This window comes from Gossypium arboreum, chromosome 8, assembly GCF_025698485.1.
Source record: "Gossypium arboreum isolate Shixiya-1 chromosome 8, ASM2569848v2, whole genome shotgun sequence".
NCBI lineage: Eukaryota > Viridiplantae > Streptophyta > Magnoliopsida > Malvales > Malvaceae > Gossypium > Gossypium arboreum.
Window position 1 is genome coordinate 110,614,986 of NC_069077.1, and position 72,089 is coordinate 110,687,074.

Below are 72,089 nucleotides of genomic sequence, written 5' to 3' on the forward strand. Positions count from 1 at the left end.
ACAAATGACCAAAATACCCTTACTACTAAACTTTAAAAAAAATTCCATCCATGTCCAATTTTTGTCCACAAACTTAAAAATGGCCTAATTACCATTTAAGGACCTTTTATTTAAAAACTCATAACAATTAAACACTTCTAACATGTAAAACTCAACTTTTGCACTTTTTACAATTTAGTCCTTTTGACGAAATTGAGTGCCCAAACATCGAAATTTTTGAACGAAATTTTCATGAAATCATTCCGTGAAATCATAGACCATAAAAATATAATAAAAATTAAAATTTCCTCATCGAATTTGTGGTCCCGAAACCACTGTTCCGACTAAGCCTAAAATCAGGATGTTATAGAATCGATCAAAATTTTAGCACATGAGACAAAAGAGTTAAGAAATAAAAAGGTAGCCTTAGTGAAAGTTCTCTGGTAACAACATGATATAGAAGAAGCTACTTGGGAACCGGGGGATACCATGAGAAAACAATATCCAAACCTCTTTACTGGTAAGATTTTTGAGGACGAAAATTCTTAAGGGGGAGAGTTGAAACAGCCCATTTTCAGTGAAATCGGAATAGTGGTTTCAGGACCACAAATCCAAGCCAAAAAGAAAATTTATTTTAATATTATTGCATGGTCCGTATTATGATAGGAATGTTGTATGAAAATTTTGATAAGAAAATTTTATCGATTATGTGCTTAATTATGGAAAAGACCAAATTGCATAAGTTGAATTCTAATATCTAGAAGGATAAAATAGACTTGAGGTCCTTATATGGTAATTAGACCATTAAAGAAAAGTTAGTAGATATTTTTGGTGATTCATCCATGGAAAAATTAGAAAAGGTTAAGGACTAAATTGGAAATCAAAATAATTAAATAGAAATATCATCTTATTTTATATCATTTTCTTCCCCAAAAATACATGGAAACCCTAGAAAAGAGAAAACAAGCTTTCTTGGCTTAATTGGGTAAGTATTCTTGTCTCGTTTTTAGTAATTTTTATATTTTTGAGATCAAAATAGTTTAAAAGTTATCAAAGTTTTTCCATGGATGAATATGCTGAAATTTTGAAATTTATGGTAGAAAATGAAAGGTTGTTGATAGATAAGCAACTTTTACAAAGATAATTTTTATGAAATTGTGATTTAGGGATTAAATTGTAAAGATGTAAAAGTTGTGGAAAATTCTGAATTTTATGAAATACATGTGCTATAAATGTTATATAAAAATTTAGGCTAGGCTTGGAATAAGGATTAAATTGCATGAATTTCATTTTCCGAGCCTAAGGACAAAATTGGAATTTATGAAAAGTTTAGGGGCAAAATGGTAATTTTACCTAGAGTGTAAATTGAATTCAATTGAATATGAATTGTATTAAATTGATGATTAAATTCATTTATATATATCTGGATAACTCAAATTTGAAGCTAGATAGAGGAAAAGAAAAGATGTCAGATTAGTAGGCTTTTAAATACGAACGATGAGGTAAGTTTGTCTAACTTAATTATGTATATTTATATGTTTGAGTTGAATGTTGTTTTTGTGAGAATTGTATAAATGATTAATGTATAAAAATAATCACATGCCTAAATTTGCTCGGTAAGTAATATGTTTCGTTTGAATAATGAAATTCGATGGATATATGTGATTTCCATATTGCATGTGGTCCTGCATATGTTGCAGACAGAATATAGCTCGGACAAGCAATCCTGTTAAAGCCCTCTCGAGCATCTTGTTAAATAGTTCTTTCGAGCATCCAGATCGGTAGTGATTCTACATGTGTTGCGCACTACCGTAGCTCTTTGTGAGCGTCCTGTTACATGATTCGATCAATTGTGATCCAGCATATAATGTGACACAAACGTAGCTCTACATGAGCGTCCTGATATAAGATCTGATGGGCTCCCTAACATGGCTCTCTTGAACTCCCTGTTACCTTATCTGGTGCTCCCAGATATTAACTCTTCAGAGTTATCTATTAAGCTCTAGGAGCTCTCTGAATAAAACTTTTATGAGTTTCCTATTTAGCCCGGATAAGTGTCCTGTTACATGGCTCATCTAAGCATCCTGATATGTGGCTCGAGAGTATGCTCCCTGATTAAGTGCCCTAATGGGTACCCCTAGTTATGAGTTGATGGTTTATAGTTTTGTACACCTTGTGTGTACTACCTAAGTATCCATCGAAATTTCAATGATTCAATGGATAAATTCTTGAAATGAGAATCTATGAGATTAAATAAATTATATCTCGAATTTTCCAAAAATTCCTAAAAATTTGTAACATGATGGGCTTATCCACGCTATTTAATGTACATGTGAATTATGTGACTAACATGTTCAAGTGTATGTGGTTAGGAAAACTTTCCAAATTTTCGGGAATCATGTTATTGTATGCTTATTTGAATGAATGTAATCGGTAAGTTTAATTCTTATTATACGAACTTACTAAGTATTAAATGCTCAAAATTGGGCACAATGGTAGAGACATAGGCGTGTGTCTCAGCCGTGTGTGACACATGGCCTAGAACATGGGCGTGTGTTTCGGCCATGTGAAACCTACACCTAATTTTTGAAAATTAAATTGACCACATGGCTTGGCACAAGTCAGAGAGTTACATGGGTAAGGATGCGGGGTGGGACCCGGTCATGTGTCTCACATCGAATGCCTACACAGCCTGAGACATGGGCATGTCACTTGGCCATGTGAGCACACAACCTACTCACACGGGTGTGTGACCCTTGTATTAAAGAAAAAATTTAAAATTTCACGAAAAATTCTCTGAGATCCCGATTTAGTCCCGACTTGATTCTAATATTTAAATTAGGCCTCAAGGGTCCATTTAAGGGACAATATGATTAATTTTATATATGAATAGTAAATGACATAATTTATATGAAATTATTCTGTAAAATCTGGAAATGCTCCGTAACCCTGCTCCGACGATGGATATAGGTTAGGGGTGTTACAGAGTGAAGCATGATAAGTTGTTTTTTAGAAATTATTATTTTAGATTGTCTCCCTGAATTGAAATATTATTTTGAAATTTTAAATTTTCAAGTTTGACATCAAAACCATAATTTTTTTGTGAGTTTTTGAGTTTGTAGAACATATAGTTTTTTTAGTGCTCATTCTATTTTTGGTTGTGAGTATGTCAACTTGATTTGTTATTCTAGAACTTTCTTCAGTTATACATGTCGAGACCATATTATTGATTTGATATACTGAGATGATAGGTGTAACACCCCGAGCCCGAGACCATCGCCGGTGTCGGACGCGAGGGGTTGACGAGCTAAATCCTCTTAAAGTACCGACCAATTTGGCATTTCCAGACAGGCTGGAAAACTGCGTCACTGTCGCCTTAAAAATCATATCTCGAGTTTCAAACCTCGGAAACTGATTCCGTAAATTTTCCCTGAATTTAGACTCATATATCCTTCCATGGATTTATTTCTAGAATTTTTGGTCGGGCCAATTGGTACAGTTTATTAGTTAAAGTCACCCATGTTACAGGGATTGACTGCTCTGACCTTCGCGCGTTACAACTTGAATATCTCTCTGTACAGGGCTTTAATACTGGTGCCGTTTGTTTCTAATGAAACTAGACTCAAAATGGAATCTGTAAATATAAGGCATGACTCCTAATTCTTTCTGGATAATTTATAATAAATTTTTAAAGTTGCGATAGGGGACCCAGAAACCGTTCTGGCCCTATCTCACAATAGCTTTAATATCTCTTAACATGTAACTCCTATGACTGTTTCGTTTATTCCACATGAAAGTAGACTCATTAAGGTTCATTTACATAATTTATTAACTATTTAATACCATTCCTACAAATTTTGGTGATTTTTCAAAACCACACCACTGCTGCTGCCAGCATCTGTTTTCAAAGTAACCATTACCTATTTCATGATTTCCACGATTCAAATGGCCCTTTTTGCACACATAGCACAAAGTGTGATTATGATTAACCATTCCAATGGCTAATCCTTTCAAACAATTTCATACCCCATAATGATTATCATACAAACTATTATAGAATCATACTAAAAACGTATATAAGCCATTTTCGCATGGCTATCCAAGCTTACACAAAACCGAAAGGTACATGACCTTCAACATTAGGGTAGTCCTATACATGCCATTTCAAAGTTCAACCAAAATTATACCAAAATGGAGGCTTTGATAGTGTAGATGACTTCGACTTTAATGATCCTGAATCCGATTGCTACCGAGCAAAATCTATAAAACAGAGAGCCAAAGCAACGGAGTAAGCATTTTTATGCTTAGTAAGTCTCAAGCAATAAAATCAGCTTTAGCCAAAGCATTACATTCACATAGCCAAATGAATCATTTCATTAATACACATTCACATAATCATACTTACTTCACCATCCCAACTCTTATGTTCATACACAAATAACGGCTTCGTTAAGGCCGATAACTCGTTCCATCATAGGAGCGAATATTCATACGCTCTTACTCCTAGCGCAAAGCACACACAACACATACCTTGTTATTGGGAAGTTTCACAAATGCATTAGCTGAAAATTTTCCAGCAAGCTTATAATTTTCAAATCACATACCTTCTTGAGTTTAACCGGATATAGCTACTGTTCAAACGCCTTGGGACATAGCCCGGTTTTGGTAACCCGCACAAAGGCCTTCGGACTTAACCCGGATTTCAATTTGCACAAATGCCTTCGGTCTTAGCCGGATGTAGTCACTAGCACAATTGCCTTCGGTCTTAACCGGATGTAATTACCAGCATAAATGTCTTGGGACTTAGCCGGATATCATTCAATTGCTCATGCACACATAAACATCAATAATCATTTCCCATTCATATTTCATTTTCGTTACTAAGGCTCAAACACAAACATATCACTAGCATAATCGCCTTCGGAACTTAGCCCGGGTATCATTCAAATACTCATACACACATAAATCAATAGTCATTACACATCAATTTTTCATTTCACATAATTCGAGTAGGGTCATTTCTTGAGGACTTACCTCGGATGTTGTCGAACGGCTTTGACGGCTATTCGATCACTTTTTCCTTCCCCTTATCCAATTGTGGCCCTCTAAGCTCTTGAGCTAATTCAAACAAATTCAATTTATTAAAGTCTCGCTTGCTAGCCTTGGCGAATACACATATCATTGATTCAACATCACATAACTAAGCACTTTAGTCAATTTTCTTTAATTACGCACACATTCGGCCTTAGCTCACAACAAGGTAGCCGATTACCTAAGTCAAGAATAGGCATCATTAAGCTTGCCTCTAACCGAATGCATGCACAATAATTCCCCTCATGTGGCCGATTATGCTTAGTCATTCTTGCATAAAATCAAAATAAATTGCAAGATTTTCACATCATATGTGTACTAGGCCGAATGTACATGCAAATTTCACAACATTCTTCAACAAACTTCTTCTTTAAACAAAGATATTCATCACTTTCTTCATAATCAAAATATCATGTGCAATCATATATACACATATAAGTGCAAGGTCAATTTTAAGGTGTCCATAGCCATCCAAAACACAAATTTTAACTAACATGCAAGAAGCATGAACCATGCTCATGAATGCATCATGGCCGAATACATCACAATCATGCCCCTTTCAACTTCAATCATGGTTAAACAAAAAAACTCAATGTCTTACTTAAAATTGGTACAAAGAAGTTTCAAGAGTAGTCAATCCATCATTGCATGCATCATTAGCAAGCTTCACATTTAGCATGCAATGGCTTTAACACAATAACAACTTTGGCCAAATGCCATTTCCATGGCATAACAAGGATTTGAACCATGGCTAACATGCACATCAAGTTAGCAACCAAAACATGCATGAAACTCCTAACACAACCTCATACATACCTTAATCTTGATGCAAATTTAGCCAAATCTCCTTCTAGATCTCTTCTAAACCAAGCATGAAGCAAAAATCCTATCTCCTCCCTTAGTATTTTCGGCCAAAAGGAAAGAACAAGGATGAACAATTTTTTCTTGTTTTTCTTTCACTTGCACGGCAATGGGGGAAAGGATGAGCTATTTTTTTGATTTTTTTTTTTGTTTCTCATCCAACATCATTAATTATTTTATCATTTAATTCATCATGCATTAACAAAACATGTTTCAACATGTTTTCTTTGCCCATAAACCATGTCATGGCCGGCCACTAGCTTGTTTTGGGGAAATTTGACATGCAAGTCCATAGTTTTGCATGCATGCTTTAATTAGTCATCACACATTTCCCTATCGTACTTTCAAAGTTCACTACTAAGTCCCTTCTAGTGAAGTTCACCTTTATAACACTAAATCAATCATCAAAAATGTCACACATGAGCACACGCATATTATAGGCATCAAAATAAATTTTAAATTATTTTTATGCCTCGGTTTTGTGGTCCCGAAACCACATCCCGACTAGGGTCAATTTTGGGCTGTCACAAGCTTAATGATGCCTATTCTTGACTTAGGTAATCGGCTACCTTGTTGTGAGCTAAGGCCGAATGTGTGCGTAATTAAAGAAAATTGACTAAAGTGCTTAGTTATGTGATGTTGAGTCAATGATATGTGTATTCGCCAAGGCTAGCAAGCGAGACTTTAATGAATTGAATTTGTTTGAATTAGCTCAAGAGCTTAGAGGGCCACAATTGGATAAGGGAAGGAAAAAGTGATCGATTAGCCGTCGGGTTGTTCGACAACATCCGAGGTAAGTCCTCAAGAAATGACCCTACTCAATTATGTGAAATGAAATATGGATGTGTAATGATTATTGATTTATGTGTATGAGTATTTGAATGATACCCGGCTAAGTCCCAAGGCGATTATGCAAGTGATATGTTTGTGTTTGAGCCTTAGTAACGAAAATGAAACATGGATGTGTAATGATTATTGATGTATGTGTGTGCATGAGCAATTGAATGATATCCGCTAAGTCCCAAGACATTTATGCTAGTAATTATATCCGGTTAAGACCAAGGCCATTGTGCTAGTGACCACATCTGGCTAAGACCAAGGCATTCGTGTAAGTTGTTAAATCCGCTAATACCAAGGCATTTGTGCAAGTCGTTCTATCCGGCTAAGACCAAGACATTCGTGCATGTGGTTATATCCGGTTGTATTCAAGAAGCTTGGGCTGAAGGTGAGCGTTGGTTGCTGTAATAAATTTAATTAGTACGCTCGAAAAGCCCAAAGGAAAAGGTATGTTTATATGTGCATTGGAAAAGTCGATATGTTTGAGTAACATTCGCTCAATCGACTAACTAATTTTCAGCTATTGAATTGGTTGATATCTTGTGAAAGTATACAATGATGAAGTGTGAAGTAAGTATGATTATGTGAATGTGTATTAATGAAATGACTCATTTGGCTATGTGAATGTAATGCCTTAGTTAAAGCTGATTTTATTGCTTGAGACTTACTAAGCATAAAAATGCTTACCCGCTGCTTTGGCTCTCTGTTTTATAGATTTTGCTCGTTAGCAATCGGATTCGGATCATTAAAGTCAAGTCATCTACACTATCAAATCCTCCATTTTGGGTATAATTTTGGTTGAACTTTGAAATGGCATGTATAGGACTACCCTATTGTAGAAGGTCATGTACCTTTCGGTTTTATGTAAGCTTGGATAGCCATGCGAAAATGGCTTAGATACATTGTTAGTATGATCCTATAATCGTTTGTATGATGATCATTATGGGGTATGGAATGGTTTTGAAAAGATTAGCCATTGGAATGGTTAATCATGATCACACTTGTGCTATGTATGCAAAAAGGGCCTATTGAATCGTGGAAATCATGAAATAGGTAAAGGTTACCTTGAAAATGATGTTGGCAAAGAAGAGTGGTGTGGTTTTGAAAAATCACCAAAATTTGTAGGAATGGTATTAAATAGTGAATAAGTTATGTAAATGAACCTTGATGAGTCTACTTTCATATGGAAGAAACGAAATGGTCATAGGAGTTACTTGTTAAGAGATATTAAAGTTATTGTGAGACAGGGCGAACGGTTTTCGGGTCCCCGTCATGACTTTTAAAATTTTCTATAAATTATCCGAAAGAATTAGAAGTCATTCCTTATATTTTCAGATTCCATTTTGAGTCTAGTTTCATTAGAAACAAACGGCACCAGATAAAGCCCCTGCATGAGAGATATTCAAGTTGGCCCGACAAAAATTCTATAAATAAATCCATGGATGGATATATGAGTCTAAATTGGTAAAATTTACGAAATCGGTTTCGAGTTTTGAAACTCGAGATATGATTTTAAGGTGATATGATGCACATTTCCACTGTCTGAAATGTCAAATTGGTGGGTGAAATATGTGGATTTGGCTTGATAACCCCTCGTGTCCGACACCGGCGATGGTCTCGGGTTTGGGGTGTTACAAAGCTTGCCTCTAACCGAATGCATGCACAATAATTCCCCCCATGTGGCCGATTATACTTAGTCATACTTGCACAAAATCAACAATAAATTGCAAGATTTTCACATCATATGTGTACTAGGCCGATTGTACATGCAAATTTCACAACATTCTTCAACAAATTTCTTCTTTAAACAACATATTTATCACTTTCTTCATAATCAAAATATCATGTGCAATCATATATACACATATAGGTGCAAGGTCAATTTCAAGGTGTCCATAGCCATCCAAAACACAAATTTTTACTAACATGCAAGAAGCATGAACCATGCTCATGAATGCATCATGGCCGAATACATCACAATCATGCCCTTTCAACTTCAATCATGGTTAAACAAAAGAAAACTCAATGTCTTATCAAGATGGCTACAAAGAAATTTCAAGAGTAGAAAATCCATCATTGCATGCATCATTAGCAAGCTTCACATTTAGCATGCAATGGCTTTAACACAATAACAACTTTGGCCAAATACCATTCCCATGGCATAACAAGGATTTGAACCATGGCTAACATGAACATCAAGTTAGCAACTAAAACATGCATGAAACTCATAACACAACCTCATACATACCTTACTCTTGATGCAAGTTTAGCCAAATTTCCTTCTAGATCTCTTCTAAACAAAGAAAATGAAGCAAAAATCTCTTCTTCCTCTTAGTATTTTCGGCCAAAAAGGAGAGAACAAGGATGAACAAAATTTTTTTGTTTTCTTTCTTAGTTGCACGGCAATGGGGGGGGCATCCATGCTCATCTTTTTTTTTTTGTTCATTTCTTTAATGCTAATTCTTATTTTATTTCTTCATACATAACTCACTAACCAAACATGTTGGAAACATGTTTCCCTTGCCCATCAACACCTACCTTGGCCGGCCACTATGCTTCTTTTGGGGAAATTTGACATGCAAATCCTTATTTTTGCATGCATGATCAACTAGTCATCCCACATCTTCCCATCATACTTTCAAAGTTTACTACTAGGCCCTTTCTAGTGAAATTCACATTTATAACACTAAATCAAATCATCAAAATGTCACACACAATTTAACACATATCATAGGCATCAAAATAAATTTTAAATTATTTTTTGCCTCGGTTTTGTGGTCCCGAAACCACATTCGACTAGGGTCAAATTTGGCTGTCACAACTCTCCCCACTTAAGAAATTTTCGTCCCGAAAATCTTACCGATAAATAGGGTTGGGTATCGCTCTTTCATAGAGTTCTCGGTTTCCCAAGTAGCTTCTTCTATCCCGTGTTTGAGCCATAACACTTTCACTAGCGGAACCCGCTTGTTTCGCAACTCTTTCACTTCACGTGATAGGATACGAATCGGTTCTTCCTCATAACTCATATTGGCTTGAATTTCAACCTCCGATGGACTAATCACGTGCGATGGATCAGATCTATAGCGTCAAGCATCGAAACATGAAAGACATCGTGAATCTTTTCGAGTTCGGGGCAAAATCGACGATATGCCACTAGACCGACTCGCTCGGATATCTCATATGGTCCAATGAACCTCGGGCTCAACTTGCCCTTACTACGAATCGAGTATCTTTTTCCAAGGCGAAACCTTGAGAAACACTTTATCTCCCACCGATACTCGATGTCCTTACGCTCAGATCCGCTGCACGACTTCGACGATCGGAGGCTATCTTCGACTTTCACGGATTACTTTCACTTTCTGCTCAAAGATCTCTAATCAAATCCACCCCAAAATTTTGCTTTCACCGAGCTCGGTCCAAAACAATGGTGTACGGCATTTACGACCGCACAAAGCCTCGTAAGGTGCCATCCTAATACTTGATTGAAAACTATTGTTATAAGCGAATTCAATCAAAGGCAAATACCGTTCCCATGAACCATCGAACTCGAGGATGCAACATCTCAACATATCCTCAAGTATCTGAATTATCCGCTTGGATTGACCATCGGTTTGGGGGTGAAAGGCGGTGCTGAAATGCAACTTGGTACCCAAAGCTTCTTGCAACTTCTTCCAAAATCGCGAGCTAAATCTCGGATCTCTATCCGACACGATAGAAATAGGCACCCGTGTAATCTCACAATCGAGAACGTACAATTCGCTAATTTGTCCATTGAAAAATCCGTGACGACGGGGACAAAGTGAGCCGACTTAGTCAATCTATCTACAACGACCCAAATCGCATCCTTCTTACTCACTGAAAATGGCAGTCCGGATACGAAGTCCATTGTGACTCGATCCCATTTCCACTCGGGTATCGTGATCGGCTGAAGTAATCCTAAAGGCACTTGATGTTCCGCTTTCACTTGTTGACATATTAAACACCTCAAACAAAGTCGGAGATGTCTCGTTTCATACCATGCCACCAAAATCGACGTTTCAAATCGTTGTACATCTTCGTACTCCCGGGTGGATTGCCATTTGGCTACAATGGGCTTCGTTCGAATTATCGAAATAAGTTCAATTCTTTGGAACACATGACGACTTTCAACCTCAAACAATCGTCATCATCGATCTGAAACTCCGATTCCTTGTTCGAACACACTCGCCCATTTTGCAACCAACTCATCGTCGACCTTCCGAGCCTCACAAATTTGATGTATCAATAATGGTTTGGCTTTCAATTCAGCTACTAACACGTTGTCGGATCGAACGGACAAGTGCACATTCATCGTCGTAAGCTTAATAATGATTTACGACTCAAGGCATCCGCAACCACATTCGCCTTTCTGGGTGATAGTCAATGACCAGCTCATAATCCTTTAACATTTCGAGCCAACGCCTTTGTCGCAGATTTAAGTCTCTTTGGGTCATCAAATATTTGAGACTTTTGTGGTCCGAGTACACATGGCACCTCTCACCAAATAAGTAATGTCGCCAAATCTTTAAGGCGAATACGATGGCGACCAATTCGAGATCATGGGTCGAATAATTTTTCTCATGTGGCTTTAATTGCCTCTCGCGATAGGCCACAACTCGACCTTCTTGCATCAATAAACAACCTAACCCAAGTAGGGAGGCGTCACTATAGATGACAAACTCTTTGCCGATTCGGTTGCACTAGAATTGGGGCTTCAGTTAAATAAGTTTTCATTGATCGAAACTCTTCGACATTTCTCCGTCCATTCGAACTTAACATCCTTTTGGAGTAAGCCGTCATTGGCGTGGCTATCGTTGAGAAACCTTTACAAATCGTCGGTAATAACCGCAAGCCCCAAAAAGCTCGAACCTCGGTAATATTTCTCGAGGCTTCCAGTTAAGTATGGCTGAAATTTTGTTCGGTCGACTCGAATGCCCGATGCAGATATCACATGCCCCAAGAAGCTAACCTCTCTTAACCGTAACTCACACTTGTGAACTTAGCATATAATTGCTTATCCCATAGAATTTGCAAGACTAACCTTAGGTGTTCCAGCATGTTCGGTCTCATTTCTTGAATAGACCAAGATGTCATCAATGAATACGACTACGAACCGATCTAAATATGGTCTGAAGATCCGATTCATCAAATCCATAAATACCGCAGGGGCATTAGTAAGTCCAAACGGCATCACTAGAAACTTGTAGTGACCATATCTCGTTCTGAAGGCAGTCTTGGGTACGTCCAAATCTCGAATTCGCAACTGATAATAGCCCGATCTCAAATCTATTTTTGAGAACACTGAGGCTCCCTTCAGTTGATCGAACAAGTCATCAATATGCGGTAACGGATATTTGTTCTTTATCGTCGCTTTATTAAGTCGACGATAGTCGATGCACAACCTCATGGTCCCATCCTTCTTTTCACAAACAACACCGGCGCACCCTAAGGCGAAAAACTCAGGCGGGCAAAACCTCTATCCACCAATTCTTGCAACCGAGCTTTCAACTCCTTTAATTCCGCGATTGCCATACGATACGGAGCTATCAAAATTGAGTGGTACCAGTACCAATTCGATGCCAAACTCTATTTCCGAACAGGTGGTAAACCCGCAATTCTTCGTGGAAAACATCCGGTATTCACAAACCATTGGCATCGATTCGGGTTTCTTTTCTGACTCCTTGTCATCGAGCACATACGCAAGGTACGCTTCGCACCCTTTTCTTACATATTTCCGGGCCAACATTGCTGATAGTACAGCTGGCAACCCCTTTAAGTCCGTAGACTCAACCCGAATTATCTCGTTATTTGCGCACCTCAGATCGATAGTCTTGCTTTTGCAATTTACAACCGCATCGTGCATGGTCAACCAATCCAAACCAAGAATAACGTCAAATTCATCGAACGGCAAAAGCATCAAGTCCGCCGGAAAACAAGAACCTCGGAATACTAAGGGACTTTTCTTGCACACTTTGTTGACAAGCACATAATGACCCAATGGGTTTGACACCCGAATTACAAACTCAGTAGACTCAATAGGAAAAGTCTTACTGGATGCTAAGGTTTCACATATATAAGAATGAGTAGAACCAGGGTCAATCAAAGCAATCACATTAGTATCAAAAAGAGTGAAAGTACCGGTAATAACATCTGGTAAGGCAGCATCCTCGTGTGCGCGTATGGCATAAGTCCTAGCAGGAGTACGAGCCTCGGGTCTCGTTGTAGCATCTCTCGACCCTCTCTGACCGCCACTAGCATTGCCCGCATTTCTAGATGGCCTACCTCGAGCAGTGGTAGCACCCGGGTTTCCACTTTGACTTACATTTTGTTCAAGCAACCTCGGGCAGTCCTTGATAAAGTGGTCAGCCGATCCACACTTATAGCAGGAGCGATCACGGAACCTACAGCTCCCCGAATGCCATTTGCCACAATGCAGACACTCCGCTCTCTCTCGGCGATCATTTCCACCACTGGCGATCGGAGTGACTCGTGTGGTCACAGGAGGTCGACCGCGATCTCGTCTAGAAAAGCCCGAAGCGCCTCTAGACCGGCTCACATCATCTCGAAATCTCTTCGATGCCTGTTGAAGAGACTTTCCCGAGGACCTTTTTCGGAATTCTCCAGTTCCCACATCAACTTTTTGTTTCTCCTTCCTAAGCTCTTCGGCTTTACAAGCTCGCTCAACAAGTACTACGAACTCTCGTATTTCGAGAATGCCAACGAACATCCTTATATCATCATTCAGCCCATCCTCAAGCGTTTACACATAATAGTCGTGGGACGAAATGCATTCTCGCGCATCGGCTAAGCCTCACAAATTTTCGTTCGTAGTCGATGAATCGACATAGAGCCTTGCTTAAGATCAAGAAATTCCTTTCGCTTCGGTCGATGAATCTCGATCGATATACTTTTTTGAACTCGGTTTGAAAGAACTCCCAAGTCACTTGCTCTCTAGGCACCACGAAGTCGAGTACTCCACCAATAGTAGGCGGAATCACGTAACAAGGAGATGGTACACTTTAAGCACTCATCGGGTGTACAAGATAGCTCATCGAGCACGGATAGTGTTGTCCAACCAAAATTCAGCTTGCTCGGCATCGTCATCATCCGTAGCTTTAAATTCAGTGGCCCCATGTTTTGAATCCTATCGATCGGGGCTTACTTGACCTTATTTGGTCGATTCACGGAGGTATTGTAGGTGCGGGGTTGCATTTGTCGGGAATGGAGGTTGTGGAACAGTAGTGTTAGTTCGAATGTATTGGTTAAACCAATCATTCATCACACTATAAAAGGCTTGCCTAGCCTCATCAATCGGATTGCTGGCCATAGGTTGAGAGTCATTGGCCTGTCCCTCTTGCGGAGCCGCGCCACACTCTCCACATCATCAGCTATTGCTCGGTTGGGATCGGGATCCATTGCTATAAACAAACACAAAGTCAAATAGTCAGAAATCACCACACTATCAATTCATCATTTAATGGCATGTATAGCTAGACCCCAAACATATCACGGTAGTCATAGAATTGACTAAACCGTAGCTCGATACCAATAAAATTGTAACACCGAGCCCGAGACCATCGCCGTGTCGGACGCGAGGGGTTGACGAAGCTAAATCCTCTTAAAGTACCGACCAATTTGGCATTTCCAGACAGGCTGGAAAACTGCGCCACTGTCGCCTTAAAAATCATATCTCGAGTTTCAAAACTCAGAAACTGATTCCGTAAATTTTTCCTGAATTTAGACTCATATATCCTTCCATGGATTTATTTCTAGAATTTTTGGTTGGTCCAATTGGTACAGTTTATTAGTTAAAGTCACCCATGTTACAGGGATCGACTGCTCTGAGCTTCGCGCGTTACAACTTGAATATCTCTCTATACAGGACTTTAATACTGGTGCCGTTTGTTTCTAATGAAACTAGACTCAAAATGGAATCTGCACATATAAGGCATGACTTCTAATTATTTTTGGATAATTTATATAAAATTTTTAAAGTCGCGACAGGGGACCCAGAAACCGTTCTGGCCCTGTCTCACAATAACTTTAATATCTCTTAACATGTAACTCCTATGACCGTTTCGTTTCTTCCATATGAAAGTAGACTCATCAAGGTTCATTTACATACTTATTCACTATTTAATACCATTCCTACCAATTTTGGTGATTTTTCAAAACCACACCACTGCTGCTGCCAGCATCTGTTTTCAAGGTAACCATTACCTATTTCATGATTTCCACGATTCAATTGGCCCTTTTTGCATACATAGCACAAAGTGTGATCATGATTAACCATTCCAATGGCTAATCTTTTCAAACAATTCCATACCCCATAATGATCATCATACAAACGATTATAGAATCATACTAAAAACGTATATAAGCCATTTTCGCATGGCTATCCAAGCTTACACAAAACCGAAAGGTACATGACCTTCAACAATAGGGTAGTCCTATACATGCCATTTCAAAGTTCAACCAAAATTATACCCAAAATGGAGGCTTTGATAGTGTAGATGACTTCGACTTTAATGATCCCGAATCCGATCGCTAACGAGCAAAATCTATAAAACAGAGAGCCAAAGCAACGGGGTAAGCATTTTTATGCTTAGTAAGTCTCAAGCAATAAAATCAGCTTTAACTAAGGCATTACATTCACATAGCCAAATGAGTCATTTCATTAATACACATTCACATAATCATACTTACTTCACACTTCATCATTGTATACTTTCACAAGATATCAACCAATTCAATAGCTGAAAATTCGTTAGTCGATTGAACGAATGTTACTCAAACATATCGACTTTTCCAATGCACATATAAACATACCTTTTCCTTTGGGCTTTTCGAGCGTACTAATTAAATTTATTACAGCAACCAACGCCACCTTCAGCCCAAGCTTCTTGAATACAACCGGATATAACCACATGCACGAATGCCTTGGTCTTAGCCCGGATAGAACGACTTGCACAAATGCCTTGGTATTAGCCCGGATTTAACAACTTGCACGAATGCCTTGGTCTTAGCCCGGATGTGGTCACTAGCACAATGGCCTTCGGTCTTAACCGGATATAATTACTAGCATAAATGTCTTGGGACTTAGCCGGATATCATTCAATTGCTCATGCACACACATACATCAATAATCATTACACATCCATGTTTCATTTTCGTTACTAAGGCTCAAACACAAACATATCACTTGCATAATCGCCTTGGGACTTAGCGGGTATCATTCAAATACTCATACACACATAAATCAATAATCATTACACATCCATATTTCATTTCACATAATTCGAGTAGGGTCATTTCTTGAGGACTTACCTCGGATGTTGTCGAACGGCTTCGACGGCTAATCGATCACTTTTTCCTTCCCCTTATCCAATTGTGGCCCTCTAAGCTCTTGAGCTAATTCAAACAAATTCAATTCATTAAAGTCTCGCTTGCTAGCCTTGGCGAATACACATATCATTGACTCAACATCACATAACTAAGCACTTTAGTCAATTTTCTTTAATTACGCACACATTCGCCTTAGCTCACAACAAGGTAGCCGATTACCTAAGTCAAGAATAGGCATCATTAAGCTTGCCTCTAACCGAATGCATGCACAATAATTCCCCCATGTGGCCGATTATACTTAGTCATACTTGCACAAAATCAACAATAAATTGCAAGATTTTCACATCATATGTGTACTAGGCCGATTGTACATGCAAATTTCACAACATTCTTCAACAAATTTCTTCTTTAAACAACATATTTATCACTTTCTTCATAATCAAAATATCATGTGCAATCATATATACACATATAGGTGCAAGGCCGAATTTCAAGGTGTCCTTAGCCTTCCAAAACACAAATTTTACTAACATGCAAGAAGCATGAACCATGCTCATGAATGCATCATGGCCGAATACATCACAATCATGCCCTTTCAACTTCAATCATGGTTAAACAAAAGAAAACTCAATGTCTTCTCAAGATGGCTACAAAGAAATTTCAAGAGTAGAAAATCCATTATTGCATGCATCATTAGCAAGCTTCACATTTAGCATGCAATGGCTTTAACACAATAACAACTTTGGCCAAATACCATTCCCATGGCATAACAAGGATTTGAACCATGGCTAACATGAACATCAAGTTAGCAACTAAAACATGCATGAAACTCATAACACAACCTCATACATACCTTACTCTTGATGCAAGTTTAGCCAAATTTCCTTCTAGATCTCTTCTAAACAAAGAAAATGAAGCAAAATCTCTTCTTCCTCTTAGTATTTTCGGCCAAAAGGAGAGAACAAGAATGAGCAAATTTTTTTGTTTTCTTTCTTAGTTGCACGGCAATGGGGGCATCCATGCTCATCTTTTTTTTTTGTTCATTTCTTTAATGCTAATTCTTATTTTATTTCTTCATACATAACTCACTAACCAAACATGTTGGAAACATGTTTCCTTGCCCATCAACACCTACCTTGGCCGCCACTATGCTTCTTTTGGGGAAATTTGACATGCAAATCCCTTATTTTTGCATGCATGATCAACTAGTCATCCCACATCTTCCCATCATACTTTCAAAGTTTACTACTAGGCCCTTTCTAGTGAAATTCACATTTATAACACTAAATCAAATCATCAAAAATGTCACACACAATTTAACACATATCATAGGCATCAAAATAAATTTTAAATTATTTTTATGCCTCGGTTTTGTGGTCCCGAAACCACATTCCGACTAGGGTCAATTTTGGGCTGTCACAATAGGGGCACTTAGGATTTAACCCATTTACCCTTTAACGCCGTTGATCCTAACACATTTTTTTATCACTTGTTAATGTTAACCCGTAACCCATATCTATGTTGTAAAATTATCCTCTTTATTGACTCCTTTTTTGTCTAAATTTCATGTGGTTAGTTGCCTAACCATGTTTCATCATTTGTATTGCTGAATTTCTTTTGCAAAAAAAAAAAAAGTGATAAGAAAAGAAAAAAATTGAAAAAAAATTCATTGAGCTTGAATCGTTGGTTTCATATTCAGTTGAAAAGCTCGTTTTCATTTTTATTTCTTATTGGTGTAAATTCATTTAATTTAACAACTGATTTTTTCTAGTTTGGCAACTTATCAACCCGATTCTCGATTTTAACCAACTTTTCTAACATTTTCCATACCCTTAACTGAAGCCCCATTACAAACTTGCAAAGACCTGTTGATTGGTGTGTCATATCATTCTATAGTGGTGGAGATTTGATTTTCAAGCAAGCCATGATAATGACATTTCTTGTTCGACTATTGAGTGCATATTACTTAAACCTTAAACACTTTGAGTGCTTTGAGTGAATCTTTAGTGAGGATGTTAATTCTTATTGAGTTTTAATTTTAGGTAATTATTGAGATAATGAAGTTCCTAATGTTTTTGAAGCATAAATTCTCTACATGGATTGCTTGCACTCTTTAGTGTCATTTTAGTGTAAATTTCCAACGCATGACTATCTGTGTAACACTCATTACCCATATTCAACGCCAGAATAGGGTACGAGGTATTACCGGACTTATACACAAGCAATCATGCAGAATTGAGACATAAATTTCCATCCAAATTCAAACTTTTCAAAAACATATGTATTGTCACTTAGACGAGCCTACGAGGCCTAAAACATACATTGGGGGCAGTTCAGGATTGAACCGAGAACTTTGGAAACTTCCCAAACACTTAGAATTTTTTTTTTATAAAAACAGGAATTTTTTTTTATAAAAACAGGGGTCACACGTCCGTGTGGTTTGGGATATGCCTGTGTGGTCACACACGCCCATATCCCTAACCTTTGGAACTCTCTCTTTATGACGTCATCAACAAATTAGGGTCACACAGCCAAGACACGTGCTCGTGTGCTAGGCCGTGTGGGCGATTTAATTTTATAATTTTTCATAAAATAGGTGCAGACTTCACACGTCTTGGACACACGCCCATGTCCCTGGGCCGTGTCCTTTACAGGCTAAGACACACGGTCGTGTCTCTGCCCGTGTGGCCAATTCGAAGCTAAAATTCAAAAATGCAGGAGACACACGGCCGGATCACACACCCAATGGGCAAGCCGTATGTCACACTTAGCCTAGACACATTCTCGTGTGTCTACCTGTATGGACAAAAATAAGGCTATTTACTAAGCCTTTTTGCCACCCTTACTTGCACCAACTTACACAACATCAAACAACACCAATCCAAGTATATACACACAACAAATTCAGCCACAACCAAGACATCCGCACATCAATTACATGCTATTTTCTATCACATACAACATTTCATAATTATCATCACAAACCATGCAATAACTTCATCCATGAAAGGCACCTCTTTATGTATAAATACTTAACCAATATTAGCCAATACCAAATGGCTATTTACAAAATGAATCAATTACCATTACAAGCCAACACATTTGGCCAAATCAATAATGACGCATATCACAAAAGACTATGTCCATGTACATGCCATAACTCAAAATAATGTAATACTAAGTACCCAAAATGATACTTTGATAGTGTGAGTGGATATCTAACCATTTTTGATCCCCAAGCTAGCCTGGTGACACTATAAGAAATGAAAAGGAAAGGGGGTAAGCTTTAAGCTTAATAATCAACTTTAAACGTACAATAACATACATATAACATAATTTAAATTAGCACAAAATCATCAAGTGATCATAGACATATCTTACTCATTTGCATCCTTACCAATAGTGCATCTTAAACCGAGATCATTTCTCATGAGTTTTGCGTACGTACATGTACCACTTTATAACATAATCATAACCTTTCACATCTTTGACATAATTATTTAAATTACACGTTGAACCACTTGGAATACTAAAGGATACTTGGGAATCACATATACATAGAATCATACCAATGCCATATCCTAGCTATGGCCTTACACAATTCTCATACTGATGTCATGTCCCAGACATAGTCTTAAACGAAATCTCTTAACGATGCCATATCCCAGATATGGTCTTACACTTAAGCTCATAACCGTAAGGTCATGACATTTGTATCCTAACTATTCCTAAGGTTCAACAGGGAATTTTGCCGTATCGAATCTTTGCTGAACGAATCTATAATGATAGTTGTACAAGTCATGAAATAACAAAATATTGAATACATAATATAAGTTGCATCATTTACACAGGAACTTACCTCGATACCAAATATGGCTAACTAATTCGATTTAGTCCACAACTTTGTTCTTTCCCTGGTTTAGGTCCAGACTCCATTTTTCTTGATCTATAATAGCAAATTTAGCTCATTTAATTATCACATTGTTCAAATCAGTCTGAAAACCATACTTTGGAAAAATTACAATTTTCCCCTTAAACTTTCACATATTTACAAATTAGTCCTTAGGCTCGTAAAATGAAATGTACTCATTTTCTTTGTTACCCAAGCCTAGCTGAGCCTATATCATGCTTATACCAGCCACAGTTTTCATCAAATCACATTTCTACAACCCATTTTTATAACTTTTACAAATAAGCCCTTTTTAGGTGTTTTCATCAAAAATCACTTAGTAAAAGATGTTTATCACACATCAAACTTTCACAATCTACCATGAAACATCAAAATACATGCATGTCACACATGGTTCAAACCCTAAGCATCAACCCTAGCTCAAATAAATGGTAGAAATGGCTAGATCGATTGATAACAACTTCAAAAATGTAAAGAACATTAAAAATGGGGCTAGAATGCACTTACAATCAAGCTTGAAAGTTGAAGAAACCCTAGCTATGGTGACCTTAGGAATTTCAGCTATGGCATGGAGAAGATGAACAAATTTTGACTTAATTTTCCCTTTTTATTCTTTTATTAACCAAATGACCAAAATACCCTTTTTATTAAACTTTCAAATTTTACTTATTCATGCCCATTTTTGTCCACAAAAATAAAATTGGTCAAATTTCTATTTAAGGACCTCTAATTAATAATCCATAGTTATTTCATGCTTAAAGCTTCTAGAATCACATATTTTGTAACTTTTGCAAGTTAGTCCTAAAAATCAAATTGGACACTCTATCAAAAAATTTCTTAACGAAACTTTCATACAATCATGCAAACATATCATAGACCTCAACATATTCATAAAATAATTATTTTTACTTCAGATTTGTGGTCTTGAAACCACTATTCCGACTATGCCCAAAATCGAGATGTTACAATCTATAAATTATCCTAAGACATTTTTGGTGGAAATAATAAATTAAGAGAACTTATCTTGATTGTGGGTTGAGGATTTTGCTCGAGGACAAGCAAACACTTAAGTGTGGGGATATTTGATAGGTGCTAAAAGTAACATGTTTTAATCTTATTCTTAATGCATTTTTGGGTGATTATTCGATGTTAATGGTGAATTTTATGCTTTTAATCCTTTAAATTCATGTTTTTATACTTAGGAGAGCATTTGTGTACTAGCCCGATTTTAGCTAAATCGAAACAGTGGTTTCGGGACCAAAAATATGAGATCAAAAAATTATTTTCATATTATTTTTGGTGTTTACAGCATGTAAATATGTATGTGTGGAAATTTCGTGAGCTAATTTTATCATTTAATAGCTCAATTTAAGAAAAAAAACTTAATCGCATAAAATGAAAAAGTTGCATGGTATAAGTTAAAAGTGCCAAATTTTCATGACTTATTAAATAGGAAGTCCTTATGTTGTAATTAGACCATTAATAGCTTGAGTGGACCATTATGGACATATATTAATTAGTTTTCATGTTTTATAATTAAGGGCAAATATGTCATTTTACAATAATGGTTAATAAAATGAAAAACAAAAGAAATTTTGTCCATATTTTTACTTGGATAGCTGAATATTAAGACAAAAAGAAAGCTTCCATGTTCATCAAGGGTTCGGCCAACTCTTTTCTTGATTAAGGAATGTTTTGAACTCGGTGTTTGATGATTTTTACATTTTTGTGATCATTGTTTTCAGTACTAGCTAGCCCATGCCTCAATTTTTGAAAGTGTTAATGATTTTGAAAGTTTCCATTGATGAATTCATGTGTTCTTGAATGTTTGATGATGGAAAATGAGTATTTGTTGATAGATTATCATGTTTTATAAAGTGATTTTTAGTAAAATTGCATAAAAGGGACTAATTTGTAAAAAGTGTAAAATGTGTGGTTAAATGTGTGAAATATTGATAAATATGGGTTATTATGGAGCTAAAAGATATTCTGCTAGCTTGGGTTAGTTGAATTCATTGAAAATTGTGTTTTTACGAAATTAGGAAAATCGAAGGTTATCGAGTAATCAATCCAATTCGTCAATTTCGAGTACGAGGTAAGTTTGTACGTTATAAACATTGTCACAGTTATGTTTTTAATGCTTTATAATGCATAAATTGTATATATATGAGTACGATTGCTTACGATGACAAATTGACTATGTTTGGAACTAAGTGTACGTTTCAAGATAGCTTCGACTATATATAGCACTTAGTGTGCGAATTGGAATAGCATCGGCTATATGTGGCACTAAGTGTGCGGTACTGAGATAGCTTCGGTTTAATGTGATGGCACTAAGTGTGCGATATCGTTATAGCTTCGGTAATCTTTTTTGCACTAAGTGTGTGAGTTCCTTGAGTATTGAAAGATTTCCGAATGGATTAACGTATTGAACAAAGACGTGAAAATGTAATAAATAAATACGGGGAGAATACAGGTACGTACTGTAACACCCCTTACCCCTATTCGAGACTGGGATAGGGTACGAGGCATTACCGGACATAAATAGAATCAAACATGCAAGATCGGGCCATAAAATTTCTGTAACACCCCGAACCCGAGACCATCGCCGGTGTCGGACACGAGGGGTTAACAAGCCAAATCCACATATTGCACCCACCAATTTGACATTTCCAGACAGGCTGGAAATCTGCGTCACTGTCACCTTAAAAATCATATCTCGAGTTTCAAAACTCAGAAACTGATTCCGTAAATTTTCCCTGAATTCAGACTCATATACCCATCCATGGATTTATTTTTAGAATTTTTGGTCGGGCCAATTGGTACAGTTTATTAGTAAAAGTCACCCATGTTACAGGGATCGACTGCTCTGACCTTCGCGTGTTACAACTTGAATATCTCCTTGTACAGGGCTTTAATACTGGTGCCGTTTATTTCTAATGAAACTAGACTCAAAATGGAATCGTCACATATAAGGCATGACTTCTAATTCTTTCTGGATAATTTATAGTAAATTTTTAAAGTCGCGACAGGGGACCCAGAAACCGTTCTGGCCCTGTCTCACAATAGCTTTAATATCTCTTAACATGTAACTCCTATGACCGTTTCGTTTCTTCCATATGAAAGTAGACTCATCAAGGTTCATTTACATACTTATTCACTATTTAATACCATTCCTACCAATTTTGGTTATTTTTCAAAACCACACCACTGCTGCTGCCAGCATCTGTTTTCAAGGTAACCATTACCTATTTCATGATTTCCACGATTCAATTGGCCCTTTTTGCATACATAGCACAAAGTGTGATCATGATTAACCATTCCAATGGCTAATCTTTTCAAACAATTCCATACCCCATAATGATCATCATACAAACGATTATAGAATCATACTAAAACGATATAAGCCATTTTCGCATGGCTATCCAAGCTTACACAAAACCGAAAGGTACATGACCTTCAACAATAGGGTAGTCCTATACATGCCATTTCAAAGTTCAACCAAAATTATACCCAAAATGGAGGCTTTGATAGTGTAGATGACTTCGACTTTAATGATCCCGAATCCGATCGCTAACGAGCAAAATCTATAAAACAGAGAGCCAAAGCAACGGGGTAAGCATTTTTATGCTTAGTAAGTCTCAAGCAATAAAATCAGCTTTAACTAAGGCATTACATTCACATAGCCAAATGAGTCATTTCATTAATACACATTCACATAATCATACTTACTTCACACTTCATCATTGTATACTTTCACAAGATATCAACCAATTCAATAGCTGAAAATTCGTTAGTCGATTGAACGAATGTTACTCAAACATATCGACTTTTCCAATGCACATATAAACATACCTTTTCCTTTGGGCTTTTCGAGCGTACTAATTAAATTTATTACAGCAACCAACGCTCACCTTCAGCCCAAGCTTCTTCGGAATACAACCGGATATAACCACATGCACGAATGCCTTCGGGTCTTAGCCCGGATAGAACGACTTGCACAAATGCCTTCGGGTATTAGCCCGGATTTAACAACTTGCACGAATGCCTTCGGGTCTTAGCCCAGATGTGGTCACTAGCAGAATGGCCTTGGTCTTAACCGGATATAATTACTAGCATAAATGTCTTGGGACTTAGCCGGATATCATTCAATTGCTCATGCACACACATACATCAATAATCATTACACATCCATGTTTCATTTTCGTTACTAAGGCTCAAACACAAACATATCACTTGCATAATCGCCTTCGGGACTTAGCCCGGGTATCATTCAAATACTCATACACACATAAATCAATAATCATTACACATCCATATTTCATTTCACATAATTCGAGTAGGGTCATTTCTTGAGGACTTACCTCGGATGTTGTCGAACGGCTTCGACGGCTAATCGATCACTTTTTCCTTCCCTTTATCGGATTTAGCTCCCCTTTGCTCTTGAGCTTAACGAATACAAGTAGAAGTATTCAATATTTTTATCAATAATGTTTACTTGTCAATCACATTCGGCATCTGAAATCATCTCGCTTTATTATAATTTATCATTCAACCTTTAAACCAAAACGCCATTATATGACCACATATACATACATCCATATATTTAAGCTCAAGAATTTTAATATAACATCAAGTGCTCAAATTACTCATGTCGCGATTATACATGGTCATAATACACAAAATCAAAAATAAATTCCAAGACTTTCACATCATATATGTACTAAGTCAATATCGTTGGCCAAGTTCACATACATTCTTCAACAATTCCTTCTTTAAACAAACACATCTAAGCCTTCCTTTCATATTATCAACTCCAACCATATACATTATTCAAGTATAACATTTTCATATTCGCAATAGTATTACACATAATAGCCGATTCTTCTTACTTTGTATTTATGCATCTACTTGATCATTCGTTTAGTTCAAGCACCCATACACCAAGATTCATCAAGTTTAGCATGAAACATAACCTTAATCCTCAATAACCATTATGGCCGAAAGTTCTAGTCACCCCAAAATCACAATTTCTAACATGGGTCACCTAAAAAAAATACTTGGTAACTAGCTCAATTTCATCTAAAATTTCAAGGATTCATATGAACTGCTCACCTTATTTATGGCTTAGAAACCAAATGGTTGCTCTCTTTTTCTCCCTTAGAATCGGCCAAGAAGAATCAAGAACAAAGACTTGTTTCTTTCACCCATTTCTAATTATTCCTTAAATCATAAAGGCAACAACCATTTCCTAAACATCTTCCATGGCGAACACTTGTATTACTACCACCTTCAAAATTTTTGACATGGGCAAGTAAAGGACTTAGTAACTAGCTTCATATATGCAAAGATTTCAAAGACTAACATGGATTCCATACCTTAGTTCAAGCTCAAGTGACCGAATGCTAACTCTTCCTTTTTCTTCTTGAAGGATCGGCTAAGCTAGGAGGAAGATGAACCAAACTTTTTTTCTTTGCTCAATACACGGCAATGGGGAGGGGCAACCACACATACCCATTTTTTTTCTTTTCTTCCTACTAACACCAATATAATAACCATTCTAACATCAACCATTAGCAAAACATGTTGGAAACATGTTCCCTTTGCCCATAATTTGTCATGGCCGGCCACTAACCTTAGGAAATGGGATAATTGACATGCAACTCCATTTATTTCACTTCATGCATTATTAGGCCACTTAAAAATTCACCTATCACATTTTCAAGTCCTAACACATGGGTCCTTTCTTATAAATTAGCACCTAATTAATAAAAATCAAGACACGAAATATTTACGCATACAAATTCCACATACAATAAGCACAGAATATAACACCTAATTATTCTTGTGACTCGGTTTTGTGGTCCCGAAACCACTCTCCGACTAGGGTCACATTAGGGGTGTCACAATTTCATCCAATCTAAAACCCTTCAAAACAACTTAAAATGTCCCTATTATGGACCTACGAGGCCCAAAACATACCTTATTGACGGTCCGAGACTAAACTGAGATCTTACGGAGATTCTAAGAAAATTTTTAGGTTAAAGCCTCACACGTCCATGTGGAGGCGTTGCACACACCCGTGTGCTTGGGGACACGCTCCCACACTCGTGTTGAATTTTTAGATTTATTATCTATTTCAAACCTACATGGTTTTCACATGGCCGAGCACACACCCGTGTCCTTGGCCCGTGTCCCTCACTCGGCCTGGCACACGCCCATGTGGAAGCCCATGTGATTTTAGTGAGCATTCTGTTTATGAAATCATCATACAAATTTGAGGCACACGGCCAAGCACACGTCCGTGGCCCGAGGTCGTGCCCTCCACACGGTTGAGACACACGGTCGTGTCTCTACCCGTGTGTTTACTACCATGCATGTTAACCTAAAATTCAAGGTGCAGGGGACATACGGCAAAATGACACGCCCATGGGGCCGACCGTGTGTCACACACGACCTAGACACATGCCCGTGTGTCTACCCATGTGGACCATTTGGAGGCTACTCTCTAAGCCATTTGTCACCCTTAAATAATCATACACTCCTATAAGTTCATTGACATATCCCATGATATATTTGGACACTTAAACATGCAACATTATAGCATCACTATGACTCATTTTTCATACTACTCCCTTAGTGTTCACACAAACTTATCTTTTAGTCATTCCACACCAATTTCATGGTTTACCATATCCCTTATTATCAATCCATTATGAGTGCTAAGTCATTCAACTACAAACTAGCAAATGAATAGGCATCCATCAAACCAACATACACATCTTAGTATGCATGTAAAGATAAACTTAAGGATACATTCCAACCATTAATATGGACCAAATCACATGGCCACATACAAAATAATCAAAGCCCAAATGAGCCATTATACTTGGCTACTTCAACATGACACATATACACAAAATAGACAAGTTTCCTATACATGCTATGACCAAAATAATTGAACCCTTTTTTTTATACCCAAAATCCTTAAAGATAATGTGATCCAAGCTCCGATGTCTGGATCAACTCATGCAAAATAGTCTGGATCAACTCAGTATCCCTTGGAACACAGATTCTTCCCCGAAATCTAAAACATCGATCGGAGTCAATTTGGAAATCGGGTTCACTGGATGATTCACACTGAACTTTCTTAGCTTGTAATTTTTCATCGAATTTCTGAGCTTCACAAATCTGATGGAGAAGAGTTGGCCTCGTCCTCAATTTGGCTAAAATGGATCCATCATTACATAAGGCCATCTGTGTATTCATTGCCCTCAAAGTGAATAAAGACTTCCTGCTCAAAGCGTCGGTGACCACGTTCGCCTTTCATGGATGATAATCAATTACAAGATTATAATCTTTCAAAGTTACAACCATCTTCCTTGCCTTAAATTCAAATCTTTTTGAGTCATTAAGTACTTGAGGCTCTTATGATCGGTATAAACATCGCATTTTTCTCTGAACAAATAATGATGCCAAATCTTCAAGGCAAACACTATGGCGGCCAATTCCAAATCATGAGTCAGATAATTCTTCTCATGGGGCTTAAGCTATCTCGAAGCATAGGCTACAACTCTTCCTTCTTGCATAAGCACACAACCTAGTCCATTCAAGGACGCATTGCTGTAAATTACAAATTCTTTCCCTGGTTCCTATTGTACTAGCACTGGCGCCTTAGTCAATAGCATTTTCAACGTTTCAAAGCTTTGTTGGCACTTTTCTATCCACTCAAACTTAACATCCTTTTGCAGAAGTCTTATCATAGGAGTGGCTATCATAGAAAATCCTTCTACAAACCTTCGATAATAACCGGCTAAGCCCAAAAAGCTCCTAATTTTAGTTACATTCCTTGGAGACTTCCATTCAACAATGGAAGAAATCTTACTAGGATCAACCCAAATACCATCACTGGAAACAATGTGGCCTAAAAATCCAACTTCCTGGAGTCAAAACTCACTTTCACTAAACTTGGCATATAATTGCTTATCCTTTAAAATCTGTAAAACGATCCTTAGATGTTTGGCATGTTCCGTGATACGTGATATTCATGAAAGGTTTTAAATATTTATAATGAATCGTTCTTGAAACTAACTATTATATGATGAAGGCAAGTGTACCTATCGAACAGTAGTATAGCTTTAGGAAGACCAAATTATCGAACCCAAAGGAACTAAAAGTACTAGTATTAACTTTCTTTTTATTATCTAGCCTAAAAAATAAAAGGGTTTTATTTAGCTAACTAATTAATTAAACTAAGAAATCACAGGAAAGAAATTTGGGGAAAATACTTTTCGGAAAACTCAATTGATTAAGACAATACCTAAGGAAAAATCCACCTAGACTTCACTTGTTATTTTACTCTAAATTGGATGATTTATTCATTCAACTTGTTTCGTAGAGATCCCTAAGTTATATTATTATCTCTCTCAAGATTAACAACGTCTAACACTAGTTTGAATAATTGAAATCTCTTTCTAATTAATGCCCTAGGGTTGCATTAACTCGATATATGGATACCCTTATTGGGTTTCACCCTAATCCGGCAAAATCTTGTCACCCTATCTCTAGGTGCACAACCAACTCCGCTTAATTATGACAAATTTACTTTTAGACAGGGTCTATTCCTCCTCTGAATAAGAGCTTAACTTGAATAAATATCCTAGAATATCAAAACAAGAATTAAGATCACATAATTAAGAACAAGTCAAATATTTATCAATAATTTAGATAATAATAACAAGATCCATTTTAGGTTTCATTCCCCTTAGGCATTTAGGGGTTTTAGTTCATACTAATGAAAGAACACATCTCAAAAGAATAAAAATAACAAAACATAAGAAAACCCAAAACTCCTGGGGGAATCTGAAGGGAGATCTTCAGTCTTGATGGTGAATCCAGCTTTTGAGATGGATCGATCGGCTTTCCTTTAGCAATTCCTTGCTTCCTCCTGTGCGTCCCCTGTCTAAGTGCCTCTTTAGGTGTTTAAATAGGCTTTGGAATGCCTAAGAGCCCTAGGCATTCCCTCAAAATTGGCCTTTTTCTAATTGGACTAAACTAGGGCCCGGCAAGGACACGCCCGTGTGACACGCCCATGTGTGATTGCTTAAGGCCGTGGTCAAGGCTGTTAAATGGGCACGGGTGTGTGATCTACCCGTGTAAATCATCCTTTGACCTTGCCAAAGGGACACAGCCGTGTGGTCTACCCGTGTGAGGAAGTCCAGGCCGTGTTGATTTCGTACGTTGGCCCATTTTCTCTGTTTTTGGCCCGTTTCTCATTCCTTTCACTCTCCTATGCTCACCAAAGTATAAAACATGAAATTAAGACATTAGGAGCATTCAATTCAATAATTTTAAGGAACAATCATCTATAAAATATGCTAAGCATGGGATAGAATTATTTATAAATTACGGTTTATCATTCTGACTCATCTCTAGAGTAAATCAAAAAAATGTCATCTATGAACACCACAACAAACTTATCCAAGTATGGACAAAATATTCTATTCATTAAGTCCATAAACACAGCCGGAGCATTCGTCAATCCGAAAGGCAGAACAAGGAATTCGTAGTGACCATACCTTGTTCTAAAAGCAGTCTTAGGTATGCCTATCACCTTAACTCGCAACTAATAATAACTAGACCTCAAATCTACCTTGGAAAACCATGTGGCTTCGTTGAGCTGATCAAACAAGTCATCAATTCTTGGCAATGGGTATTTGTTCTTAATCGTTACCTTATTAAGTTACCGGTAATCAATACATAATATCATGAAACCATCCTTCTTCTTTACAAATAGCACGGGAGCACCCCAAGGAGAAAAATTGGGTCTCGCAAAACCTTTGTCAACCAATTCTTGCAACTGTGACTTTAATTCCTTTAACTCCTCTAGAGCCATTCTATATGGAGTGTTAGAGATAGGTGCAATTCTTGGCATTAACTCAATACCAAATACAACTTTTCTAACTGGAGGTAAACCTGGCAATTCTTCCGGGAACACATCCGTAAACTCACATACGACAGGCATCGATTCGACTTTCAACTCAGATTCCTTTGAATTCAGTACATAAGCCAGATATGCTTCATATCCTTTCCTCATACATTTCTGAACGGTCATCAAAGAAATTACAATCGACAAGCCACTAAGTTCATCTGATTCGACTCGAAGGACTTCACCATTCTCATGTCTCAATTCCATAACCTTTCGTTTACAATCTACTACAGCACCATGAAGTGTCAATGCATCCATACCCAAAATAACATCGAATTCATCAAACGGCAACAACATCAACTTGGCTGGAAAATAAAGGCCCCTAATCATCAAAGGGCATTTCTTACATACTTTATCGATTAAGACATGCTTGCCTAATGGGTTTGACACTCTAATCACAAATTCTGTAGACTCCATAGTTAAATTCATGCTAGATGCCAATTTCATGCATACGTAAGAATATGTAGAACCTGGGTCTATCAAAGAAATAACAACAATGCCATAAAGAGAAAATGTACAAGTGATCACGTTAGGCGACGATGCTTCTTCATGTGCTCGTATGCCGGAGCCCTAGCCTCAGATCGCACTGCTGTCTCTGGTGTCATATGTTCGCTGTGAGCTCTAGTCCCGACACTTTTTGGGGGTCTCATGTAACACTCCTTACCCATACCCGAGGCTGGGATAAGGTACGAGGTGTTACCGGATAAACATACAAACATTAAACTAAAATGCGGGCCATAAAATTTCATTCATATTTCAAAATGTTCATTCACTTACACATAGTCCCTTATTTGAGTCTACGAAGCCCAAAACAAACTTTAGAAAGGGTTCGGGACTAAACTGAGAACTTACGAAAATCTTGGAAATTTCATGCTTTAAGGCTCCATACGCCCATGTCCCAAAGTCGTGTTCCATACACGGCTGAGACACATGGTCGTGTTTCTGCTTGTGTGGAATATACCTAGGCTATTTTCCAAGCTTTGGTCAACCTTAATCTCTTACACACTTATACAAAATCAAAAGCATAAAACACGGTATTCATTTAATGATTAAATATTCTCAATTAAACCACAAACACAGCATTTGTATGTCATCATACATGTGTCTCTTATACACATTTTACCTTGTTTATTATAGTACCACTTATACATTTATACCAAGATTATCATCTTACCAAATATCTTCAGCTTAATCATCAAGCATTTATATTTAAAACTAGATCATATCTTTATAAAATACCATAATTCAGATGCGCAAAATAACATGTTTGCCTGGAATATTTCAATTCAACTCCATACCCAACAAGCATTACATTGAGACTAGTCATATATATATACATGTCATGATACATATCATTCTCTTTCTGTTTTCTTATAAACACATATCATTTGTTTCATTATATCAATATTTCATATACCATAGTTTCCATGTATTCCACATATATTTATTTTCCTCCTCCTCCTCTCCATTCCACATCCTTAATGTATATAGCATTCTTGTAAGTACGATTTCACGATTTACTAATAAATGCTCGCATCAAACTGTCCACATGAGTCATAGTCACTTACTTATTTATAATTCAAGCTACAAAGATCCAAATTAAGATCTGTAAATTTCTTCTGAAACTAGACTCACATATCTTTCCACCATAAAATTTTCATAATTTTTGGTTTAGCCAATTAGTACAGTTTATTCATTAAAATTTCCCCTGTTTCACTTTCTAACAGATTCGACCTCTCTTCACTAAAATTAATTATCTCACAAGATGAACTCGGATAATGTTCTTCTTTATTTATCTTGAAAATAGACTCATTAGGTATTTTAAAAATATAAGTTTAATCCTCTAATTATTTTTATCCAAATTGTTTTGGTTTTCCAAATTCAGAACAGGGGATCACATAATCATTTTGAATCAGTCTCACAAATACATAAATATCTCAAAATATAGAACTCCTTTTCTTGCTCTGTTTCTTTTATATGAAAATAGACACATTAAGCTTTAATTTGATATCTTATTAAGTCTTTGATTCAATTTATAGTATTTTTGGTGATTTTTCAAAATCACATCACTGCTACTGTCCAAAACAGTTTTATTGCTAATTCACTATTTCACACTTTCTTTGTATTAGCCTCATTTTAACATACATATCACAAATTATTTTTACCACATTTCATACATCACATGTATAGGCCCATGATCACAAGGTCACCATGAAATCATCCTCGTGTATAACTTACTTGTTTATAACCTTACCACATCCTGGTCACTTAATGAACACATCATTCACATAACCAAGTTCCTGCAAATATTCATCACAAAACTCACAAAGCAATACATAGAGAGTATCCCGTTGAACACTTCGGATCAATCCTCGATACTTGGTGGTTTCAGCACATAGCTCCACCCATCATATAGTTCGACTCTCTTGTACACATGGTGAACACTCAGTACCACCCATGTGATCTAGCCAATTTATCTCGTAGCTCTCTTGTCTACATGGTGTCCTTCACCTGGAACCACGCATGCGACCTAGCTACATATATCCCGTAGCTCTCTTGTCTACATGGTGTACACATAGTATCACCCATGGGACCTAGCTACATCATAATGTCTTGTAGCTCTCCTGTACACATGATGTGCACTCAGCACCATATATGTGACCTAGCTACATACTATCTCTATCATCCAATCTTTCCGAAGGTTCAACCGGGATTTCTCTCTCTTTTCCAACAATTTCACTAATCAAGTAATTATCCACAAACATATTTCCAATATTATTATAAAATATCATAATAAAAGTAATATTGATGTATTACTTACATATAAACTTACATCTCATTTAATATCAAGGCAATAACATTAAATTACACATTGCCTTACTAAAATCATATGAACTTACAATTTCCCATAATATCCATAATCATAGAAATCACATGTATGTATGATAATTCAATGCACTTCATGTACCATAGACATATTTTAAATCAATTCATAAACTTGGCACCATAATCATTTAATTTAACATAATTCAATGAATTCACTAAATTTAACTTTCAAATATAAATTACAACATTATTGTCAGTATTATTATCATACCAACTTACATACCTTCAACACCTCGGAAATTATAATAAATATATCAATTTTACATTGAAACATACATAAATTAATAATTATTATACATATGAACTTACCTCGATACTAAAACGACCATTTTACCAACTTTCCCAATTTTCGATTTTTCTCTCATTCTAGGTTCAAATCTCGTTTTTCGGGATCTAAAACATCATATTTTACTTATTTAATTAATGTAATATTCAAAATAGTCCTTAACTCAAAATTTTGCAAAATTACAATTTTGCCCCTAAACTTTTGCATATTTACACTTTTGCCCCTAGGCCCAGGAATTAAACTTCATCCCTTATTCTTATGTTTTATGACATGCTGATCACTTTTCCCTTCTATGGCAACATCAAATTCTCACTCTAACATATACTTATGACTATTAGGTATTTTTACCGATTAAGCCCTTTTACTCGTTTTTACTCAAAACCGAGTAGCACAGGTTGTCTAACATAATTTAAAACCTCATATTCTATCATAAAACAGCAAAATAAACACATTTCACCTATGGATATTTTTCCAAATATGAACCCTAGCTTAAATTATTGCTAGAATAAGCTTAATCAAATTACCGGGATTCCAAAAACGTAAAGAACTTGAAAAACGGGGTTAGAACGGACTTACTATTGAGCTTGGAAAGCTTGAAAACCCTAGCCATGGCTTCCCCCATGCTAATTTCGGCCTCCATGAAAAAGATGAGTCAAATTTGGCTTTATTTTCCCTTTTTATTTATTTTAATTACCAAATTACCAAAATGCCATTCCTTACTAAACTTTCAAAAATTCCATCCATGTCCAATTTTTTTCCATCACTTAGAAATTGGTCAAATTGCTATTTAAGACCTCCTAATTAATATTTCAAAGCAATTTCATACTAGAAACTTCTAGAATGCAAGTTTTGCAACTTATTCAATTTAGTCCCTAACTTCAAATTGAGCACTTTATGCATAGAATTTCTTCACAAAATTTTCACACAATCATGCATTCATATCATAGACCACAAAATAATCATAAAATAATTATTTCTATCTTGGATTTTGTAGTCCCGAAACCTCTGTTCCAACTAGACCCAATTTTGGGCTATTACATCTCACCTTTGAAGCCGAACCACTCTGTCTTGCATTCTAAAATCTCTTACCCATCTCTGGACAATCCTTAATAAAGTGGTCTTGAGAACCACATCTATAACACGTCCCATCATTCCACCTGCATGAGCCCGGATGACGTCTTCTGCAGTATTCGCATTCAAGTCGACGATTTTTAGCATCTCCTATGCTAGCTACAGATGTAGCCTGAGTCTGAAAACCTGACACCTAATTTTTTTTGTAAAATTTATGGTGAATTTCCAAAGTTGGAACAGGGGATCCAGAAATCGCTCTGGCCCTATTTCACTAAAACTCAGATATCTTATAAAATACAAAACCTTTACCTGTTTTGCTTATTCCATATGAAAATAGACACAATGAGCTTTAATTCCATATATTATTCACCATCAACCCATGTCTCTACAATTTATTGTGATTTTTCAAAATCACGTTATTTCTGATACTTGAATCTGTTTTTAAGTTACTTTCACATTTTTCTTAGTTTTCATGTGATAGTTACTATTAATCATACGTACTATTAAATATGTATATCATCAGTCACTCTATTAGTTAATCACTAGCAAGTATTTACACATCATTCATTGATCATATCATATCAAAAGAAACCAAGTTCCTATACATGCCATACACAAAACGAAAAGTCTAAATATACCAATGTTATTTCTTCGATAGTGTGATCGGGTCTCCGACATTTCCTTCGATCGCCGAATGGGTTGATAAAAACTATAAGAAAAAAAATAAAGAGAGTAAGCACTAGGCTTAGTCAGCTTACAAGCAAATAAATTACAGCATTCCACACAATGAATAATTATACATAATGTCACCTAGCCTCATAAACTTTCTTTACTTCTCATTTTCTACCTTCTTCTTTACTCACTTACCTTCTTTCTTACCTGACCTTTCACTATTCATAAATATAATCTACCTTCCCTTTTGCTGATAATTCACTATAATTTAACGTGTACAATGTAACACCCCGAAACTGTGGCCGTCACCGGGGTCAAATCTGAGGTGTTATCGGGCTTAATTCATCATTTATACAGCTCAAACAATTTATTTTAAAACTCCCAGACAAGCTGTCAATCTGCATTATAGTCACTTAAAAATTCGTATCTTGAGTTCCGAAACTCGAAATAAAATTTCATAATTTTTTCCTGAAACTAGACTCATATATATATCTAATAAAATTTTTGTAGAATTTTTGGTTGGGCCAATTAGTAAAGTTTATTTGTTAAAGTCTCCCCTATTTCAGGGTTCAACTACTCTGACCTCTGAGCATTACGACTTAGATATCTCCCTACACAGGGGTTCAATGCCTATGCCGGTTGTCTCTAATGAAACTACACTCAATAATTAATCTGCACATATAAAGGATGACTTCTAATTATCTCTACAAAATTTATGGTGAATTTCCAAAATCAGAATAGGGGATCCAGAAATTGCTCTGGCCCTGTTTCACCAAAATTTAAACATCTCATAAAATATAGCTCATATGGTTGTTTTGTTTCTTCCATATGAAAATAGGCTCATCCAGCTTCGATTAAATAATTTATTCATTATTTAATTCTATTTATACTATGTTTAGTGATTTTTCAATTTCACATCACTACAGCTGTCTGCATCTATTATTAGAGTAAATTTTACCTATTAGAGTAATTTAACATACATATCACCAAGTATGATCATGACTAGCCATACCAAAGGCTAATCATTACCAAGCATTTCCTTACTACTCAATAACCATATCATGAGTGTAACACCGGAAATGATTAGCCATGACAAACGGCATAATAATCAAATAGACTTTAACTATTACTTATAACTAAGTATCATAAGACCAAATCCAACTTAACATTTATGCCATTTTCGCATGGCTAAAAGTATACATACCAAAGTTCAAACAAAACAAAATAGCCTATACATGCCGAAATGTTCTCTTAGACCAACTAAGAAGAAGATACCAAAAAGTTGCAAGCTCGTTTGATGACTTCGACGATGGTCCCGAGCACACAAAAATGGATCAAAGAAACCTAAATAAGTGACAAATAAACACACCAAATGGGTATATAACTCAGTAAGTCATAAGCATTACACTGCCGTCCATTTATAAAGTATCATAAAAGAAAACAAATAATGCAAGATTAGGTACTCCATCCATACCGACTATGCTATAATTTCACGCACATTTATCATTACATGCTCTCAACTAGCCAAGCCTCCATTGACATCTCATATGATATTCGATATGATATTTGATGCATTTCCACACATCATTTTATTTTCGTTTAGATTATACTAATAATAGCATTTCATCTATTCCACAGTAATCTTATGTTCCTAACTTCAAATATAATCACCACATAGGTTCAAGACTTACCAAGCTCAGTTCCAAATATAAACATAACGTCTATTCCTCATGAATTCAAAGTATCTACTCATTCCGCTGTCCATGATCTACTCGATAAAGTCACACACTTAACGTTAATAATTATTTGAAAATATATAGTAACTCCGCACACTTAGTGCTTAATAATCAAACTCGCACACTTAGTGCTATACAATTAAACTTGCACACTTAGTGCCAATCTCATTATCGTAAATGTTTATACCCGCACACTTAGTGCCGAAATCAACAACTCAATACATCTCACTACTTTTTACACTCGATAATTTTGTCACTACATGCATTTATATATCATTCCATTCGGCATAAGTACATAGGTATTATGATTATTTAAATCAATACAAAATATATGCTTAATAACTTACCTTGTGTTGGGTAAAACGGTTCCAACTCGGCTACTCGATGTTCTTTCCTTTGCCTTTGCTTGATTCTCCTCCTTTAACTTCTTGAGCTTAATCAATAAATTAGCTAGTTTAACCGTCTTGCTAAATAGTTATATCAAAATATTAATGATTTCATATCATAGGTGATACATGACTAATTCTTATCTTTCTACCATATGTTTTTGAGCTATTCGGCTAATAACCATATGCTATCACCCTACTATCAATAATCCAATCACACATGCATATATATATATAATTGGACATTCGGCAACCACCCTTGCTAATTACTCATTTTTAGTCGATTATATATATAATCCAAAAGTAATATCACGAATGGGCATACATTTATATATATATATATATATATAGCCGAATGTGCAAAACTTAGACTCAACATCACCTATGCTCTTAATTTGATGGCCGAATATGCATATATATATATATGATATCAACTATACTATCATCTTTAACTCATTTAAACACAGAATTTCATCTCATGAACACTTGACCGAATTTTTCCTAATCTAGCATGGCTTCACATCTATTTGTAACATCCTACAAATCCACATATACCACATTTCCACATAAATTTTCTTTCACTTTTCCACTACTTCCATTCACAACATCAAAAGCACCATACTCTTAGCATTTACCTCTTCCTAACCATATGCCATCTAAGTACCCCTTTAGGTAGAAAATTAACATATGGGTTGTAATAAGCCATTGGCTACTAACTAGATTTTCACAAGAATTTAGAAAAAGTAACATAAATCCTACCTTAATCAACCCCTTTTGAGTTGGCCGAATGTCTAGAGCATTTCTTCCTTCCTTCTCCTAACTCACGGCAATTGCAAAAAAAAAAGGAAAGAAGATGAATACTCCCTCTTCCTTCCTTATTTTATTCATCTTTTCTTTTTAATTCCTTTCTTTAATTTATTTTAATTGTTAACTAATAAAAGAATTGCATTGAAATTCAACCTAGTGGATGGGGCATCATGGCTTGGCCGGCCACTACTTGGGTTTTTGGGCAATTTGACATGCAAACCCATGTTTCCTCACTTTGTTATTATTTGATCCTTACATATTCCCCTATCATATTTTCTTAAGTCCTCAACTAAGTCAATCACATGAAATTCACATTCATAAGTCTAAATTAAAACATCAAATTTTCACACATGCACTAATACACATAGAGGATATGCAACCAAATTTTAAATAAATTTTGGGACTCGGTCTTGTGGCCCCGAAACCACATTCCGACTAGGGTCGAATTAGGACTGTCACAACTCTCCCTCACTCAAAAATTTTCGTCCCCGAAAATCTTACCAGCGAATAAATTTGGATAACATTCTTTCACCGAATCCTCAAGCTCCCAAGTAGCTTCTTCGACCCCATGTTTATGCCACAGTACCTTCACTAATGGGATTTTTTTATTTCACAATTCTTTTACTTCACGTGTTAGAATGCGAACCGGTTCTTCCTCGTAACTCAAATCAGATTGAATCTCGATCTCAGATGGAGTAATTATGTGTGATGGATCGGACCTATATCGTCGAAGCATCGAGATATGAAAAACATTATGAATCTTTTCAAGTTCAGGGGGTAAAATCAATCTATATGCAACTGGACCAACTCGTTCGGATATTTCATACGGCCCAATGAACCTCAGACTCAATTTGCCCTTACGGCCAAATCTGAGTATCTTCTTCCAAGGCGAAACTTTTAGAAACACTTTATCTCCCACTTGATACTCAATGTCTTTTAGTTTCAAATCCGCGACGATTTTCGACGATCTGAAGTCGCCTTGGACTTTCACGAATTATTTTTACTTTCTGCTCAGCATCTTTAATGAAATCAACTCCGAAAATTTTACTCTCACCGAGATCAGTCCAAAACAACAGTGTACGGCATTTACGACCGTACAAAGCCTCATAAGGTGCCATCTTAATGCTTGATTGAAAACTATTGTTGTAAGCGAATTCAATCAAAGGTAAATACCGTTCCCATGAGCCACTAAACTCAAGGATGCAACATCTCAACATATCCTCGAGTATCTGAATTACCCGTTCGGATTGACCATCGGTTTGGGGATGAAATGCGGTGCTAAAATGCATCGTGGTACCCAATGCTCCTTGTAATTTCTTCCAAAATCGCGATGTAAATCTTGGGTCTCTATCCGACACGATAGAAATAGGTACCCCATGCAATCGGACAACTTGGGAGACATATAACTCTGCCAATTTATCGAGCGAAAAATCTATACGGATTGGGATAAAATGAGCAGTCTTTGTCAATCTATCAACGATAACCCAGACCGAGTCTTTCTTATTCTGTGTCAATGGTAAACCAGATACAAAATCCATTGTTACCTGATCCCATTTCCATTCGGGTATCATGATTGGCTGAAGTAATCCCGAAGGCACTTGATGTTCTACTTTCACTTGTTGACATATCAAACACTTCGACACAAAGTTAGAAATGTCTCGTTTCATACCAGGCCACCAAAACTGACATTTCAAATCATTGTACATTTTCGTGCTACCCGGGTGGATAGACATTCGGCTATTATGAGCCTCATTCAAAATCATCGAAATAAGTTCCGAATTTCTTGGAACACATAATCGACTCTTGAATGTCAAGCAATCATTGTCGTCAATCTGAAACTCTGATTCCTAATTCAAAGCACACTCAGCTCGTTTAGCAACCAATTCATCGTCGACTTTCTGGGATTCAAATATTTGACGAATCCATAATGGTTTGGCCTTTAATTCAGCTACTAGCACATTATCGGGTGAGACGGACAGGTGAACATTCATCACTCTCAAAGCAAATAGCGCTTTACGACTTAAAGCATCGGCAACCACGTTAGCCTTGCCCGGGTGATAATCAATGATAAGTTCATAATCTTTCAACAATTCAAGCCGCGTCTTTGTCGCAGATTCGATCTCTTTGAGTCATCAAATATTTAAGACTTTTGTGGTCCGAGTAAATATGACACCTTTCTCCAAACAAGTAATGTCGCCATATTTTCAAGGCGAACACTATGGTCGCTAATTCAAGATCATGGGTCGATAGTTTCTCTCATGCGGCTTTAATTGTCTCGACGCGTAAGCCACAACTCGACCTTCTTGCATCAACACACACCCTAGCCCAAGCAAGGATGCATCACTATAAATGACAAACTCTTTACCGTATCTCTACTGTACTAGCAATGGAGCTTCATTAAACAGTGTTTTTAGTCGATCGAAACTTTCCGACGATTTTTCGACCATTCAAACTCAACATCTTTTGAAGTAGTTTTGTCAACAAAAAGCTATCATCGAAAAACCTTCTACAAACCGTCGGTAGTATCCGGCAAGTCCCAAAAAGCTCCTAACTTCAGTAACATTCCTCGGAGGTTTCCAATCGAGTATGGACGAAATTTTGTTCTGATCAACTCTAATTCCCGATGCAGATATGACGTGCCCTAAAGACCTAACCTCTCTCAACCAAAATTCGCATTTATTGAATTTCGCGTATAACTGCTTGTCTCATAAAATCTATAATACTAATCTTAAATGCTCGACATGTTTAGCTTCATCTTGGGAATAAATTAAAATATCATCAATAAACACAACCACAAACCGATCCAAGTATTGTCTGAAAATTCGATTCATTAAATCCATGAATATCGCAGGGGCATTAGTAAGCCCAAACGGCATCACTAAGAATTCGTAGTGACCATATCTTGTTCTAAAAGCAGTTTTGGGTATGTCTGAGTCTCTAACTCTCAACCGATAATAACCCGACCTCAAATCTATCTTTGAAAACACCGAGGCTCCTTCAATTGATCAAAAAATCATCAATACGCTGTAACGGATATTTATTCTTTATTGTTACTTTATTCAACCGACGATAGTCGATGCACAACCTCATGGTTCCATCCTTCTTTTTCACAAACAATACTAGTGCACCCCATGGTGAAAAACTCGTCGAGCAAAACCTCTATCCGTCAATTCTTGCAACTGAATTTTCAATTCCTTTAATTCGTTAATGCCATAAGATACGGGTTATCGAGATTGGCGTGGTACCTGTACAAGTTCGATGCCAAATTCTACCTCTCGAACAGGTGGCAACCCGGTAACTCCTCAGGAAAAACATCTGAATACTCACAAACCACTGGTACCGATTCGAGTTTCCTTTCCGTCTCTTTGCTATCAAATACATACGCAAGATATGTTTCACACCCCTTCCTCACATATCTCTGAGCGATCATCGAGGAAATTATTGCTGGCACTCCCCTTAAATCAGTAGACTCAACTCAGACTATCTCATTATTTGCACCCCTTAAATCAATGGTTTTTCTTTTGCAACTCACCACTGCGTCATATACGGTCAACCAATCCATACCAAGAATAACATCAAATTCATCAAATGGTAAAAGTATCAAATCGGCCAGAAAACAGGATTCGCGGATTATTAGAGGGCATCTCTTACACACTTTGTCAACAAGCTCATATTGACCCAAAGGATTTGACACTCGAATTACGAACTCAGTAGACTCAATAGGCAGATTCTTACTGGATGCTAAAGTCTCACACACATAAGAATGAGTAGAGCCAGGGTCGATTAATGCAATTACGTTAGTATCAAAAAGAGTGAAAGTACCAGTGATAACATCAGGGGAGGATGCTTCCCCTCGTGCACGGATGGCATATGCTCTAGCAGGAGTACGAGTCTCAAATCGAACAGCCATATCAAAAGTCCCTCCCTGACTACCACCCCTACCTCCTGAAATCCTCGGTGGTCTACCCCTAGCCGTTGTTCCACTAGGTCTTGCACCTTGCATCTTATTTTTCTCATCAAATTCCGTGCAATCTCTAATGAAGTGATCCTTCGAACCGCATCTGTAACAGGCCCTATTAGTGGACTTACCCCAACATTCACCTAAGTGTCGTCTTCCACATTACGGACATTCAGGTTTTTCTTGGCGATGGTTACCCACACTAGCAACCGAAGTAGCTCGGGAGTCCGTTAATGGTTGTGTCCTAATAGAAATTCCCGCAGTCGTCTTCGGTTTGTGAGTGTCCTCCCTGAACTTCTTTTTAGCCGAGAACGGAGTTTTACTCGTTGATCTTTTACGAAAGTCTTTAGCTTCAGATTCTGCCTTCTTTTTCTCCTTTCCAAGTTCTTCCGCCTTGCAAGCTTATTCAACTAGTGTTACAAATTCTTTTATCTGTAAAATACCCACAAGTAGCTTTAAATCTTCATTCAATCCTTCCTCAAATCTTTTGCACATAGCGATTTCATCGGCTACACACTCCCGAGCATATCGACTGAGTCTTACGAACTCACGTTCGTATTCAGATACTGTCATGCGGCCTTGCTTAAGTTCCAAGAATTCCTTACACTTTTGATCGATGAACCGTTCACTAATATTGTGACAGCCTTAAAACGACCCTAGTCGGAATGTGGTTTCGGGACCACAAAACTGAGGCATAAAAATAATTTAATATTTATTTTATTGCCTATAATGTGTGTTAACTCATGTGTGACATTTTTGATGCTTTGATTTAGAGTTATAAATGTGAATTTCACTAGAAAGGACCTAGTAGTAAACTTTGAAAGTATGATGGGGAAATGTGTGATGACTAATTAAAGCATGCATGCAAAACAATGGACTTGCATGTCAAATTTCCCCCCCAATAGCTAGTGGCCGGCCATGACAAGGAATTATGGGCAAAAATCATGTCATGAAACATGTTTGGTAAGTGGGTTATGTTGGAATAAATAAAATAAGGAGTATGGAATAAAAAAAAATGTGTGTGTGAAGGCTTCTCTTCCCCCCATTGCCGTGTAGGTAGGAAAGAAAACAAAAAATTTTGTTCATCCATTTTCACTCTCTTTGGCCGAAAATACTAAGGATAATGAAGGAGTTTTGCTTCATGCTTGGTTTGGAAGAGGATTAGGAAGGGGTTTGGCTATACTTGCATCAAGATTAAGGTATGTTTGATGTTGTGCCATGAGATTCATGCATGTTTTTGGTTGCTAACTTGATGTTCTTGTTAGCCCATAGTTCAAACCTTTGTTATATCATGGGGATGGTATTTGGCCAAGGTGGATTTTGTGTTAATGCCATTGCATGTTAAATATGAAGCTTACTAATGATATATGTGATGGTGGATTGATGGCTCTTGGACTTTCTTTTTAGTATTTTTGGGTAAGACATCAAGTTCTTTGTTTAATCATGACCAAAATTATGGTGTTGTGATGTATTCGGCCATGCTACATCCAAAAGTGTGATTTATGCTCATTGCATGGAAAGTAAGATTTGTGTTTTGAAATTTTGTTCGTGTTTAGTTACAATCAACTTGAGATTCGGCTCTAGCATATATATATGTATATATGTTGTACATGATGTATTGGTATGACATATATACTATTTCAAGGTGTATATTTGCTTGTGATGATGTTTCGATCATGAAGGAAATGATAGATGTGTATTGAGTTACATTATGGAATGCATTAGTTAGTAAAATGTATGCTGTTTTTTTTGGTGTGGTATAAAGTGTATAATTGGCCTCAACATGGACATGCATATTCGGCCACATGAGGGGAAATTGGTGTGCATGCACTCGGTTAGAGGCAAGCATATTGATGCCTATTCTTGGCTTAGAAAATTCGGCTAAGAGGAATATTAACTAATGTGTTGAGTTCGATTCATGATTTCGTACATATGCGACTTTCATGCCAAATGAGTATATATATTGGCTAAGTACCTTGAATTCCTCTTTCGATGCTCAAACGATTAAATCAATTTATTTGTCAAATTAAGCTCAAGAGCAAAGGGGAGCTAAATCCGATAAAGGGAAGGAAAAAGTAGTCGAGTAGCCGTCGAAATCGCTCGACAACATCCAAGGTAAGTTCTTGAGTAATAGAGCTTAAATTTGAAATGATTAGATCATGTTTAAAGCAAATTAAAATCATGCTCTTTGTGTGTGGCTATTGAGCCGAAATTGCAAGTGTAAAAAGTGCCTTGTGTTTGAGTTTTGCTATTGAAAATGAAATACTGAATGTGTCATAATTTATTGATAATTGTGCTCGGTTATTCGAATGATGTCCGGCTAAGTCCCAAGGCTTTCGCTAAGTGACTATATCTCGACTAGGATCCGAAGGCATTCGTATGAAGTTAATAACTCGGGCTAAGCCGAAGGCATTGTGCAAGTTACTAAACCGGGTTAAGTCCCGAAGGCATTCGTGCAAGTCGCTATAACCGGGCTTCGTCCCGAAGGCATTTGAGCGAGTCGTTATATCCGGTTAATTTCCGAAGGTATGTGATTCTAGAATAAGCGATCTTGCTGTAAAATTTCAGTTAATGCGCTTGAAAAAAATTCCAGCAATGATGTATGTTCATATGAGCTTGAATTAGTTGATTCCTTGAATAATATTCGCTCGATCGAGTAATGAGTTTCCGGTATTTGACTAAGGTGATCCCTTATGTATGAACATAGGGGTTGGAATGTGAAATGAGTATGATATTGAGAATTTGTGCATATGAAATTATCCGTTAGCTTTATGAATGCTATGCTTTTGTTGTGCTGGAATTTCTTGCTCAAACTTACTAAGCATAAATTGCTTACTCCGTTTTCTCTGTTTCTCTGTTTTATAGATTTTGCTCGTTAGCTATCGGATTCGGGATCATTGAAGTTGAAGTCATCCACACTATCAAAGCCCCCATTTTGGTACTCTTTTAGTTGAACTTTGGATATGGCATGTATAGGACTTGCCTCGGTTGTTTTCAAGTGCTTTTGTGATGTATATATGTACGGCCATGCGAAAATGGTTCGTAAAAGTGGAGTACGGAATTAGACCATTTGTGGTTTGTAATTTTATATGGTTTCATGATGTTATTATGGATTGGAATGGGAGTGTTGGTCACATGATCAGCCATTGGAATGGCTAAACATGATCATAGGAGGACCTATGTATGACTAGACTATAGTTGGTCCATGGAAACTACAAAATAGGTAAGGCCTACCTTAAAAACAGATGCTGCCAGTTGCAGTGACGTGGATGTGAAAAAGCACCAAAATTTTTAGGAAGGGTATTAAATTGTGAATAAGTTATGTAAATGAACCTTGACGAGTCTATTTTCATATGAAAGTAACGAAACGATCATATGAACAGTATACCGAGAGATATTAAAGTTCTCGTGAGACAGGGCCAGAACGGTTTCTGGGTCCCCTGTCGCGACTTTGAAAATTTACTATAAATTATACAGAAATAATTAGATGTCATGCCTTATATTTTCAGATTTCATTTTGAGTCTAGTTTCATTAGAAATAAACGGCACCAGTATTAAAGCCCTGTACAAAGAGATATTCAAGTTGTAACGCACGAAGGTCAGTGTAGTCGACCCCTGTAACATGGGTGACTTTAACTAATAAACTGTACCAATTGGCCAGACCAAAAATTCTAGAAATAAATCCATGGATGGATATATGAGTCTAAATTCAGGGAAAATTTCCGGAATCAGTTTCCAAGTCTTGAAACTCAAGATATGATTTTTAAGGCGACGGTGACGCAGTTTTCCTACCTGTCTGGAAACGCCGAATTGGTCGGTACTTTAAGAGGATTTGTCTCGTTAACCCCTCGTGTCCGACACCGGCGATGGTCTCGGGTTTGGGGTGTTACAAATATATTTTTTTAAAACTCCGTTTGAAAGAAATCCCAAGTAACTTGTTCCTTCGGGACTATGGTAATCAAGGTCCTCCACCAATAGTAGGCTGAGTCTTGCAACAAAGATATAGCACACTTTAAACACTAATCAGGTGTGCAGGACAGTTCATCAAAAACTCGGATGGTGTTATCAAGCCAGAACTCGGCCCTTTCAGCATCATCAGTAACTATGGCTCTGAATTCCTCGGCCCTGTGCTTCCTAATCAAGTCTACAGGTGGTTTACTCGGCCTTAAAGGATTAGTAGTTGATGGCATTATAGGCTCCTGGGGTGGATTATTTAAATTCGGGAATGGTTGGGCAGCTGGATTAGTGCAGGCATATTGTGCGACCCACTCGTTCATCATAGTAAAGAAGGCTTGTTTTGCCCCTCATCTTGATTATTCGCAGATGACCGAGGTTCAACAGTGGTGTCCCTTGCGCAGAGCAGCCGCTACACTTTCAACGTCATCTGCTAAGGTTCTCTCTAAACCGGATCCATTTACTAATCAAAACAAAAATTTTAGCCGTCAAGTCATCACACTATTAAACACTAACATTAAGGCATGTATAGCTAGACTCATACGCGCTATGGTAGTCCTAGAACCGACTAAACCATAGCTCTGATACCAATAAAAATGTAACACCTGAAACCGTGGCCGCCACCGAGTCGAATACGAGGTGTTATCGGGCTTAATTCATCATTTATACAGCTCAAACAATTTATTTTAAAACTCCTGCACAAGCTGTCAATCTGCGTTATAGTCACTTAAAAATTCGTATCTTGAGTTCCGAAACTCGAAATAAAATTTCGTAAATTTTTCCTGAAACTAGACTCATATATATATGTAATAAATTTTTTGTAGAATTTTTGGTTGGGCCAATTAGTACAGTTTATTTGTTAATGTCTCCCCTGTTTCAGGGTTCGACTACTCTGACCTCTGAGCATTACGACTTAGATATCTCCCTACACAAGGATTCAATGCCTATACCGCTTGTCTCTAATGAAACTACACTCAATAATTAATCTGCAAATATAAAGTATGACTTCTAATAATCTCTACAAAATGTATGGTGAATTTCCAAAGTCAGAACAGGGGATCCATAAATTGCTCTGGCCCTGTTTCACAAAAATTTAAAATCTCATAAAATATAGCTCATATGGTTGTTTCGTTTCTTCCATATGAAAATAGGCTCATCCAGCTTCGATTAAATAATTTATCCATTATTTAATTCCATTTCTATTATTTTTAGTGATTTTTCAATTTCACATCACTACTGCTGTCTGCATCTATTATTAGAGTAAAATTTACCTATTAGAGTAATTTAACATACATATCACCAAGTATGATCATGACTAGCCATACCAAAGGCTAATCATTACCAAGCATTTCCTTACTACTCAATAACCATATCATGAGTGTAACACCGGAAATGATTAGCCATGACAAACGGCATAATAATCAAATAGACTTTAACTATTACTTATAACTAAGTATCATAAGACCAAATCCAACTTAACATTTATGCCATTTTCGCATGGCTAAAAGTATACATACCAAAGTTCAAACAAAACAAAATAGCCTATACATGCCGAAATGTTCTTAGACCAACTAAGAAGAAGATACTAAAAAGTTGCAAGCTGGTGTGATGACTTCGACGATGGTCCCGAGCACACAAAAATGGATCAAAGGAACCTAACTAAGTGACAAATAAACACACCAAATGAGTATATAACTCAGTAAGTCATAAGCATTACAATGCCGTCCATTTATAAAGTATCATAAAAGAAAACAAATAATGTAAGATTAGGTACTCCATCCATACCGACTATGCTATAATTTCACGCACATTTATCATTACATGCTCTAAACTAGCCAAGCCTCCATTGACATCTCATATGATATTCGATATGATATTTGATGCATTTCCACACATCCTTTTATTTTCGTTTAGATTATACTAATAATAGCATTTCATCTATTCCACAATAATCTTATGTTCCTAACTTCAAATATAATCACCACATAGGTTCAAGACTTACCAAGCTCAGTTCCAAATATAAACATAACGTCTATTCCACATGAACTCAAAGTATCTACTCATTCCGCTGTCCATGATCTACTCGATAAAGTCGCACACTTAACGTTAATAATTATTTGAAAATATATAGTAACTCCGCACACTTAGTGCTTAATAATCAAACTCGCACACTTAGTGCTATACAATTAAACTCGCACACTTAGTGCCAATCTCATTATCGTAAATGTTTATACCCGCACACTTAGTGCCGAAATCAACAACTCAATACATCTCACTACTTTTTACACTCGATAATTTTGTCACTACATGCATTTATATATCATTCCATTCGCATAAGTACATAGGTATTATGATTATTTAAATCAATAAAAATATATGCTTAATAACTTACCTTGTGTTGGGTAAAACGGTTCCAACTCGGCTACTCGATGTTCTTTCCTTTGCCTTTGCTTGATTCTCCTCCTTTAACTTCTTGAGCTTAATCAATAAATTAACTAGTTTAACTGTCTTGCTAAATATTTATATCAAAATATTAATGATTTCAAATCATAGGAGATACATGACTAATTCTTATCTTCCTACCATATGTTTTTGATCTATTTGGCTAATAACCATATGCTATCACCCTACTATCAATAATCCAATCACACATGCATATATATATAATTGGACATTCGGCAACCACCCTTGCTAATTACTCATTTTTAGTCAATTATATATATAATCCAAAAGTAATATCACGAATGGGCATACATTTATATATATATATATATATATATATATATAGCCGAATGTGCAAAACTTAGACTCAACATCACCTATGCTCTTAATTTGATGGCCGAATATGCATATATATATAGGATATCAACTATACTATCATCTTTAATTCATCTAAACACAAAATTTCATCTCATGAACACTTGACCGAATTTTTCCTAATCTAGCATGGCTTCACATCTATTTGTAACATCCTATAAATCCACATATACCACATTTCCACATAAATTTTCTTTCACTTTTCCACTACTTCCATTCACAACATCAAAAGCACCATACTCTTAGCATTTACCTCTTCCTAACCATATGCCATCTAAGTACCCCTTTAGGTAGAAAATTAACATATGGGTTGTAATAAGCCATTGGCTACTAACTAGATTTTCACAAGAATTTAGAAAAAGTAACATAAATCCTACCTTAATCAACCTCTTTTGAGTTGGCCGAATGTCTAGATCATTTCTTCCTTCCTTCTCCTAACTCACGGCAATTGTAAAAAAAAAAAGAAAGAAAATGAATACTCCCTCTTCCTTCCTTATTTTATTCATCTTTTCTTTTTAATTCCTTTCTTTAATTTATTTTAATTGTTAACTAATAAAAGAATTGCATTGAAATTCAACCTAGTGGATGGGGCATCATGGCTTGGCCGGCCACTACTTGGGTTTTTGGGCAATTTGACATGCAAACCCAAGTTTCCTCACTTTGTTATTATTTGATCCTTACATATTTCCTTATCATATTTTCTTAAGTTCTCAACTAAGTCAATCACATGAAATTCACATTCATAAGTCTAAATTAAAACATCAAATTTTCACACATGCACTAATACACATAGAGGATATGCAACCAAATTTTAAATAAATTTTGGGACTCGGTCTTGTGGCCCCGAAACCACATTCTGACTAGGGTCGAATTAGGACTGTCACATACAATGACCCGTTGAGCCACAGGGAATACTAAGGATACTAGGGTCGTTCCTGTCTATCAATATCCTGCCAATGCCATGTCTTCGACATGGACTTACATGAATTATTCCTGTCTCCAATGCCATATATATATCTAATATGGGCTTACATGGCTCATTCCTGTCTCCAGAGCCATATATCTGATATGGACTTACATGGCTCATTTCGTCGTCTGTCCGTCCTGTCAACCCCAATATCCTAACATTCCTAAGGTTCAAACGGGCTTCCTAATGCTTTTTCTCTCTCACTTCGCCTTTAATTCGACTTTAAATATTCTCAAAAATAAGTATATAAATGCTGAAATTGACAATAATAATGCAAAATAAAAGAATATTACATTTATTTATCAGAACTTACCTCGATACAAAATGTGACTAAACTTTACAATTTCGTCCTTTACTTTTTCTTTTCCCCGATCTACTCCCAATTTCGCTCTTCTTGATCTATAATAGCAAATTTAACTTATTTAATATTCACATTTATCAAAACAGTCCTTGACCCAAACTTTGGCAAAATTATATTTTTGCCCCTAAACTTTCACATATTTGGACTTTTTCCCCAAGGCTCGTAATTTAAACTTCATCCTATTTTCTTATGTTTTATGACATGATGATCATTTTTCCCTTCTATGACAACATCAAATTCACACTCTAACATGTACTTATGACTATTAGGTATTTTTACCGATTAAGCCCTTTTCCTTGTTTTCACTTAAAACCGAGTAGCACAAGTTGTCTAACATAATTTAAAACCTCGTATTCTATCATAAAACATCAAAAAAACACTTTTCACCTATGGGTATTTTTCCAAATATGAACTTTAACTTAAATTATTGCTAGCATAAGCTTTATCGAGCTACCAGGACTCCGAAAACGTAAAGAACATTAAAAACAGGGCTTGGAATCACTTACTATGGAGCTTGAAAGCTTGAAACAAACCCTAGCTATGGAGAACCCTTGAAATTTCGTGCTAATGAAGAAGATGATGAATTTTGTGTTATTTTTCCCTTTTTATTTCATTTAATATCCAAATGACCAAAATACCCTTTCTTATTAAACTTTCAAAAATCATCCATGTCCTATTGTGTCCATGAACTTAGAAATTGGTCAAATTGTGATTTAAACCCTCCTAATTAATATTCCAAAGCAATTTCATACTAAAAAATTCTAGAATGCAAGTTTTACAAATTATTCGATTTAGTCCCTAATCTCAACTTAAGCACTTTATACATAGAATTTCATCACGAAATTTTCACACAATCATGCAAACATATCATGAACCTCAAAATAATAATAAAATAAATTTTTCTACCTCAAATTTGTGGTTTCACAACCACTATTCCGTTTAGGCCCTATTTCGGGATGTTACATTTCTCCCCCCTTTAGGGATTTTCGTCCCCGAAAATCTTACCTGTGAAGAGATTTGGGTATTGTTTTCGCATAGCCTCTTCGAGTTCCCATGTAGCCTCGTCTACCCCATGTTTATTCCATAGTACTTTCACAAGTGCAACACTTTTGTTCCTTAATTGCTTTACCTCTCGAGCTAGAATCTTTACCGGTTCTTCGCCGTATGTCGAGTTGAATCTCAACCTCTGTATGAGAAATCACATGTGACGGATCTGAATGATAACGACGTAGCATAGACACATGAAATACATTATTAATCTTCTCTAACTCAATCGGCAAAGCTAACCGATATGCTAATGGTCCGACTCTCTCAATCACTTCAAACGGTCCAATAAAACATGGACTTAGTTTGCCTTTCTTGCCAAATCTGAGAACTTTCTTCCACGGTGATACTTCCAAAAAAAATTTGTCACCAACTTGATACTCAATCTCTTTTCTCTTCAAATCGCATACGACTTTTGTCCGTCAAGTCGCTTTCAAGCAATCTCGTGATTTTACTTTCTTCTGCTTCCTTAACTAGATCAACCCCAGAATCGATTTTCCTTAAGCTCATCCAATACAAAGGTGTGCGACATTTACGTCCATACAAAGCTTCATAGGTGCCATCTTCAAACTCGATCGATAACTATTATTGTAGGCAAACTCTACTAATGGTAAATATTTTTCCCAACCGCCTTGAAATTCCAAAGACACAACATCTAAGCATATCTTCAAGTACCGAATAACTCTCTCGATCGACCGTCGGTTTGTGGATGGAAAGTCGTACTAAAACTCAACTTAGTGCCCAAAGCCTTCGTAATTTCTTCCAAAATCGTGAAGTAAATCTTGGATCTCATTCGAAATGATCGATAATGGTACCCGTGTAGTCCGACTATCTCAAATATACAACTCGGCCAACTTGTCAAGTGAATAATCCATACAAATTGGGATAAAATGAGCCGACTTCGTTAACTTATCAATCACAACCCATATCGCATCTTTCTTTCTCGGTGTAAACGACAATCTGTCACAAAATCCATAGTAACTCGATCCCATTTCCACTCGGGGACTAGCACAGTCGCAATAAACCCGAAGGTACCGATGTTCACCTTTACCTGGCCGACAGATCAAGCATCTAGAAACAAACTCTGAAATGTCCCTTTTCATTCCTACCCACCAGTACATTTTCTTCAAATCATTATACATCTTTGAACTACCTGGATGAATAGACAAAGAACTACTATGTGCTTCCTGTAAGATCTTTCAAATAAGCTCATCATTCTTTGGTACGTATACTCTATCTTTGAACATCAAACAACCGTCAGAACTGATCTGAAAATCTGACTCTATATCTGACTCACATTGATCTCTTTTGGCTAACAACTCACAATCATTTTTCTGAGCTTCTCAAATTTCTTCAAGAAACATCAGTTTAGCTCTCAACTCAGCTAAGATAAAACCATCATCTGATAAGGCTAGACTAGTATTCAAAGCTCTTAATGCAAATAAAGATTTCCAACTCAAAGCATCAGCAACAATGTTTGCCTTACCTGGGTGATAATCGATCACTAGCTCATAATCTTTAATCAACTCTAACCATCTTCTTTGCCTCAAATTCAAATCTTTTTGAGCCATCAAATATTTCAAACTTTTGTGATCAGTGAATATGTGGCACTTCTCACCGTACAAATGATGTCTCCAAATCTTCAACGCAAAAATAATGGCAGCTAGCTCTAAACCATGTGTCAGATAGTTCTTCTCATGTGGCTTTAACTGTCTAGAGGCATAAGCAATTACCTTCCCTTCCTGCATAAGTACACAACCAAGTCCATTCATGGATGCATCACTGTAAATCACAAACTCCTTACCTGGTTCTAGTTGTACTAAAATAGGAGCTTTAGTCAACAATGCTTTTAACTTGTTAAAACTCTATTGACACTTCTCAGTCCATTCAAACTTGACATCCTTTCGCACCAATCTTGTCAGCGGGTAGCTATCATGGAAAATCCCTCTACAAATCATCTATAATATCCGGCAAGACCAAGAAAACTTCTAACTTCTGATACATTTCTAGGAGGTTTCCAAACAACAATGGCTGAAATCTTGCTCAGATCAACCTTAATACCTTCACCTGAGACAATATGTCCAAGAAAACCAACTTCTCGTACTAGAACTCACTTCTGCTGAACTTGGCAAACAACTGATTATCTCTCAGAATCTGTAAAACTGTTCTCAAATGCTCTGCATGCTCAGTCTCATCATGAGAATAAATCAAGATATCATCAATGAGCACAACTACAAACTTATCCATACCAAGAATCACATCAAACTCATCAAATGGCAATAGCATGAGATTAGCCGAAAAATAGTAGCCTCTAATCATCAAAGGACAATTTCTACATACTTTATCTACTAATACATGCTTGCCTAATGAATTCGATACTTTAATCAAAAATTGTGTAGATTCTATAGGCATACTTATACTAGGCATCAATTTCTTGCAAACATATGAATGAGTTGAACCCAGATCAATCAAAGAATGACATTAATATCATGTAGAAAAAATGTACCCCTAATCACATCGGGGAAGGAAGCCTCTTCGCGTGCACGAATAGCATAAGTCCTTGCAGGGGCTCTAACATCTGGTCTCACAGCCGAATCTCTTAAGGTACCTCTGTTACTTGCTCCTACTCCTGTTTGCATCGGTGATCTGCCTCTAGTAGAAGCATTTCCGAATCTAGCACTCTGTGTTATCTCTCGATTAGCCACCTTTGGACATTCTCGTACAAAATGATCTGGAGCACCACATTTATAACAAACATTTTCGCCTGCCCGACAAGGACCATAATGAAGTCTACCACACCGTGGACACCCTGATCTACCCTGTCCAACATTACCTACACTCGTAGTCGAGGTGGTCTGAGCCTTCGGATCCTTAAATCTACTGCCTCTATTCTGACTAGAATACCCGGCTGAGAAACTAGATCTGGTAGAAAACTCCTTTGGCCTTTTGGATGTAGCCAAGAATGACCTGCTCATCTGTCTCTTCCTTGTATCTTGTGTCTCTGTCTCAACTTTGCCTTTTCGTTTTAACAGCTCCTCTGCCTTACAGGCTCTCTCAACTAAAATAATGAACTCTTTTATTTCTAAGACACCCACTGATAGTATTTTCTAACCAAAATTCTGCTCTTTCTGCACCATCATCTTTTGTTGCTCGGAACTCTTCTGCCCTTTGTTTCCTGATTCTATCAACTGGTGGCTTTTCTCTTATCACTGTACCTGTGATTGGGGGAGCTTGAGCTATATGGGTAGCGTGAGAATCATGAGGGGGTGGAGGTCTAACTGCCGGATTCGTACGAACTAACTCGGCAAACCAATCATTTAAAGCTTGGAAGAGAGCTTCTCGAGTCACTCCTCCCTGATCAACTGTTACTGGCCTATTTTCAAATGGCGCTGCCCCTTCCGCCAGAGCAGGCGCATTACTTTCTACATCATCATCACCATCTCGCTCGGGATCCATTACTATAAAACAAAATATCTCAAAATCGTCAAGAGTCGTCACACTATGAAAATACAGGTATGGCATGTATAGCTAGACTTTTACTCACACTAACTGTTCTGAGAATAGACTAAACCTGCTCTGATACCAATAAATGTAACGCCCCCTTGCCCGAAACCGTCATTGGAGTCAAGCTTGAGGTGTTACTAAACTTATCTTACCTTTTAAACAACTCTAAACTACTTATTTTAATTTTCGGAATAAACTGTTTTTCTGCGTAATGGTTTCTTAAAAATTCATTTCTCGAGTTTCAAAACTCGAAATTAAGATCCTAAATTTTTCTTGAAACTAGACTCATATATATATCTACAAATGTTTTTCTAGAATTTTTGACTTAGCCAATTAGTACAGTTTATTAGTTAAAGTTACCCTATTTGTAATTCGATCAAGACTGGCCTCTACTTACTACTGAACCACTTTTCTCTCTGTACAAAATTCATATGACTATACCGTTTCTTTCTATTAAAACTAGATTCAATAAGTATTCTAAAAATATAAAGTAAACCACCTAATTATTTTTTTAGAATTTATGGTGAATTTCTAAAGTTGGAACCGGGGATCCAGAAATAGCTCTGGCTCTATTTCACTAAAACTTAGATATCTTATAAAATACAAAACCTTTACCTGTTTTGATTATTCCATATGAAAATAGACACAATTAGATTTAATTTCATATATTATTCACCATCAATCCATGTCTCTATAATTTCTTGTGATTTTTTTCTGATACTTGAATCTGTTTTTAAGTTACTTTCACATTTTTCTTAGTTTTCCTGTGATAGTTACTAATTAATCATACGTACTATTAAATATGTATATCATCAGTCACTCTATTAGTTAATCACTAGCAAGTATTTACACATCATTCATTGATCATATCATATCAAAAGAAACCAAGTTCCTATACATGCCATACATAAAATGAAAAGTCTAAATATACCAATGTGATTTCTTCGATAGTGTGATCGGGTCTCCGACGTTTCCTTCGATCGCCGAATGGGTTGATAAAAACTATAAGAAAAAAAAATAAAGAGAGTAAGCACTAGGCTTAGTCAGCTTACAAGAAAATAAATTACAGCATTCCACATAATGAATAATTATACATAATGTCACCTAGCCTCATAAACTTTCTTTACTTCTCATTTTCTACCTTCTTTTTTACTCACTTACCTTCTTTCTTACCTGACCTTTCACTATTCATAAATATAATCTACCTTCCCTTTTACTGATAATTCACTGTAATTTAACGTGTACAATGACCCGTTGAGCCACTCGGAATACTAAGGATACTAGGGTCGTTCTCGCTCATCAATATCTCGCTAATGCCATGTCTTCGACATGGACTTACATGAATTATTCCTGTCTCTAATGCCATATATATATATCTAATATGGGCTTACATGGCTCATTCCTGTCTCCGAGCCATATATCGATATGGACTTACATGGCTCATTTCGTCTGTCTCCGTCTGTCAACCCCAATATCCTAACATTCCTAAGGTTCAAACGGGCTTCCTAATGCTTTTCTCTCACTACGCCTTTAATTCAATTTAAATATTCTCAAAAATAAGTATATAAATGCTGAAAATTGACAATAATAATGTAAAATAAAAGAATATTGCATTTATTTACCTGTAAACTTACCTCGATACAAAATGTGACTAAACTTTACAATTTAGTCCTTTACTTTTTCTTTTCCCCGATCTACTCCCGAATTTTGCTTTTCTTGATCTATAATAGAAAATTTAACTTATTTAATATTCACATTTATCAAAACAGTCCTTGACCCAAACTTTGGCAAAATTACATTTTTGCCCCTAAACTTTCACATATTTGCACTTTTTCCCCAAGGCTCGTAATTTAAACTTCATCCTATTTTCTTATGTTTTATGACATGATGATCATTTTTCCCTTCTATGACAACATCAAATTCACACTCTAACATGTACTTCTGACTATTAGGTATTTTTACCGATTAAGCCCTTTTACTTGTTTTCACTTAAAACCGAGTAGCCCAAGTTGTCTAACATAATTTAAAACCTCATATTCTATCATAAAACATCAAAATAAACACTTTTCACCTATGGGTATTTTTCCAAATATGAACCCTAACTTAAATTATTGCTAGCATAAGCTTTATCGAGCTACCGAGACTCCGAAAACGTAAAGAACATTAAAAACGGGGCTTGGAATCACTTACTATGGAGCTTGAGAGCTTGAAACAAACCCCAGCTATGGAGAACCCTTGAAATTTCGTGCTAATGAAGAAGATGATGAATTTTGTGTTATTTTTCCCTTTTTATTTCATTTAATATCCAAATGACCAAAATGCCCTTCTTTATTAAACTTTCAAAAATTCCATCCATGTCCTATTTTGTCCATGAACTTAGAAATTGGTCAAATTGTGATTTAAAACCTCCTAATTAATATTCCAAAGTAATTTCATACTAAAAACTTTTAGAATGCAAGTATTGCAAATTATTCGATTTAGTCCCTAATCTCAACTTAAGCACTTTATGTATAGAATTTCATCACGAAATTTTCACACAATCATGAAATCATATCATGAACCTCAAAATAATAAAATAAATTTTTCTACCACGGATTTGTGGTTTCGCAACCATTGTTCCGTTTAGGCCCTATTTCGAGATGTTACAATTGGTTAATTTTGGCACCAATTTTCGTCACATCAGATTGGGAATTACCATTTGAGTTAATGTGTGACTCAAGTGACTTTACGATAGGATCTGTGATAGGCCAGTGAAGTAACAAAGTTTTTCATCCCATATACTACACAAGTTGGACTTTGACAGGAGCTCAACGAAATTATACGGTAACCAAAAAAGAATTACTATAAATTGTTTTAGATTTTGACAAGTTTTGATCTTATCTTGTAGGTACTAAAGTGATTGTTTATATGGATCATTCAGCAATTAAAAATTTGCTCGCTAAGGAAGATGCCAAGAAGAGATTGATTCGATGGATACTTCTACTTCAAGAGTTTGATCTAGAAATTTAGGATTGGAAAGGGGTAAAGAACCAGGTAGCAAATCACTTATCTATATTGGAGCCGCAAGAGGGAACTTCTACTTTTGTACCCATACAAGAAAAATTCTTAGACAGACGCATACTTCAGGTAAGTCATGTCCAAAAGACCCATTAGTTTGCTGATTTCATTAGTTATTTATTTAGCCTGTAGTTTAATGCCTTTTCATAAGACATATCAGCAAAAAAAAAAAGTTTCTTCATGATGTAAAGTACTATTTCTAAGAAGAGCCATACTTGTTCAAGAAGTTTGCAGATCAGATGATCAGGAGATGCTTGGCAGAAGATGAGGTAGATGAAATATTATATCACTGTCACACAGCTCCGAGTAAGAGACACTTTGGAGGTTCACGTACTGTAGCCAAAGTATTACAAGCCAGATTCTTTTGTCCAACCTTATTTAAAGATGCGTACGCAAATGTAACAAGTTGTGATCAATGCCAGAGGGTTGGAAATGTTACTAACAAAAACACGGTGCCCCGAACAAACATCATTGAAGTGGAATTGTTCATGTTTTGGGTATTGATTTCCTTGGTCCATTCCCTCCTCCTTTTGGCAAAAAGTACATATTGGTAGTAGTAGACTATGTATCTAAGTGGGTTGAGGCCAAGGTGTATCAGAAAAATGTTGCAAGGTAGTGACAAAGTTCTTACAAAAACATTTCACAAGGTTTGGAACTCCTAGGGCTATCATTAGTGATAGAGGTCCCATTTTGTGAACAAATGGTTGAAATGGTTACTCGATAGACATACAGTGAAGTATAACATTGCCATAGCTTACCATTTGCAGACAAATGGGCAAGCTGAACTGGAAAACAAAGAGATAAAGGGTATACTCGAAAAGGTAGTTCGTCCTAACCAACGAGATTGGTCCAAAAGACTGGATGACACTTTATGGGCCTACAGGACAGCATACAAAACACCTGTAGGGATGTCTCTTTATAGGTTGGTATTTGGGAAAGCTTGTCATTTACCTTTGCAATTAGAACATAGAGCTTATTGGTGCTTCAGTGACTCAACTTAGTTCTTAAGCTTGCTAAAGAGAAATGAATGCTTCAAGTTAATGAGTTAGAAGAATTTCGAACATTCTCATATGAAAATGCCAAGTTATGCAAAGAGAGATTAAAAAGATGGCATGACAAGCACATTTGAGTCTGAGAATTTGAAGCAGCTCAGCAAGTCTTGCTATCTAATTCTAGGTTAAAATTCTTTCTAGGTAAGTTGGAATCATGTTGGTGCGGTTCGTTCACCAAGTTTTTTCATATAGAGTTGTTGAACTCCACAGTGAGAGAGGTAATTTCGAGTCAATGCTCAGCGTATGAAACAATATTGGAGGGATAAAATTGAGTGGGACAAATCATTGCTCATTTTATTAGATACTTATTTTTTCTCGTTTCCTTTTAAATAAATGATTTATGGTTTATTTTCAGGATTAGTTTGTTAAAATAAATTTTGTCTAGGAGATTGGATCTTATCCAATCTTTCCTGAGAATTGATTTTAACATAACCTTTTCAGAAATTATTCCATAAATGGCAAAATAAAGTTTCAAATAAACGGGACAATTTTATCCAATTTTTAATTTCAGCTCAATTTTCAAATTTTCTTTAAGTTTAGGTATATTTGAAACTTTTGGTTGTTCTTTTGTAAATATTGAAATTAGCTATCTCTTTTTGTAAATATTATTAAAACAACTAAAATAAATGTTTAATTTTTATTTTAAATAAATAAAGGTGATAATAACTAATATGTAATTATTTAAATAAATAAAGGTGATAATAACTAATATGTAATTATTATCAACTTTGTATAAAATTACAATTAGTTTAAATTTTATCATATTTAAAAAATTATTTTAGTAAATAAAGTAATATCAAATAATATTTTAATATAAATTATATTATTTATTACTTGTTACTAACTATATATTACATAAGGACTTAGAATATTTTATTGATAATTTATTCTAAAAAATTTAATTGAACTCTTTCCCTTTATCACTTAAAATACCACCACATTTAGCCATCATTCATATCACCCACCATCCATCAAACCAACCTCTCATACAACTTTCCCACCGTCAGCCATAGCAGCTTCTTTCTCCAACAGCCACCATCGCACACACGGGCTCCGCGCCCAGCAGGTCAGGTACCAACCTCTGCGCACCCCAGTTGAGCCCTACTGCTCACGCCAGGAAAACGCATGCTACTGCTTGCTACCCACGCACCTATTTCCTAGCGCACCAGCCCCTGCTCGCGCACTACTACTACCTCCTATCCCAGCTGACGCACCTGCCTGCTGCATCTAACCAAGCAACTACATCACTCTACTGTTCCCTTACACCGCTTGCACGCCCAACTGTGTCTCTACCTAGCTCCCAAGCTATTCACGCACCTGCTTCCACCACCCAAGTAGCTGCTATTTCCTATCCTAGTTGTTGCCTTTATGATGTGCGCACTTTATCCATAAAAATCAAGGCCCTTGTCACCTTTACACCACAATTACCATTACAATTAACCATCGTCACGATCACCCTCTAATCAACCCTTATTTGAAATATTTTGCTCCCAATTTAATTTTTATTTTAGGTTCTTATTTTTCTTTACACAAAGGTGGTAAGAAATTTCTTTCTTTTAAATTTTAATTTAATTTTTTACACTTTCAAATTTCATGAAAGGTTAAAATTTTAAGTTAATTAAATTTTTGAGAAAATAATTGTTTCCATCTTATATTCAGTTTAATCATGCCTTGCAAAAGAACTCGTGCCTCTATCAAAGCTGAAGAATCAAAAAATAAATTTCACTCTTAAGAAGCCAAAGCGAGATATGATAGCATCTTCAAAAATCAGCAAATTCTCCCAGAAAAAGGCTTTACACTAAAAGAAAGCAACTATATCGATTTCATGGAACGCATTCGACAAATTGTTGAAGCCCTAAATTGGGAACTGTTTTGTAAGAAAAGACCTAGTGCAGATGAAGAGTTCGTGAATTTTATGTGATTAATTTGACCTCAAGCGAATTAATGGAAGTTTCTATCTGAGAAATCAAGGTACTAATAAGATCAAACACTATTAATGAATTCTTTGGATTAATTTTGAAGACGAATATTCTTCTTTGATGAGAAATATTGAGGCTAAAAAATTGCAAGAAATTCTCGAGGAACTTATAGTTCCGGGTTCAAAGTGGACTGTGTCAAAGCATGGAACTCACATATGTTGTAGAGAATATTTGATACCACTAGCAAAGGTATGGTTCTATTTCATTCGATTCAGCCTTATTGATGGTCACTAAACTAACTATAATTACGACAAAGGTAACTGCACCTATCGAACAGTAGTATAGCTATGGTGAGTAGGGAATATCATATCCACAAGGACTAAAAGTACTAGTAATTACTTTTTTTCTATTATTTAGTCAATAAATTGGGATGATTGTTTTAATCTAAACTTACTAATCTAAATTAACTATGAATGCAACAGAGAATGAAATGGGAAAATAAACGAATAAAACCAATGAGATAGACAATACCCAGGAAAGAATCCATCTAAACTTCACTTATTATTCTGAATCTGAATTAAACGAATTATTCACTTGCACCTTGATCTATAGAAATCCCTAAATTATGTTAATATCTCTTTCGAGAGTAAGAACAATTGACTCTAGGTTGATTAATTGAAATCTCTTTCTAATTAAAACCTCTATTGTAGCATTAACTCGATCTATGGATTCCCTATTAGATTTGATTCTAATTTGGTAGATTTATGTCGTCCTATTTCTAGGATTTCATGCAACTCCACTCAATTATGTTAGGTCTACTCTTAAATAGGGATTTTTGCTCCACCAAAATAAGAACATTAAACATGAATTAATATCCCTAAAATATTAAAGCACAAAATAAGCATACATAATTGAGAACAAGATTCAAGTATTTATCATGTAATTCAGAAATCAAATAATATGATTCATCATAGGTTTCATCTTCCCCAGGTATCTAGGGAATTTAGTTCATAATCTGAAAAAAAAAAATCTCGAAGTCAGAAAAACTATGAGACATAAAGAAATTCAAATTAACTTTGAAAGAAGTTAAAATGATATCTTCAGTCTTGAAAGAGATCCACTTCTGAGTTGGCTTCGATGGTGTTCTTCGAGTAATTTCTTCAATCTTTTCTACGTCCCCTTATGTCTTCTTCTAATTGTTATTTATAGACTTTAGAAGCTTAGAAAGCCTAAAAATTAGGTTTTTCTACGTGTTTGGGAAATAGGGTGTGAAATCGACACGGGTTGGCACATGAGTGTGTGGCAAGCTTGTGTGGATCACACAAGTGGGTGGCCAGCCCGTGTGAAAATGCTCAGGCCGTGTGGATGCTGAAACAACTCTTTTTGCTCAATTTTGGTTTGTTTTTCGCTCCTTTCGTTCCCCTATGCTCACCTAAGTATAGAAATATGAATTTAAAGGATTAGGATCATCTTAAAAGGCATCAAGAATGATATTAATAACATGTTACTTTTATGACTTACCAAATATCCCCAAAGATAAGCGTTTGCTTGTCCTCAAGCAAAATCCTCAACTCATAATTAAAATTAATCTTTCTCAACTCATAATTTTCATCAATGATGTTTCGTCATAATTCAAAAATAATAATACATTAATAATTCTACTAAAAGAGCACTAAAGATTCAAACAATCCAAGTCGAACATTTTTAAAGTATGAAAACATAGGTATTTCCCCTTATCTAAGTAATTACCTTTAATTCAAAATTGACAAGAGTCAACATCCTTACTAAAGATTCACTCAAACCACTCAAAGTGTTTAATGTCCAAAAATAAGCATTCAATAGTCAAACATGAAAAGTCATTACCATAAGCTTGCATGAAAATCAAATTTCCACCACTATAAAATGAGATGATACATAAATCAAAATGTCTTTAAGCGGTTGTAATGGGGCTTAGGTTAAAGGTGTGGAGAAAGGCTAAAAAAGTTGGTTAAAGTCGAGATTGAATTGATAAATTATCAAACTAGAAAAATAAACAAATGCTGAATTAAAAACAATTACATCAATCGAAAACTATTCAAGAATAACATGAGCTTCTTCTCAAAGTATGAATTTAACTGTTTAACCTCGATTAACATAGAACTAGATAATAACGAATATATATGTATTGTTTTTTTGGTTTCTTTTTTAGAACAAGAAGAAATAATTTAGCAACTTAAACAAAAAGGCTTAATCAGACAATTAACTAAATCAAATCTCGATAAAAATGGAGTCAATAAAACAAGAAAATTTCTCAATGAGAAAAAGTTGAGTTATGGGTTAAAATTAATGGATAAATCAAGAAACGGTGTGTTAGGCTCAAAGGGGTTCACTAAGGGTTAATTATGTAGGTAGGCTTTCTATGGGATAAGTTGGTTAAAACCTAAGTGCCGTTATCATCTTAGTATATCAAATCAAAGGTGTGGTCTTGACATGCATAATCGAAGGAAGTTCTAGAATAACAAATCATTATTGACACACTCATAACCAATTATAAAAATGAGCAAGAAAAATGTATGCTCTAAAGGCTCAAAATCTCACAAAAAGTTATGTTTTTGATGTTAATCTTGCAAATCTCAAGCTTTAAGGTAATACCTCAATTCAGGGAAACAACCTAAAATTTAATTCTAAAAATAGACTTATCATGCTTGATCCTCTCATGTCTTAAATTTCAAACAATCAATGTACAAATACCTATGAATTTAATCCAAAACACATCAATAAAAATCACAAATAGATAAAAATTCATTCTAATAGAAGTATGAGAAAATTACTTAAACACAAGACATAATTCAGATATTTTCTAATAATAATTATATAATTAATCTCCAAGCACTTAATATGTACATTGCCCCAATGTAAAAACATAGCTAATCACGTATAAACAGAATATCATAAGAGAGAGAAAACTGAAACTGCTCTAAATATTGGATGAAATCCCCAAAATAGTGAAAAGTAAAATTGTAGTCAAATCTAAATGTTGAGCATGATTCCGAGCAAACTAATAAGAAAATAAACACAAATAGTGAAGAAGATTAAGGGATTAAAACTCGATTAGAAACAATAAAAATAAAAATATAATTCAAAAGATAAAAACAAAATAAGTCCAATAAATATAAAAATAAAAATAAAATAAAACAAATAGACTCAATGGTCTTCATCAGCAGACGCGTCAGTGCCGTAAGTCATTGACGCTGAGGAGGAGATATAGAGATGTTGACATATTTGCTGTAATGTCGCATCAATATTGTCGAACCTCTAAATGCAAAACTGCTCAAAATGAGTGAACCACTTGGGGAGGTCCTCTCAAGTAGCACCAAAAGAAACAGGACAGTGACTCAAAGGTGGAGGCTGAGGTGGGTGCTCGTGATGGAGAGTAACATCATCTGTGAAGTCCTCAAGTTCACTCTGAGCATTAGAATGAGATAATATATACTGAGGAGGATCCACTCCACAACGCCACTCAACCATCCTCATATGAATCATGCTCGAGATTCCCTGTGGGGACATCTGGCCGATGAGTGTAAGTGTAGAGGACTGCTCCAATGTGTCGAGGAGACTAAAGTGTCGAGCAAGTCAAGTCACATAAAGGCCTAAACAGATGGGACCGTTTTTGTGGCAGTCAGTCTAATGGTAGAAAACTAAGGCGATGAAGTATGCCAAATCAAAGATATGCCTAGTGGCCATGCTTCATAGAAAATAAGCATCAGTAGTACTAACGGCTCCGTTGCTCTCTCTCCTACCGGCCAAAGTGTGAGCTAAAAGGGCATCAATGTACCGCAAAGCTAGAGAGAGAGAAGTTGCCTTCGAGTGGCTCGTGTCATAAGGGATCAAACTCGCCGTAAGATCTATCCAACAACTAGCTGGCGAGTGGTGGATGTGCCGATGGAGGCCGAGGAAGTTCTCGGCACTCATAAGCTCCTTAGCGTAGAGTCCCATAGCATTGCCAAACTTGGGGACACTCATATGGCGCACCAAGCCACTAAGTCAGAAAGTAATAGTGCCTGGCTCATCATGAGTCGTCATAGCGTGCTAGGGAGTAAACAACGAGGAAAACTCCAACGTCAGCTCCATATATGTGGGCTCGATGATCAAGAATAAACAGTCCCACAGTGTCGTAGTAATAAAGGCGTGCACATGATTAGCTAGGTGGACTTTTTCCAACCCGACCCAATCAATACATAGGCCTAGGCCAAGTGGGCACTGTCAAAATAATTTAAGTAAGTCCTCCTAGGGTCCTGTCGAAAATCAGAGATAAGGGTGGCGGGCCTCGGCGAAGGCACTCGAGGAAAATGTCACACCAAGGGTCTTCTACTTTTTCGAAGTGGGGACGACGACCTTAGACTTGTTACATGTGTTTGGTATATCTGCAATAAAGCAATCAAAAGATGAACAAATCAACATAATAGCTACAAGCTAATAGAAAATAAAAAATGCAAGTTAAGCTCATCAATTGGACTAAGAAAGAAATTGATTGTGAACATAAGAAAACTAATCAGCAAAATGCTAAAACCAAACAAAAATATAGTAAGAATAATTAAAACTGATAATGATCAATAATTACAAATGAACAATTAAAAATAAATGTATAGTACTGCTGAGTGAAAAATACATTAAACTAAACTAGAATAAACTAATAGAAATGTCCAACAATTAAATCAAGAATAAGCACAAAATCAATCAGTAAAGAAGCTAAATAAACAAGAATGAATAAAGAAATAAATAAAATCAGTAAAACCAATAATAAAAAAAAAATAAAGAAATAAATAATGAAATAATAATAGAAAAGAAAAGAACAAGGGGGTTGAAAAAAGGACTGTCGGCCGGTGAGTGGGTAAGAGGCGCGGCAGCTAGTGCGAGGGTGGTTCGAGGTGGGCAACATGCATGGGTGGGTTGGTTTTAGGGTTAGTCTGACAGCTTGGGTGAGGGAGTGGTGAGCGTGGAAAGGCCAGAGAAGGAGTGGGTCGACGGGGTCGGGTTGTGCGTGGTTCAAAGGGAGCATGGGAGGTCGACGAGGTAGGGGTTAGTGGGGTCGGTCGAGAGAAGAGGGTGTGTGTGGTTGGGAATGAGCATTGGAAGGGAGAGTGAGGGGGAAGGGTTCGAGTTAGGGAGGGAGTTGGAACAAATAGCGATGGTGGTGGCCAGATTTGCAAAGTGGAGATGAACAACGACTAATGTTGGTAGGGAGGATGAAGAAGAAGACAAAACAAACATACTAAGTATTCAGGGTTTTAAAAGGGTGACACAATTGTGTAAGGGCTCGTTTTGGGCAACATGGCATGCCACATGCCCGTATATGATTTAAACATACCAATCTAGTCTTCACACGGCCTTGGACAGGCCCATGTGTCTAGGTCTGTGGCACATAGGCCATGTCGCATGGTCTATGCAACCTACTTCACTTCTCCCATGCCCGTGTGACATCCCACACGTCTGTGTGGCTCAACTATGTCTCGCCCATGGCTGTGTGCCTTACCCATGTAACTCTCTGACTTGTTTTATAGATGAAAATAATTAGCTCCAGGTTTCACACGACATAGGACACTTCTGTGTGTCCAGGCCATGTCTTTTTCGATTTTTGGAAAAATTAAGTCTCAAGATCCATACGACCAAGGACACGCCCATGTGTCCAGGCAGTTTGGTCACATGGCCATGTTGCCATGCCGTGTAACTCACTATCAAATTCCTTAAAATTTTAAAACTAAGTCTTAAGATCCACATTGCCAAGGACACGACCGTGTGTCCAGGCCATGTGGGTTAAAAACACCTTTTTTTAATTAAAAAAATTAATTAATTTTGTTAAAAATATCTTGATATAAAATTAAGAAAATTAGTAGTGTTAACACTTGGGTTGCCTCTAGAGAAGCGCTTATTTAATGTCTAAGCTCGACTTACCTTAAATTTGCACGGTCATAATGGTTCGTGAAGTTGAAACTCCTATTTCTCGCTATCAATTCGATTCTCAAAATAAGGTTTAAGTCAAGTACTATTTACTTTAAAAGTGTCGAATTCAGAATAATTTACCTCGAATGTACCGAATGGGAAGACATTTGGTACTGTAAAAGGAGTTGTTCCATTTGCATTAAGCATTGAAGTGGCAACACGTGGATCTGTGTTATCTAGTAGAACCTTGTCCCCAACCTTAATTTGGTGTGTTCCATCCACATGCTCATTATGGTATAGCTTTGGTTCTACGTCGTGTATTCTCGATTTCTCCTTGACATGTGTCCGCCATTCATCTAGTTCATCAATCTGTAGCATTCGTTCTTCATGAGTCATTCTGTTTTTGTCACATGGACTGGAACGTGGCTTCATCATGTTCTTCCGAGGGGTTTCCTACAAAGAAGTTTTAGCTACAATGTTAATCATATTAACAGAACTCATATAATCATCTCGATCACTAGATATCTTAGCAGAATCATGAGCTTGGAGAGTAATCATGTCATTACCTACACGAATATCAACATCAATAATAGTTTTGGTTGTTGTTAAAAAGGTATGACCTAAAATCAAAGGTACGTCACTATCCTCATCCATGTCTAAAACAACAAAATCAACTGGGAATATGAATTTATCAATTTTCACAAGTACATCATCAATAATACCCTAGGAAATCTAATGGTTCTATCTTCTAACTGAATACTCATCCTAGTTTGTTTGGGTTTCCCAAGTCTTAATTGTTTAAACATTTTATAGGGCATGACATTAGTACTATTCCCTAAATCAGCTAAAGCATTATTCACATTTAAACTACTAATTAAATAAGGAATGGTAAAAATCCATAGATCTTTCAATTTTTTGGGTAGTTTATTTTGCAAAATAGCTGAGCAAACTGTATTTAGCTCCACATGCGATGAATCATCTAACTTCCATTTGTTTGCCAAAAGCTCCTTTAAAAATTTAACAGAATTGGGCATCTGCGAAAGAGCTTCAATAAACTGTAACACCCAGAACCCGAGACCATCGCCGGTGTCGGACACGAGGGGTTAACGAGCCAAGTCCTCTTAAAGCACCGACCAATTTGGCCTTTCCAGACAGGCTGGAAAACTGCGTCACTGTCGCCTTAAAAATCATATCTCAAGTTTCAAAACTCGGAAACTGATTCCGTAAATTTTCCCTAAATTTAGACTCATATATCCTTCCATGGATTTATTTCTATAATTTTTGGTCAGGCCAATTGGTACAGTTTATTAGTTAAAGTCACCCATGTTACAGAGGTCGACTACACTGACCTTCACGCGTTACAACTTGAATATCTCTCTGTACAGGGCTTTAATACTGGTTTCGTTTGTTTCTAATGAAACTAGACTCAAAAAGGAATCTGCACATATAGGCCATAACTCCTAATTCATTCTGGATAATTTATAGTAAATTTTCAAAGTCGCGAAAGGGGACCCAGAAACCGTTCTAGCCCTGTCTCACGAGAACTTTAATATCTCTCGGTATACTATTCATATGATCATTTCGTTACTTTCACATGAAAATAGACTCGTCAAGGTTTGATCGCAAAATTTATTCACTATTTAACACCATTCCTACAAATTTTGGTGATTTTTCACATCCACGTCACTGCAGCTGGCAGCCTCTGTTTTTAAGGTAGGCTTTACCTATATTGTAGTTCCCATGGACCAACTATAGTCTAGTCATACTTAGGTCCACATATGATCATATTTAGCCATTCCAATGGCTGATCATGTGACCAACTCTCTCATTCCAAACCATAATCACATCATGAAACCAAATATAATTACAAACCACATATGGTCAAATTCCATACTCCACTTTTACGAACTATTTTCGCATGGCGCACACATATACATCACAAAGTACTTAAAACAACCGAGGTAGTCCTATACATGCCATATCCAAAACCCAACTAAAGGAGTACCAAAAAGGGCTTTGATAGTGTGGTTGACTTCAACTTCTATGATCCCGAATCCGATTGCTAATGAGCAAAATCTATAAACAGAGAAACAAAGAAACGGAGTAAGCAATTTATGCTTAGTAAGTTTCGAGCAATAATATACACACAACCAAAGCATAGCATTCAAGTAGCTAAACAATAATTCATATGCACAATTTCTCAAAGACATGCTTACTTCACAATCCCAACTCTTATATTCATACACTAATAACGGCTTAGTCAAGGCCGATAACTCATTTGTCATTGGAGCGAATACGCACATACACTTACTCATAGTGTGCAAAGCACACACGAAACGTACCTTGTTGTTGGGAATTTCACAAGCGTATTAACTGAAAATTTTTACAGCAAGTTCAAAGTTCTCGAATCACATACCTTCGGAGTTTATCCGGATATAGCTACTTGTTCAAACACCTTCGGGACATAGCCCGGTTATGATAACCCGCACAAATGCCTTGGGACTTAACCGGATATCACAACTCGCACAATTGCCTTGGGCTTAGCCCGGATATCACAACTCGCACAATTGCCTTGGGCTTAGCCCGATATCACAACTCGCACAATTGCCTTGGGCTTAGCCCGATATCACAATTCGCACATTCATACACATCTTTGTTTCAATTTCATAACAAACTTTTGTGCACAATTTACTTAATCAAGAATATCATTTCGGCTCAATGGCCACATACAAGGGCACAATTTCGATTGCTTATTACTTCATTCAATCGAATCAAAATCTAAGTTTCGATACTCGAAAACTTACCTCGGATGTTGTCGAATGATTCCGATGGCTATTCGACTACTTTTTCCTTCCCTTTATCGATTTGGTCCTCTTTGCTCTTGAGCTTAATTTAACAATTAAATTGATTCAATCATTTGAGTATCAAAAAGAGGAACTCAAGGCACTTAGCCCACATATATTCACTAGACATTAAAGTCACATAAGTACGGAATTCATGAATCGACTCAACACACAAAGCCTTCAACATGCTTACTCATGGCCGAACAACACAACCTCTTAGGTACTCATTCATGGTCGATTATGCATGTTGATGTTGAGGCCAATTATGTGTTTAATACCACACATGAATGGCACACATTTTACTAGCTAATGCTTTACATATTGTAGCTCAATACACATCTATCATTTACTTCATAATCAAAACATAATCACATGAAAATACATACTTTGAGGTAGTATATATGTCATACCAATACATCATGTACAAACATGTATACACATATAGGTGCAAGGTCAATCTCAAGGGTTCATACCCATCCAAACACAAATTTTACCAATCAAGTAACAAGCATAAATCATGCTCATGAATGCACCATGGCGAATACATCACAACCATACCCTTTCAACTTCGGTCATGGTTAAACAAAGAATTCAATGTCCTACTCAAGAATACTAAAAGAAATTTCAAGAGTAGTCAATCCATCATTACATGCATCATCAACAAGCTTCACATTTAGCATGCAATGGCTTTAACACAATATCACCCTTGGCCAAATACCATTTTCATGGCATAACAAGGATTTGAACCATGGCTAACATGCACATCAAGTTAGCAACCAAAACAAGCATGAATCTCATGACACAACCTCAAACATACCTTAATCTTGATGCAAGTATAGCCAAATCTCCTTCTAGTTCTCTTCTAAACCAAGCATGAAGCAAAAATCCTTCCTTTTCCTTAGTATTTTCGGCCAAAGAAGAGAAAATGGATGAACAAAATTTTTTCTTTCTTTCTCTACAACTCACGGCAATGGGAGAAGATACCACACTCACACACATTTTTTTTCATTCTTTTATCACCCATACACCATTGTTTATTATTTCTCCCTAATACACCAACAAAACATGTTTCATGACATGTTTAGCCCATACACCCTTGTCATGGCCGGCCACTTCATGTTGGGGGGGAAATTTGACATGCAAATCCCTTATTTTTGCATGCATTATCAACTAGTCATCACACATTTCCCCATCATACTTTCAAAGTTTACTACTAGATCCTTTCTAGTGAAATTCACATTTATAACTCTAAATCGAAACATCAAAAATGTCACACATGAATTAACACATATTATAGGCATCAAAATAAATTTTAAATTATTTTTATGCCTCGGTTTTGTGGTCCCGAAACCACATCCCGACTAGGGTCAATTTTGGGCTGTCACATAAACAGTAAGTTAATATATAATTTTTTCAAAATTTTAAGAAATTTACCAAATTGTTTGTCTGTGTGGTGTTTCTTTGTCCCGTTGAGATATGGCACACGAGGTTTATATTCCTTACCGACCTGGTTTTGCTCATTTTGGCTTACCTCAACCTTACCTTTACTTGCCACACTTTCTTGCCTCGGTTCCAGTTCAGATTCAACTAACCCTTCTTCATGTCAAATAGTAATTGCATGAAGCTGCTCTCTTAGGTTAGTTTCGGTGTTGCTAGGTAAGCTACCTTGTGGTCATTCCAAAATCAACTTTACAAGTTGACCAATTTGGTTCTCAAGCCCTTGAATCGATGCTTGTTGATTTTTAAGTACTATTTTGGTGTTTTGAAAGTGGGTTTCTGACACCGAAATAAACTTCATCAATATCTCCTCAAGGTTTGGCTTTTTCTCTTGTTGGTAAGCTTGTTGTTGATAGCCTAAAGGGGGTTGTGGTCTTTGATTTCTTTAACTACCCCAAGAGAAATTGGGATGGTTCCTCCAACCTGCTTTATAAGTGTTACTGTAAGGATTATTTTGAGGGCTAGAATTATTACCCACATAGTTGATATGTTCGTTTTTTGTGCTAGGACAGTAGGGAAAATATTTTGGATTGTTCATTCCTCCTCCATTTGCATCGCATTGCACCACCGGATGTACCTACGTAGAAACACATAAACCATAAATTTTCTTATTTAATTGCTCTACCTAATTTGATAACATGGTGGTTGCATGTAGATTGAAAACATTGGCTGCTCTATTAGGCTTCATCCTCATGCCTTGCCACTGATAATTATTCAGTGCCATCTCCTCTATAAATTCATAAGCCACTTCAGGTGTTTTATTATTTAGAGTACCATTGGCGGCTGCATCGATCAATTACCTAGTTGAGGGGTTCGACTCATTGTAAAAGGTTTGAACCTGTAGCCATAGAGGTAACCCATGGTGAAGGCACCTTCTCAATAGATCCTTATACCTCTCCCATGCATCATATAAAGTCTCTAAGTCAATTTGCTCGAAGGAAGAGATATCATTCTCAGCTTAGCTATCTTAGCCGGTAGGAAGTACTTCAATAGAAATTTCTCTGTCATTTGTTCTCATGTGGTGATCGAACCTCATGGTAGGGAGTTCAACAATTGTTTATCTTTATTCCTCGATGATAAGGGAAACAACCGTAGGCAAATGGCATCATCAGAAATGCCATTTATCTTGAAAGTATCAAAAACTTCTAGAAAGTTAGCCAAATGAGTATTTGGAACTTCGTCCTGCAAACCATCAAAATGAACAAATTGTTGTATCATCTAAATGGTGTTCGACTTCAGGTTGAAATTATTCGTAGCAATAGTGGGTCTTACAAAACTTGATTCAGCCCCAGTTAGAGTAGGCTTGGCATAATCGTACATAGTA

General features: G+C 36.5%; 1 protein-coding gene and 1 non-coding gene across 2 annotated transcripts; one reads left to right on the top strand and one right to left on the bottom strand.

Annotated features, from left to right (window-relative positions):
- Positions 1–27,028: 27,028 nt before the first annotated feature.
- On the bottom strand, positions 27,029–30,287 carry LOC128296642 (uncharacterized). Its single transcript, XM_053032079.1, has 2 exons — positions 30,006–30,287; positions 27,029–27,364 (listed from the first exon to the last, which is right to left on the bottom strand). Exons 1-2 carry the CDS (start codon positions 30,285–30,287, stop codon positions 27,029–27,031), a joined length of 618 nt encoding a protein of 205 aa, XP_052888039.1.
- A 41,332-nt stretch (positions 30,288–71,619) lies between these two features.
- LOC128280343 (small nucleolar RNA R71) lies at positions 71,620–71,725 on the top strand. The gene has a single exon (XR_008270523.1). It is a non-coding gene; the product is annotated as a small nucleolar RNA R71 (small nucleolar RNA).
- Positions 71,726–72,089: the final 364 nt, after the last annotated feature.

Excerpts from the sequence above, each read along its gene's own strand:
- LOC128296642 (XM_053032079.1), bottom strand. The coding sequence starts at position 30,287 with ATGGATGCATTGACACTTCATGGTGCTGTAGTAGATTGTAAACGAAAG. Across the intron at positions 27,365-30,005 it reads AATTGCCAGGTTTACCTCCA|GCGAACGTGGTCACCGACGC; the intron begins GTTAGAAAAGTT and ends CATCCATGAAAG.